The sequence below is a fragment of the Gopherus evgoodei genome, chromosome 4 (genome assembly GCF_007399415.2).
Source record: "Gopherus evgoodei ecotype Sinaloan lineage chromosome 4, rGopEvg1_v1.p, whole genome shotgun sequence".
In the NCBI taxonomy this organism is placed as follows: Eukaryota; Metazoa; Chordata; order Testudines; family Testudinidae; genus Gopherus; species Gopherus evgoodei.
The window spans coordinates 14,923,812-14,995,900 of NC_044325.1; the positions used below are offsets into that span (position 1 = coordinate 14,923,812).

General features: G+C 45.1%; 1 protein-coding gene across 1 annotated transcript in view; it reads right to left on the bottom strand.

The window, feature by feature from the left end:
• Positions 1-70,042: 70,042 nt before the first annotated feature.
• Positions 70,043-72,089, bottom strand: part of C4H14orf39 (chromosome 4 C14orf39 homolog) — a 50,789-nt gene continuing 48,742 nt past the window's right edge. Inside the window, 1 exon segment of the mRNA XM_030559294.1 lies at positions 70,043-70,494. Coding sequence (XP_030415154.1) covers positions 70,292-70,494 — 203 coding nt within the window. The 3' untranslated portion in view covers positions 70,043-70,291.

Consider the following 72,089-nt stretch of genomic DNA (forward strand, 5'->3'; position numbering starts at 1 on the left):
TCGTTAGATAAACCATATATTTTTATTTGTTTGCTTAGTAGAGGTCTAGCTGACAGTAGGATCTCACAGATCTCTTTAGGTATGAGGCTATACTGTGGCCCAGTGGCTTGGCTGTTGGGCTGGGACTTAAAAAACTGGGATCCTAGTCCTGAGTCTGCTAATGTTAGCTGCTTGATTTTCAAACAAGTCACTTCTCTCTGTGCCTCCATCTCTCTCTGTAAAATAGAGAGGCCGATCAATGATATTTGTCTCCTTTGTAAAGTGCTATGAGGATGGTGAACATAAGAACAGCCATACTAGGTCAGATCAAAGGTCCATCTAGCCCAGTATCCTGTCTTGTGACAGTGGCCAGTGCCAGGGGCCCCAGAGGGAATGAACAGAACAGGTAATCATCAAGTGATCCATTCCCTATTGCCCATTCCCAGTTTCTGGTTGATGAAAATGCTAGTGTAACATTATCATGGTAGTTGCTCAGGTGTGTCAAATAACTTGGGGTATACCTGTACAGGAAAAAAAACATCCTATGGCAGTGAATCTCAGCACCCAAGTAAACTGACTCAGCCTTGTGCTATGGGGCTAAAGGCAGTGATGAGCTCCCAAAATCCTAAGAACTGGTTCCCTACCGGGTCCCTTGGTGGCACTTTGGCTGCGGTGGGGAGGGGTGCGCCTTCACTCATTCTGGGTTTTTGGCAGCATTTCAGTGGCAGGTCCTTCACTCGGAGTGAGTGAATCCCTCCTGCCACCAAAGTGCTGCCCAAGACCCGGTAGGGAACCCCGTGGTGAGTACAGTACAAGCCCCACGTGCCTGACTCCCCCCACCCATCCGACCCCAACCCATGTCCTGCCCTTGACTGCCCCCCTCAGAACCCGCAAGTTTCTCCTCCACCCCTCCCCCTCTGGGGTAGCAGCAGCAGCCTGGGGCTCCAGGGGCTATTTAAAGGACTGGGACAGCAGAGAAAGCTGGACCCCCGGCCCTTTAAATAGCCCCTGGATCCCCCTGCTATCCCAGAGTTCTGGGGGCTATTTAAAGGGCCCACGGCTCCCCTGCTTCTACCTCCCCAGTCCTTTAAATAGCCACCAGAGCCCTGGAGTAGTAGTGGAGCTCTGGTGGCTATTTAAAGGGCTGGGACAGTAGAAGCAGCGGAGCCCCAGACTTTTTAAATAGCCCCCAGAGCCCTGCAGCTGTACCCCAGGGCTCCAGCAGTGGGGCTCTACTGGCAATTCAAAAGGCTTGGGGCTCCAGTGTGAACCGGCTCCAGCTCACCACTGGCTAAAGGTCTTAGCCCTGTAGTCGAAGAGCCTGGATGTCTATGCAGCTTTTTTTAGCCCCACAGCAAGAGTCTGAGTCAATTGACCTGGGCTCTGAGTAGGGTTGCCAGGCACCCGGTTTTCAACCATTAAAAGTCTGGTCAGTGGCGCAGTGAGGCCCAGGGCTAGGTCAGGCTCCCTACCTGCCCTGGCTCTGCGCTGCTCCCGGAAGCGACCGCCAGGTCCCTGCAGCCCCTAGGCACTGAGGCAGCCAGGGACTGGGAGGCTCTGCGTGCTGCTCCCACCCCGAGTACCAGCTCTGCAACTCCCATTGGCTGGGAACTATGACCAATGGGAGCTGCAGGGCATGGGGGAGGCTGTGCCTGTGGGCTCAAAGGCAGCACACGCTGCGGAGAGCCGCCTGGATGCCCAGGCACCTAGGGTCCACAGGGATGTGGCAGCTGCTTCCTCAGAGCCACAGTAAGTGCTGCCAGGATACTACACATATACACCCACCCCCTGGCCCAGCCCAGAGGCCTGCCCTGCACTCCAAACCCTTCAACCCTGCCCCAGCCGGGGCCGTCACCCCCTCCCCCCACACACACAACTCCCTGCCCCAGCCCAGAGTCCCATCCCCTTCCACACTCCAAACCCCTCATCCCCGGTCCCACCCGAGAACTCACACCCCCAGCTTGAACCTTCACCCCCCCTGCACTCCAACCCCCTACCCCAGCCCGGAGCCCCCTCCTGCACTCCAAACCCCTCATCTCTGGCCCTACCCCAGAGCCCATACCCCTAACCCCCTATCTCAGCCAGTGAAAGTGAGTGAGGGTGGGGAATCGTGAGCAACAGAGAGAGAGGGGATGGATTGAGCAGGGGCAGGGCCCCAGAGAATGGGCGGGGTAGGGGTGTTTGGTTGTGTGTGATTAGAAAGTTGGCAACCCTAGCTCTGAGACTCCTTGTTGTGTTAGATATACCTTAGTATCACAATCCTGTGAGAAGTACCTCATGATCATGATCCTTTGTTGACTACAAGTCAAGGGTTCCATTTTAGGTCTTATCTGAAGGATAGGTTTGAGTTGAAGGCTCTAACACAGAACTGGTTGCTGAAGAGAAAGTCAGCCACAAAATGCTGACCTGTTTCTGTTAAGTGTGTTTAGCAAAGGGGAACATAGCCTCAGCTGTGTCTGGCTTTGTTAAATCAGTCCATACTTGTGGTAAAAAGGTGCAGTGAGTTCCTCCTCCTGCACAACTAGGATACATTGAGCTGTGGGCAGGAGAGGGCATGACTATGCCACCGTCTAGCTCTGGGCAAATAATGGATTTCGTGGTTCATTGGCAACTTCAAAAAGTCAAAAAAAATTGTTTTAGGTTGGGCCAAAAAGAAAACTGGTTTATTTCTTTATTGAAATTTTTGGCCAATGTAGATGTTAACGAAAAAAATCCCTTTGAGTTGAATGAAACATTTGTTTGATCCAAAACAAAGTGTTTATTTTGATTTTGAGCATTTCAAAATATCTTCGACCCCAGTCTGAGTCGTGGCCTCTAGGTGTTGCTGAAACACAAATAAGTAATTATCATACAGTATCTCTCACAGCCAAGGCAGCAATATGTAGATTTACAGAGAGGGAGAGATACACAAAGAGAAAACAAACAAATACAAATATAAAAGATAGGGCTCATTTCTCCACCCTTCTTGCATCTAGTGTGGTCACTCCCACCTGCACACAATGGCTGTAAAAGTAGAGTGACCAGATAGCAACTGTGAAGAAAACGGGACAGGGGTTGGGGGTAACAGGTTCCTAGATAAGAAAAAGGAGCAACAAATGGTACATCTAGTCACCCTATGTAAAAGGCTACCATTCTGGTCTGGTAGTAGTTCACACTGACTTTGCACAAACATGTCTGACTAGTGACTACTCGACGTGCAATGCAATGGTGAATCTTACCTCTAGATGGCTTTGCCATGTCTCTTGACTATCTTTGCTAGAAATGAGTGGTGCGATACCAGCACTACTATCACCACCAAGCATTACAATCCAATTTAGAAAATGTTAGGCCTGACCCTGTATATGCTTGTTCTGTTGAATGCTCCTTACTCATGCAAATAGTCCAGCGGAAGTCAATGCCACTCGAGTTTTCAGGACCTTGTCAATGCTTTGTTCCATGCATAGGGCCTGATTTTCATTTAAACTCAGGCCCCTTTATTCATAGATTCTATGGCCAGAAAGGGACCATTGTGATCATCTAGTCTCACCTTCTGTATAAGACAGGCCATGGAGCCTCCCCAAAATAATTCCTAGAGCAGAACTTTAAGAAAAACATCCAATCTTGATGTAAAAATGGCCAGTGATGGAGAATCCACCACAACCATTGATAAATTGATCCAATTACAAATCACTGTTAAAAAACATACACCTTATTTCCAGTCTGAATGTGGCTTCGAGCCATTGGATTCTTATGACTTTCTCTGCTTGGCCAAAGAGCCCCTTGCTGTATATTTGTTCCCCGTGTAGGTACTGATAGACTGTAATAAAGTCACCCTGTAACCTTCTCTCTGGTAAGCTTAATAGATAGACTTTACCTCAATCACTAAGCCATGTTTTCTAATCTCTTAATCATTCTCATGGATCTTCTTCGAACCCTCTCCAATTTATTAACACCCTTCTTGAATAGTGAACATCAGAACTGGACACACGATTCCAACAGTGGTTGCACCAGTGCCAAATACAGGGTAAAAAAACCTCTCTACTTATACTCAAGATTCCCCTGTTTATGCATCCAAGGATCAGGTTAGCCCTTTTGGTCACAGCGACACAGGGAGCTCGTGTTCAGCTAATTATCCACCATGACCCCCAAATCTTTCAGTCCTTCCCAGGTTAGAGTCCCCATTGTAAGTATGGGTACATTCTTTCATCCTAGATGTATACATTTAGCCATATTAAAAACACCTTGTTTGCTTGTGCCCAGCTTAGCAAGTGACCCAAATCTCTCTGTACCAGTGACCTGTCCTCACCACTCCTCCAATTTTTGTGACATCTGCCAACTTTAGCAGTGGTGATTTTATGTTTTCTTCCAGGCTATTAATAAAAATGTTAAATTGTATAAGGTCAAGAACCAATCCCTCCAGAACCCCGCTAGAAATACATCTATTCTATGATGATTCCCCATTTACAATTACAAGAGACCTATCACTTCACCAGTTTTTAATCAATTTAACGTGTGCCATGTCCATTTTATATTGTTCCAGATTTGTAATCAAAATGTTGTGCCATATCAAGTCAAATGCCTTACAGAAGTCTATTATGTTTAACAGCTAAACTTGCAAGCTCATCAAAAAATATATCAGCTTAGTTTGACAGGATCTACTTTCCATAAACCTATGCTGATTGGCATTAATTATATTACTGTTTTTTAATTCTTTATTAAGACTCCCATATCAGTCGCTCCATTATCCTACCCTCAATCGATATCAGACTGACAAGTCATCTCATTTACTCTTTTTAAATATTGGCACAACATTAGCTGTCTTCCAGTCTCCTGGAGCTTCCCCAGTGTTCCAAGATTTACTGAAAATCAACGCTGAGTCCCACAAGTTCCCCACTCTGCTCTTTGAAAACTCATGGATGCAAATTATCTGGACCTGCTGACTTAATGTCTAACTTTAGTAGCTGCTGTTTAACATCCTTCTTAGATACCAGTGGAATGGAAAGAGTGTTATCATGTGATATGCCCACATCTGATTTTTCTCATATACAAAATAGAAATATTTGAACACTTCTGCCTTTTCTGCATTATTGATAATTCTACCACTTCTGCCTAGTAATCGACGACGATCGTTAAGATTCTTTTATTCCTAAAACACTTTTTAAAAAAAAAAATCCCAGCTCCTTATTATGCTTAACTGCGGTGGTCATAGATTTTTCATTGTATCGCTTTTCTTCCCTTAAATTTCTACATTTCCTAGGTTCTGATTTATATTCATTACTATTGACTTCCTCTTTCTTCCATTTCTTTACCCCACCTTAGCTATGTATATGGGTCTTAAAGTTGGGTATACATTTTAACTGTTAGGCCTATTACTTTTGAAGATGACTAAATTTGAATGTATTAATGTCCCAAAAGATTTTCAATAACCCCGAAAAGCAAAATGTGATTCTGCAAACTCATCCCCATGCTGCTGGTGTTAACTCATATGTGTAGATGGATTGGGGCCAATATTGCCCTCATACAGGTTTTACTTAGTCCATGCTCAGATAAACCCCATTGACCTTACAGTGACTTAGAAAGTAGTTTGCCAAAGTAATGAATAAGTGAGGGCCTCTGGAGCTGGACTACTGATCTCAGCAGAATTACTTGCATGAGCAAAGAGTAGTAACAGTTTGCAGCTCAATTTCCTGTGCTCTAGAGAAATGACAAAAGGATTACCTGCTGATCAATGTTAGCTTTAAAACATTTTTTAAATCATGGATTTTTTTTTCTCCAGCGTGCGTGTGTGTGTGTAAATGTAACTGAATTACAGACAGTCACCAATGCTAGGAAATGTGCATTACATTCACGGTGAGTTTCAGGTATTGCTACCCAAATTCTAGTGTAACTTGCATTTGTATCTGAGAGCAATTTTCTGCAATAAAACACAAGCATGTGATGTGCAGCAGATGAAGTCAATGGAGCTATGACAAGTTCTGCCAGCTGTGCACCTGTTCTTCGTCTTTACGTGAGAATGACGGTGTAATAGCACTGGTTAAAAATGTTTGCCCTTTTCCATTTCAGACTCTGCTTTAAAAAAAATGCTCTATGAATAACACGATCGAACTTTCCTGCAAGTTGCAATTCAGTTGGAAAGTATTTTATGAAGCTACTTAAACATTCATATGAGACAACACTTAGTAGTAACAAGTAGGAATTTTGTTTTGCAATTTTATCCTTCCTGCAGCTGGGCTCAACACTGCATCTCTTACTCATGCCAGTAATTCTTACACTGTGAGTAAATATTATTCAAGCAAGTAAATACTGGATTGGACCCAATATAAAGTAAAATCTTGAGAAAAAATAGTTGACTTTATAAAGCTAAAGGCACAATGTTCGTGAGACCTCAACCTTATCCTCCACTTCGAGGCTATTGGAGACTAACTTCTGATGGCAAACTCCTTGTACAGAAAAAAGTGACTATTTTGACCACTAGTCTGAAATCGCACATTCTTTCACTGAAAACAGTTAATTAGGAATTGAGCTCTGAAGTTAATTTCACCAAGGTCATCCACTGTTCTATTGGGCCCAGTGACCCTGTCTCTAGTAATCACAGCATTACCATACAATGTTATAGCTTTCTTTTCAGTTGATGACATAATCTCTTTAATTGGTGTCAGGAGGCCTGCTTATGAAAGAACTATGGAAAACACCTATAGACTATAATTTTACTCTCCCTATTCACAGAGCAAAATGAAACAAGCCTTAAAAATGTACTAGAGACTCATTACATCCCCTAGGTTGTCAACACAAAGCCCTTGTATTTCAACCAAAGGCATTAGGAATTATCAATTCTGTTTACTTCTAACTTCAGCCTGTGAACTATTAACCTTTTCAGCAAAATTGGTGAATAGTAAATGTCAGGTAATCCTCTCTAGAGAAGTTAAGAGGGTGGATAATACATTTTAATTGATTAAAACTTTCATGAGCAAAAGTTTAAAATATCAACAGGAAAATCCCAGTTGATGTATTTATTTTAAGCTTGATCTCACAATTTTCTATTTACTAGAGTAATTCCATTTTAACTGTCCCTTTTTCAAATCCAAGTGTTACAACTGAAAACATGCGTACTGGCTATTATAAACTCTACTGTTTATCTCCCTTACAACATATTTGACAGCATTCTACATGATGACTGCTAAAAAACTTCAATAAGATATAGTGGTTTGGACACAGATAATTCCTGTAGAATACTAAGATCCATTTGACCAGTTTTTTACTGGCCTCATGTTTTTGTGCTATTTCATCCATCACATTCTCCTGCCTGCCCTAAGTCCTACATAGTTTCAAACTGTTGGGATCTTTATGAGGTTTCCATATTGCCAAGTCATTTCAACCTTTTAGTGATGCTGTGTAAAGTCCCGTGATGTTTTCATACGACTATGTAGCAATCTCATGGAAATTTGTACTCATTGGTTGATGTTGTCAGGCCATATTGCTGGTTGAAAACCTATTTTGGCTTTCTTTAAAATCAGGATGAAAATCATTTGAATTTTTTTAAAAGAAGTAGTTATTATTTTAAAGATACAGCATTTGAAATGTTTTAGATTTTCATAATTCTAGATAAATCAAGAAAAACTACATTTTCCTAATTGTAGGCAAACAGCATGTTTGTATAATTCCCAATCTCCCTTCATAGCAGATCTTCACAACCCCTGAAACTTCATTTTTTGAATGACGCATGTTATGCCAAGTATCAGACTTAATGCTACTTGCATTAAATCCAACAAAAATCATCCATGACAGAATACTTGCACATTAGCTATTAAAATTAGGGAAATAAAACATCCAGCTTGATCTGCAATACACTAAATGAAAGTAAAACTAGACAAACAATGTCAAGATGAAATAGAAAAGTATAAACGTGCTCTCTAGGCAAGAGAATAAACTAGAAATTATCCGTACTCCATAATTATTAATGAAGCACAGAAAAAGAACCTTTCGCAACAAATGATTCTTGGTGAGAACCTGCGTCAGCTCTCTCCGCGTCAAATGCTACCAGCCTGATCTCAGAAGACAAAATCAGAACATGAACCACAATGAGTGAAGTGTGTTTTACTAGTGTAAAACGTATTTACACGGGCTTATGAAGGTGGACTGCCTAGATGTGTGAATCATCTGCTTTGTCAACGATACTGGGAAAATGAGTGAGTAGTCTCACTGAGTATAATGGGACTACTTACAAGACTAAAGTTAGAGTGAAGGGATAGTCTAGTAGCTAGTGTCCTTACCTCACCTAGGATTTCAGGTTTGAGTCCCTGTTTGATCATAGATAAATCACTTTGCCTGTTGGTACCTCAGTTTCCCATCCGTCAAAGAGGAATAAGAGACCTTGCCTCCCTCATGGGGGTATGTATGTATTAAAGATTGGGGCATGGTCAGACAGGACAGTGATGGAGCAGCTGAGTTATCTAGACATGTAGATAGAGGTGTTTGTAGGATGGAGGCCCATGTGGCAATATCTGGGCTGTGTGGGTACTTATTTGGCTCTGATGGTCATTTAGAAGTTTGCTGCCAATCGTCCATTTGCACATAAATTCCTTGTATGATTCTGCTGCATAAATACTAGGGATTAGTTATTCTGTAATCTAAATGGGAGCTCTTTTGTGGAGCAATGAGATGTGTCTTCTCTCTTGTGTAGCTGTTTTGGAGAGAAATAATAAGCATCCATTTGCTTTGTGTACACAGGCCTATCTTTTTGTGTATAGAGAATATACTATTGAAACACAGTTGGATTCTGATCCCCACTCTCCCCAGTCCCACTGGATATCAGTGGCTACTCATGCAGTGTGGTACTACTCATCATAGATAAGGGTTGATTTATACATCCCAAGTGATGGGGCTTCTATCATTCTGCTTGGATTGCTATGTTGCAATCCCAGAGAACTCTGCATAAAAAACTTTTCTTAAGTGTTCTACCTAAACTTTCCTTTAACTTCATCCCATTATACCTAGGCCATACCATGCCCTGGCACCAAACTAACTAATTTTTGTCCTCAGTGCTCAAATACTCGGAGATAGTGTGCCCCATCTCACAATTGTTGATTAGTCAAATTCCACAGACTGGGCCAAATTCATCTCTGCTGTGGCAGCTCCCCTGATTTAGATGTTAGAGTTACATGAGACATGAGTTTGACTCTTAGGACCTTCTCCAAAGACAACTAAAGTCCATGGGAAGACTTAATTACTATTTATCATTCCTAGTATCACCACACTACCTTGGAACCCTAGTAATAGACCAAAATCCCATTGTGCAAAGTGTTGTAAAAACACAGAATGATGACAGTCCCTGCCCCACAGAACTTACAGTCTAAGTAATGAGCTTTGGCTCAAGCCCTTAGTTCTTGTGAGGGCTTATTCCCTTCCAGTGAGTTTTTCCTATAGGCATCAAGGAGAGCCAGATGGAGCCATAATCTTGCTTCATGACCTTCTGTGTTTCCCTCCACCCTCAACTTGCTCCTAAAATCAAAAGTGGAAGCTCTACCATTTTCTAAAATGTCATAATAAAACACCCTTCTTGCAGTTCCATTGGTTGTGTCCGGTCTGTTCCCTTCCTGGAGTGTGGTTTCAGTAACTACTGTAACTCATAGGGGCAATATCAACATCTAAGTTTCCTTTAGAGGAGAGACCAGCCAGACCTCCTCCACTGACTGTAGATCACTAGATCAAGGCTAAGGTCTTTGAAAAACAGCTCCCAGTTTATTCTCCCCATTCACGTAGCCAATACTCCAAAGCTCCAAACTAACTCTAACATAGATGTACATGCGGGAGTCATGGGGTATCTCCTGTAACTTGTAGCAGTGTGGCTGAGGATACACAAGAATAAAACAAGATGCTTTTTCAGCCACAAGTGCTCATTAATTATCCAAGCCAATTACAAAATATGTTGCCTGCATTATGGTTGTGTCCTTAAGGAAGCCAACCAATTTGCTGCAGAAACTAGCATAATTTTCCTTTTTGCTGCTGCCTTCCCCCCCACCCCACCTTGTTTAAGTTCTTAGGAAATGGACTTGCCCATTTAGTTACAAAGTGTGTGTATGTGTTTGTGTTTTCAGTGAAAAGAAAAAGCCCCACTGGTTTGAGTTTTTTACAATGTTTGCCCCTTTTCCCAGCAGGGATGTGTTTTGAGTGCCAGGAAACAAACAGTGTGGCCTCAACAAGCCGAATTTAAAAAAGAACATCATTTCTATTATGTAGTCAATCTCAATTACAAGCAAATGTTTTCTCTGCTGAGACTTTCCTCTTTTCAGAGCATTATGCAAGCCTCCTTTGTGGGTTGAGAGAAAGGATCAGTGGTCAATAGGGAGCAGAGTGTTGTGTACAGTGGATTTTTGTATCCTTCAGTCTACTACATAATGCGTTTTGTCAGGAGAACAGCCCAACATCCTGAGCAGATTTGCTGAATTAAAGAGCACAGCAGGGATAGGAAACTTGTTGCTAGGTGACTGACAACTGCTGCATGTCAGTATCTCTGTGCCGGAGGTTACTCTTTCCTTTTCTTCCACTACTCAGTCTTGCCTTTTAATCTGTATCTATAATTAACTCTGTTAATACCATGTATCCATTTGTTTCCCTTTTACTGTGCTTCAGATGGCCAAATTACCATTATTTAATCTTAAACTGAGAGAGAACTATTTAATTTTTGTGCTTGGCTTGGCTTAGATGAGTTGAAATATTATGCAGCGCAATGTCTCATGTCTGCTCTGCCATTATATGGCTCTTAAGGGATGTTTCAGAAGATATGTTCTTTGTTAATTGTAATGTTCAATGAAACATTTGTCCATTTGCCATTATTTCCATGGCCTGTTTGTTCTGGTGCAACTTAATTAAAATGCAATTGCTTTTAACCATTTAGGGTTGGTGACTTTCCAAGTGCTTCTACTAATATACTTTGCAAAACAGATTTCTTTCGTAACAGTTTGTCTCTCTTAAATGACTGGAAGTCAAGGATTGAATCTGATCTAGATTCCCAGTGGTAGCTGTAAACTGAACAATGGTTCTTGCTGTGATTATTTCCAAGAAAATACTTTTTCATGCTCAGATCAACCATATTAGATTTATGATTCTGTAACTCCATGATGTTTTGTGTATGGATTTGCATTTAAGAATTGCATTACTGGCTTATGTTCTTCAGTCGCCCAGAGAAAAATGTCTTTTGTCTTATTCCAGTTTGTGTTTAGCCATTGATGCAAAATATAATGTATTTAGCAGACATACCGATTACTATTGAAGCATGTTTCCTCTTTATTAAATGACATGAAAATACACTGTCTTTCTTTCAGCTTTGGTCGTTGAGGAAAGAGATGCAGTACCCTAAATTTTACTGAGACATTTGTATGTATGTTATTGGGAAATTGAGTTCACTGGTTTGGATGGGTTAAAACAACAATGATGCTCTTATTTATTGTTCATGCTTGTAGCAAGGCCTGAATCTCATGTGTATGAGTGTGTAAGTGTAATACTTTATCTGAAAAGTAGGGGATAACTTAAAACAAACCCACAAAGGGCCAAATTCCCCAGCGTAAAGGGATGCCATTCCAATGACTGGAGCTGAATATTGCCCACTTTCACCACCAGGGAATTTGACCCAGTGCTTAATTTTTGCCAGGGCTGAGCTCCAGCACCTCTGGGCCTGGCAGTTCAGACCCCCGGCACCTCTGGGCTTGCTGCATCAGTTATGGATGTAAAAAAGATTACTGGAGCCCTAGCATCTAATTTCTTGAACCCCAGCACTTCTTTCGTGACAAATTAAGCACTGATTTGACCCAAAGAATTCAAATAAAAGGACAACATGTAGCTGTTTCCAACAGAGAACTTACAATGCAAAACTCTCCTTCATATTATCAAGTTTTTACAATTCTGGCTATTGGCCTGGATTCAGCCTGGGTAGATCAAAGTCCTGTGAGGCAGGGCTGGCAAGGTTGCCAGTGGAAATCATCTATGACCCACTCTGTGGTCAGCATGGCAGATAGAGGTCATGATCAGTATGGCATGGGGATTTGCTAATTCAGTTCTTCTCTCCAGTCTCAGTGGGGGAATTCGTAGGGAGCTCCTGGCAAGAATGAACCTTTTGTCCTCCAGAGAACCCCAACAGAGAAAAAGTGGTGGGACCACTGCTTTCCCTTCCTGCTGGTGAATCTCCCCTCCAGTGCAAGGGCCTCTGTGGTTTAAGGAGCTGTAAATTATACCTCCATATACCAGCTTCCATAAGAACAGGTACAGCCACTCAGAAAAGCGTGGTGTAAAGAGTGATCTCTTATTGCATCTACGGTCCTCAACATCTCTAGCTCTTTGTCTGTACCAGTGTCCTCCAGAATGTGCAGCAGAGGGCCTAAAATTCATAGTAGCATTTTTGGCAGTAATGGGTGCAATCTTGAGTTTCCCAACACAGGTATGTAATGAAGAAAGCTCACCAAATCTGTCTGGAAGCGTTAAGGTATGGAACATGGGCAATAATATAGAATGCCAGCAGAGGGCAGCAGTATGCTGAGATGGGCATGCCAAGCTAGTGTTAGGCAAGCAGTGTAATTTAAGGGGTAAGAACTAGGTTGGCCAAGATGTGCAAAGCACCCCTTGAATCAAGAACAGGGAAATCAGTGGGGGAATCTGCTCATCATCTTAGATGTCTGTAAACAAGTGCAAGGAATATGGGGAATAAATGGAAATATTTGTACATATGCTAAATTATGACTTAATTAGCATCACAAAGACTTGGTGGGATAAGTCCCATGACTGGAATACAGGCTTGTTCAGGAAGAACAGGCATGGTAAAAAGGGAGAAGGTGTTGCATTATACGTCAACAATATATACACCTGTTCCGACTGGTAGAAAGTCTCTGGGTAAAGATAGGGGTGAGGTGATGGTATGAGTCTACTATAGATCACCACATGAGGAAGAGGAGGTGGATGAGGCATTTCTAGAACAAATAACAGAAATATTCAAAACACAAGACCTAGTAGTAATAGGGAACTTTCACTATCCAGAAACGAGTTGGAAAAGTGATACAGAAAAACACAAAATTTCTAAGAAGTTCTTGGAATGTATTGGGGAAAACTTTTTGTTTCAGAGTGGAGGATGTAAGCAAGAGGACAGTCATTTTAGACTTGATTCTGACCAACAGGGAGGAATTGGTTGTGAATCTGAAGGTGGAAGGCAATTTGGGTGTGAGTGATCATCAAATGATAGATTTCATGATTCTAAGGAATGGAAGCAGTGAAAGCAGCAGAATAAGGACAATAGACTTTACAAAAACAGACTTTAACAAACTCAGAACCGGTAGGTAAGGTTTAATGGGGAAAAAAATCTAAGGGATAAAAGAGTTCGGAAAACCTCAGTTTCTCAAGAAGACAAAGGCCTAACTGCAAAATATCCCAGTGTGAAGGAAAGATAGGAAGAATAGTAAGAAGCTAAACTAGCTCAATCAGGAGCTCTTTAATGACCTGACAATCAAAAAGGAATTCTAAAAAAGTGGACACATGGACAAGCTGCTAAGGAGGAGTACAAAAGAATTGCACGCATGTGTAGGAACAAAATCAGAAATGCTAAGCACAAAATGAGATACAGCTAGCACAGGACATAAAAAGCAATAAAAAGATGTTCTTTAAATACATTAGGAACAAGAGAAAGATGAATGCAAGTGTAGGCCCTCTACTTATCAGGGAAGGATTGCTAATAACTAATGACATCAAGAACGGTGAAATATTTAAAGCCTATTTTGCTTCAGTCTTCACTAAAGGGTTAATGGTGACCAGATACGCAACAAAATTAATATTAACAACAAGGGGGAAGGAATGCAAGCCAAAATAGAGAGACAACAGGTTAAAGAATATTTAAATAAGTTAGATGTACTCATATCAGCAGAGTCTGATGAAATTCATCCTAGGCTACTTAAGGAACTAGCTGAAGCAATCTTGGAACCATTAGCAGTTATATTTGAGAACTCCCAGAAGACAAGTGAGGCCCCAGAAAAGGGGAACAAAAAGGGCCCGTGGAATTACAGATCAGTTAGTGTAACTTTGATACTCGGAAAGATACTGGAACAAATTATTAAACAATCAGTTCATAAACACCTAGAGGATAATAGATTTATAAGGAAAATCCAGCATGGATTCGTCAATAACAAATCATGTTAAACCAGCCCAATTCCCTCCTTTGACAACGTTACTGGCCTGGTAGATGGGGGAGAAACTTTACAAGTGATATATCTTGACTTTTTTAGTAAGGCTTTTGACACAGTCCCACATGACATTCTCATAAGTAAATTAGGGAAATATGGTGTAGATTAAATCATTATAAAGTGGGTGCACAGCTTGTTGAATGACCATACTCAAAGAGTTGTTATCAGTGGTTTGCTGTCCAGCTGAGAGGGCATATTTAGTGGGATCCCGCACGTGTCAGGGCTGTGTCTGGTACTATTCAATATTTTCATTAGTAACTTGGCATACTCTTCACACCATTATTAAATGACAATGAGATGGGAGGAGTTGAAAACACTTTGGAGGACAGGATTAGAATTCAAAATGACTTTGACAAATTGTAGAATTGGTCTGAATTCAACAAGATCAAATTCAGTAAAGACAAATGCAAAGTACTACACTTAGGAAGGAAAAATCAAATGCACAGCTACTAAATGGAGAATAACTGGCTAGGTGGTAGTACTGCTGAAAAGGATCTGGGAGGTTATAGTGGATTACAAATTAATTATGAGTTAACAATGTGAGGCAGTTCCAAAAAAAAGAGCTAATACCGTTCTAGGGTGTATTAACAGGAGTGTAATAGGTGAGAGACATGAGAAGCAATTGCCCCACTTTACATGGCACTGGAGAGACCTCAGTTGCAGTACTGTGTCCAATTCTGGACACTAAACTTTAAGAAAGATGTGGACAAATTAGAGTCCAGAGAGCTATAAAAATGATAAACGCTTTGGAAAACCTGACCTATGAGGAAAGGTTTAAAACTGGACATCTTTAGTTTTGAGAAAAAAAGATGGAGGGAGAATGTGGCGATGATTCACCAGCACAGCGCCTCCTGCTGCTCATCCTGGGAACTAGCTCTTCCAGCCCAGAGCGCCCTCTGCAGGTCTCACCCGCTGCTCGCCCCTGTGTCCATCCTGGACCCCAGTGCCCCTCTGTCAAGGTTCTGCCCCCAGCAGTAACCCTCAATCTGGATCTCCCCACCCAGGGGAATCCCCAGCCCTCTATCCCTACCTTGCCTCAATGGCTACTGCCAGTCACCAGCTAGCCCCCATTCCCTGGGGAGGACTGCAGTCTATAAACCACTCATCATCAGCAAGGTGGGGTTGGACCAGCTGCCTCTGCCTATCTCTGGGCTGTCTATCTGCAGCCCCAGTACCCCTTTGTACTGGGGCTGGATGGGGGAGGAGCTGAGGAAACAGAGTGAGAGTTACAGAGGGTGCAGCAGCAGCTTGGTAAAGAGGTTTCCACTTTAAAAATAAAGTCCTGTTGAAGTTTGTTAGTACCTTGCCTTGTTGATACAACATTTTGGCACTGAAGATGGGATCGTCTGCCTCTGAACCCACCTGCACCCTTTCTGCAAAGCCCAGGTGAGGCTCCAATTGTTTTTACTGCCTGGATCCATATGTTTGAGACTTATCTGCTTGCAATCAGCGCTACAGAGATTTCTGAAGTAAGAAAGCATGTTCTGCTAATCCACTGCCTTGGAGCAGAAGGGCAGCATATATTTTGCACTTTTCCCCTTGCAGATAATAAATATGAGACTGCCCTCACTGCATTAAAGAACTTTTTTGTGCAAAAGTGAATGTAGTAGCTAATCACTACAGATTTCACCAGCGTGAGCAGAAACCAGGGGAGACTATAATGCAGTATATTGCTTCCCTGAGGAGTCTGATTGTAACTTGTGACTTTGGGAATATGGCAGATGAGATGATTAGTGACCAGCTCATTGAGAAAACAAACATGCTTCACGTAAGAGAAGGCTCACTTCTAGAACCATAACTTACCCTAGAAAAAGCAATAACCATTTCTACTCAGATTGAGTCAGCTACAGCTGAAGCCAAAATAATGAGCAGGGATACAGGAGGCACAGTCCAGGCTGTGACTCCTTTGCAGAAAAGTTCACTATCACTGCAGACAAACAATTGCAGGAGGAAAACTAATGAAAAGCCACTGAATCAGCACGTTCAAAATACAGTAAAAGCATGCTTTCGCTGTGGATCCCCACAACACCTTGCAAGCTACACAGGATGTCCAGCAAAAGTAGCTCAGTGCCATCATTGCAAAAAGATTGGGCATTTTGCTAAGGTATGTCGCAGTAGCCAGTTCAATCAACAGATGCATGCAGCTACAATACCAGATGTTACTGTGCTGAGCGTGGACAAAACCACTACTGTACATATTCCAGAAGAGATAAAGTACACTGTAAACATTTCTGCCATACCCTCAGGCAAATCACACTCTATTCAGCTAATGTTTGACACTGGCTCAGCAGTATCTATACAACCTGATTCCATCTATTTGTAGTACTTTAAAGATGTGCTTCTTACTGAACCCAAACTTCAGGTGGTGTGCTATTTGAAAAACCATATTCCAGTAGATGGCTGCCTGCCAGGAATAGTTACTTTTGGTGATTGCTGTGTAACTGCAGAGTTCTACACTGTCCACGAAGGCACTCCTATCCTTGGCAGAGATTTATTGGCTGCTTTAAATCTCAGGGTAGTGTGGCAAATTGCCAGCACTATTATGATGAGTCTCGCGCTTTCTCTTCTTTGGGGGGAAGGGAATTCAGGGCACCATTTCTTGCCCCTGAATTGGATTAATTGCCCCACTAGTGTACTTGAGGAGGGGAGTGGAGACGGAGGGACCTGGGCCCAATCTCTACTCCAGGTCCCAGCCCACGGGCCCTCAGGATAGCAGTGAACCACTTGAGCTGGCGGTTCCTTCCCCTGGGCTACTTCCCTCTCCTGCCTTTCAGCTTGTGGGGGGTTTCCTGCCCTCCCCCTGTACAAGCCAGGTGCCCCTGACCTAGGGTCTTGGACTTCTTAGCCCACCGCAGCACTTCTCCAAACTTTCCTCTGCTTCCCTCCAAACTGTTCTCTGTTCCAACACCAATCTTCTCTGCTCCAACTCCTTCAAACTGTTCTGTGCTCCAACTCCCACACTGTCTGATTGAAGCAGGGGTTTTTATCATGTGACTGACTGCAGGTGCTCTAATTGGCTTCAGGTGCTCTAGTTAATCTATAGCAAACTTTCTTCCCCTTACAGGGAATAAGGCTCCCTTCTAACCCTCTCTTGCTGCCCTCTGGCCATGCTGTATCACAGTAGTTATTGGACGAATTGATCTTCCTCAGCAAAACACTCTTGCAGCACACACACCAGTTTCAGCTGGGACCCAACATCAGGTTGAGGAGAAACTCAGCTGTGCTTATGGGTTTCTGCATAAAGTTAAAATGTGGAATAATGTGATGCCTGTACGACAGAAATTACGGCGCTTACCATTTTCAGTTAGGGAATCTGTTTCAGAGGAACTTAGAAAACTTGGTCAAAAGGACATTAGTGAAGAGATTAACTCCTCAGAATAGGTTTCACCTATAGTAGTGATGCAGAAGAAGGGTGGAGGCATTTGCCTTTATGTGGACTTAAGGGAGCCAAATAAAGCTATTGTGATTGACAGCCATCCTCTTCCTCTCATAGAAGAAGTGTTTGCAGAACTCTGTGAAGCAAAGATATTTTCGACTCTTGATTTGCCGAGCACATATCACCAGATTATGTTGCATGAAGACAGCAGAGACCTCACAGCATTTATTACACATGAAGGACTATTTCATTTTAAACATGTTCCATACAGTCTCGTATCAGCCCCAAGTGCCTTCCAAAAATGATGTCATTGATTCTGAAGAATCAGCATGGAGTTCAGTGCTCTTTGGATGCTATTATCGTGTTTGGAAATGCTACTGAGTAGCATGACAATAACCTGCAGTCTGTACTAAACTGCATCAGCAAAGCAGGCCTCAAGCTCAATACGTCCAAATGCAAATTTAGACAAACTGAAGTCTCCTTTCCTTGGGGCATACACAGGAACGGTGCCAGGGTTTTTGGCGCCCTAGGCGCAGGGCTGGCTCGCCAGTCCCGTGGCTCCGGTGGACCTCCAGCAGGCGTGCCTGCGGATGCTCCACCGGAGCCACGGGACCAGTGGACCATCCGCAGGAACGCCTGCGGGAGGTCCACCGGAGCAGTCTGCCGCCCTCCCAAATCCTGGCGCCCTAGGCGACCGCCTAGGTCGCCTAAATGGAAGCGCTGGCCCTGGGCATATGATTTCACAGGCTGGGCTAAAACCTGATCCAGATCATATCCTGGCAATGTCAAATGCTCCTCTTCCAACAGATTTGCAAACCTTACGTTTCTTCTTGGGCCTTACCTGGTATGTAAAATTCATTCCTAATTATAATTCATTCTGTCATTGAACTGTTATAATTACTAAGGAGAAGTTCAACCTTAGTGTGGACAACGGATGCACAAGCTAGTTTCAAAACAGTGAAAGACTTGATTGTACATAATGCAGTACTTGCACTATTCAGTCCTGCATTGCCCACAGTTGTAATTACTGATGCTTCTGATTATGAACTTGGGGCTGTCCTCACACAACTTCATGAGGACAACACAGAGAGGACTGTGGCATTTGCTTCAAGGACACTAAGTAATGCTGAGAGAAAATATTCTACAGTCGAAAATGAAGCACTTGCTTGTGTCTGGGCTACTGAAAAATGGAGAACTTACCTGTGGGGCCGCATGTTCAATTTACACACAGACCACAGCCCTTTGACTATGTTGCTCACCACGAAAGGACTGGGAAGAGCAGGATATTGTATTGCTAGATGGTCTGCAAGACTACTCTCTTTCAATTATGAAGCAGAATATAAGCCTGGAAACAAAAATGTGGTAGCTGATTGCCTTTCTCGCCTGCCTTCACCTTCACCAGATGGTCCACCGGCTGATGAAGATGTAGTGGTTGTGCTTATTAGAAGCACTCTTACTGCAGTTACAAGAGAACAATTTCAAGCTGCTTGTTCAGTGTGTCCAATTCAACAAAAAGTACGGGAACTTCTGACAAAGAGATGGCCTAGTAACCCTAAAAACCTTGACCCAGTTTTGCTGCCTTATTTTAGAGTTCGGGATGAACTTTCTTTGCTCGATGGCTGTGTGCTACGAGGTACACACCGGCTACCTGTGCCAGAAGAATTACTGTCAAAACTCAGACATTTGGCACACAATACTCATTGAGGAATTGTCAGAACCAAACAACGACTATGGGATCGGTATTGTGGCCAGGGATGGACTCTCAAACTGAAGCACTCATAAAGTCCTGTGTCACTTGCCAACAGTGACATGTACCCCTCCATTACAGCCTGTTCCTCTTCCTGAATCCTCAGCCTGTTCCTCTTTTATTGTAGAACCCTTTGATACTGCTTCAGTTGACTGTCATTATGCCATCACTTTACTAGACTATTTCAGTAAATGGCCTGAGGTAGCGTTTACATCGCATATCTCTTCTGCTACAGTAATTAAGTTCCTCTCTTCAGTTTTTAGCAGGGAAGGTAACCCCAAAGAACTGGTTTCAGATACTGGTAGTCAATTTACTTCTCTGGAGTTTGAAACTTTTCTAGCAGAGAGGAACATTTTACACAGAAGGTCATCCCTGTATTACCCTCAAGCCAATGGGGAAATAGAACAGTTTAACAGAAATTTGAAAGAGAGTTTGCAAACGGCTAAACTGGAAGGGAGATTGTGAATACCCTTCACTGCTGATTTCTTGCAAGCATACCAGGCTACACGACATGCCACAATGCAAAGATCACCCGCAGAGTTACTGCGTGGTGAAACAGGGCCGGTGCAACCACTTAGGCGGACTAGGCGGTTGCCTAGGATGCCAAGATTTGGGGGCGCCAAAAAGCACCCCCAACTTTTTTTTTAAATGGTTGAGCAGCCGCTGCTGCTGGGACAGAGAGGGAGTCTGAGCTGCCGGCGGCAGCCCGCAGCCCAGGGGGTCCCCCGGGTCAGGGCGACACCGTGGCAGCCTGCAGCCCAGGGAGTCCCCCGGGTCAGGGCGCCGCCACGGCAGCCGGCAGCCCAGGGTGTTCCCTGGGTCAGGGTGCCGCCGCGGCAGCTGGCAGCCCAGGGGCTCCCCTGGGTCAGCGCACCGTTGCCGGAAGCCCAGGGCTTCCTCTGGGTCAGCACGCCGCCGCAGCAGCCAGCAGCCCAGGGCTTCCTCTGGGTCAGCGCGCCAGCAGGGCCACCCAGAGAGGGGGCCAAGAGGGGCAATTTGCCCCAGGCCCTGCAGGGGCCGCCATGAGAGTTTTTCGAGGCCCCTGAAGTGGGGTCCTTCACTCGCTCTGGGAGCCCCGGAAAACTCTCACGGGGCCCGGGCCCCTGGAGCTTCTTCTGCTCCCAGTCCTTGCTGGTGGAAGGTCCTTCCGCTCTGGGGTGGAAGGACCCCCCACTGGTGAATTACCACCAAAGCGGGACCTGCTGCTGACATGCAGCCCGGTCTTCAGCGGTAATTCGGAGGCAGGGGGCCCTTCTGCTCTGGGACCAGTCGCCGAAGTGCTCCGGAGACCCGCGGCGGGGGCCCTCCGCCACAGAATTACCGCTGAAGACCCGGCTGCAACTTGGCAGCTGGTCCCGCTTCGGCGGCAATTTGGTGGGGGGGGCCCCATGGCGGGTGTCTGGAGCACTTCGGAGGCGGGTCCCGGAGCGGAAGGGCCTCCCGCCACCAAATTACCGCCAAAGCGGGGGCCTCCCCGCAGCCGAAGACCCCAGGCCCCCGGAATCCTCTGGGCTGCCCTGGCACGCAGCTGGCAACCCAGGGAGGTCCCCTGGGTCAGCACGCCGCTGCCAGCAGCCGCCAGCCCAGGGGTTCCACTGCACAGTCCTGCTTGAAGAGGATGCGGAGCAGAGGTGAGCTGGGGTGGGGAGGTACCGCAGGGCTCCTCAGGCCAGGGGGTGGGGAGCTGCCACAGGGGCGGGCGGCACACTTCAGGACGGGGAGGGAAGCTGCTGCAGGGCTGGGGGGGGGCGCAAGGTGGAAGTTTCGCCTAGGGCACGAAACTTTCTTGCACCAGCCCTGATGGGAAATAAATGAATACTAAACTGAACATTGCTAGATTGTTAAAGGCACGACCTGAGGCCCCAACCGAAGATGATGTGAGAAAAACAGTTGAACAGAACCAAGCAAAGTATAAGGCTTTCACAGACAAGCGGCAGGGTGCTAAGGAACCAAAGTTTGAATGTGGTTCCTTCATTAGAATACGAAAATGTGGAATTTTACGTAAAGGGAACCATAAATTCACAGCTCCTCTTAAAATCATAGAGAAGAAGGGACCTTACACCTATCAACTTTCTGATGGGTGGGTATGGAATGCTTCTTATCTTGCACCTGCCTAGGCACCAAGAGAAGATTATGCCAACGCCCAGTATGCATTGGATGACTTCACCATAATATCAACACAAGACACTGCATTAGAACTGGGGCTTGAGAGACGGCCTGTCAGACCCAGACGACCACCTGTCTGGACTAGAGACTATGTTATGTAGTATCTACAGTGTTTTCAGTGTAATATTTCTGCCAACAGTATAGTGTCTTGTTTCCTATTTGTTCCTGTGGTTAGAACAACAATGTTTATTTTAATTGGGAGTGTTTCTTAAGAGAGGAGGGAATGTGGTGTGTAGACATTGCTTGTAATTATTAGAACTGGGTGCACTGGCTGTTGGGAGTCTAAAAGGACAGGAAACAGGAAGGAGGGGGAGGAGTTGAGGAGGCAGAGTGAGAGTTACAGAGGGTGCAGCAGCAGCTTGGTAAAGAGGTTTCCACTTTAAAAATAAAGTCCTGTTGAAGTTTGTTAGTACCTTGCCTGGTTGATACAACACCTTCTCAGCTTCCCAGGCAGCCAGGTCCTTCTCTCTCCAAAAGGCCAGAGAGAGAGTCCTCTTTGTCCTTCTGGCCCACAGCCCTCTTATAAGGGCCAGCTGGGCTCTGATCGCAATGGCTAGAGATGCGGCTGTTTTCCCAATCAGCCCCACTTTTCCCCTGCCACAGCCCTCTCCCAGGGCTCTTTTAAGCCCTGTAGGGGAGGAACAGGGTAACCACCCTGCTACAGGGAACCTGCTAACAGTCTTCAAATATGTGAAAGGCTTTTACAAAGAGGACGGTGATCAGTTGCTCTCTATAGCCACTGAAAGTAGGAAAAGAAGTAATTGGCTTAATCTGCAGCAAGGAAGATTTAGGTTAGATATTAGGAAAAACTTTCTAACTGCAAGGGTACTTAACTTTTGGAATAGGCTTCCAAGAGAGGCTGTGGAATCTCCATCCCTGGAGGGGTTTCAGAACAAGTTGGACAAACACCTGTCAGAGAGGGTCTAGGTTTACTGGGTCCTGCCATTCCCCGGAGGGGTGGAAGGTGGAGTGAGGGAGGGATGGACTTGATGACATCTGTAAATGTTTTGAATAAATCAAGACCTCTTTTGATACCGTCACATTCGTATGTGGTGTTAAATCCTACTCTCTTTAGTGGGGTGGCTAGTCCCTCTGGAGTCACCTGGGACAGTTGAGCTGGATTTATGCCACACAAGTGGAGTATTGTCTGCATCTGAGTTGTTGCGTTAGTCAAAGTGGCATTTTTCAGACACATTTTGTGGATTTCAAAAGGATGGAGAGAACTGTATGTTGCTAACTGCCTGATATCATCTGATGTTATAACTTGGAAGACGGTTCTTTCATTTACAGCTATGGTGTATAGTACACGCTAGTTTAGAATGATGGTGTAGATGGGAAATTTGAAACTCTTTTCTACGTGGTGCACATGCATATTTCCAGTAAATGTTCGATGTCTTGCTGTATTATACCAGCATAGTTTTCAAATATGCTTGGAAGTTTAATTAAGTGTGTGTGACCGAGAGCACTCAACCCATATTCTTCCTTTAGCTACATCTGTGCAGTCTCATTGCCTTCAAAGGGGTTGCACAGGTATAGCTGAGAGCAGAATATCCTTTGCTGTGAAGCCTACAAAAAAGCTGACAAGAGTTAAGCTGCTGGTGTGCTGAGCCCACTACCAGTCATGCTGACCAAAACTGTTTTAATTGTCACTTCCCTGTCAGTCTGCCCGTATTCTTCCCTTTTCTCTTGTCTTATACTGAGGTGGTAAGCTCCTCGGGGCAGGGACTGGCTTTGGTCTGTGTTTCGTACAGCACCCAGCACGATGGGGTTCTGATTCACGACTGAGGCTCTTCAGTGCTACAATAATACAGTATAAAGAAGAATAAGAATATCGCTCTGAGTGCGAGACATTAATCAGATTGTGTGGTTTGTACATGCTTCCTTCCCTTGGAATTTCATCTAATGACAGCTGTACTATTTACATGACTGATTTGCCATGAAAAGTCCTCAGGACCCTTAGGAAAGGTACTTCTATTCCTTCTGTGATATAGGAAGAGTTGGTATATTTTATGCCATGAGATGAAGCGCTGTTCTTCAATTACTATGTGCAATTTATACTGACACTGAATATGGGGAGATAATTCATTCTGCTGGGAATGCCCTGCATGAGGGAACTACTGAGCAGAGAAGCTGCACAAGGTAGTGTGCATACCCACTGTGCACCCCAGCGCCCACCCCAACAATCAGGTGTGGAGGAGGCTTCTGGAGGACCCACTGGACTGACATTCGTACTGATCTCATGCCCTCAGATCACTGTGCAGGGCACTCAAGGAGGTGGTGGCCACAATTTAGGGTGACCAGATGTCTCAATTTTATAGGGACTGTCCCAATATTTGGGGCTTTTTCTTATAAGGCACCTAATACCCCCACCCCCATCCTGATTTTTCACACTTGCTATCTGGTCACCCTACCACAATTCGAGCCTGTAAGTTGGAGCAGCACCCATGAAGGGGCTGTTATACAGCCAGTGACCTGCCTCTGGTTTACAGTGGGTGGATTTCCTGTCTAACTCCCACATAGTCCCCACCTCCCAGAGCTAACTTGTGCTAGCTTTAAGTGGGAAAAGGGGACATTACATGCCAGGGAACGTAGCCTTAACACTGCAAAGAAGAGTCCCATTTCTCATGGTGAAATGAAATGACCTCCCGTCTCTTGTGTGCATGGGGCAGCCATGTACGGGTGAGACAGGCCATGTGGATACATTCCATATCCCCAGCACAGTTGTCTGTAGTGTCTTCAGACAACTCCCACCCCACCTCTTGGAAGCTTTCGCTTGAGTTTAAATCCGCTCACTGTTACAACTGCAGCTGTTGCTAGTTTCTACTGGTCCTTTGCTGAATCAGATGGTTCTCAAGTAGCCATTCCTGCCAGGGAACGGGAGAGGGAGATGGAGAATGAAACGAGACGGCAAAGAAGAGGAGGCAACATAGGATGAGAAAAGACAATTAAGGATGGGAGAAGAAGTGGCTCTAACCAAACTGCACTTTCACTTTCACAGACCAATCTGTGGAGACATCTTCAACAAGGTGTATCTGTTTCCACATAAAGGCCATTAATATAGACCAAGCCTATCTACTAAGCATACAAGTTGTCTTTGCTGGCAAAATATGTAGCACAGGCCTGGAAAAACATGAAATATTTGGAAGTAAAGGACCAAAGTTTGAGCCCTAACCAAGGAGCTCAGGATCAGATCCTGTGGTTACCGCAGTGGCTGACAGAAAGCCCAGTCCTGGTCCCACAGAAGTCAAAGGGGAGCAGTTCAGTCATTCTTCTCACTGAGAACAGGATCAGACTGAGCAGCTGGAATTCTCGCATGGTTTCCTGAGCAAGCTTATCCAGGCCAGGAAATGATCTGACACGAATTGGGCCACAAGACCCGCATTCAATTCCTGGCTCGGAGTCTGGCCGCCCCAAGTAGCTATATGGCCCCTCTCACTGTATTATCAGAGTACCTCACCTCGCTCCTGTGACATAGGGCAGCGCTATGATCCCCATTTTACAGATGGAGAACAGACACACAGACTAATTGACTTAGTCGAGGTCCCACAAAGACAAAAACTGAAGCTCATGACCTAATCCCTGAAGCATCCTTCCTCACTTCCTTTTTCTGATCAATTTACTGTGCAATGTTGGGGGCAGGTCACTTGATCTTTCTCTTGCTCAGTTTCCCCATCTGTAAAATGGCTGCTAATACCCACCCAGTAAAGCACTTTGCGATCAATGGATGGAAAGTGCTGTGTACAGATAGTGTTACTAATGGCTTGTCCCACATGGCAAGTTACTGTGGGGCAAGACAGGGTCTGAACCTACAGTGCACCAGGTTGCCATGCAGTAACACCCTGTGTGGACCCTGCCAGAGCACACTGAAGTCCCAGAGTTCAGGACTCACACGGTGCTGTAGCAGCATCCACATGGGATGTTACTGGAGGGCAAGCTGGTGCTCTGTAGATTCATACCCTGGCTTGCCACACACTAATTTGTCACGTAGACAACAGTAGTTTTCCCTGCTTTGCAAACACTAAATACACATGAACAGTACAGAATCTGGAATGACTTCTCATGTAGATCTTTGTCAAATTTGTTCTATATAAGGTACTGCTTGTAAAGTAGTCTGGTACTCATGCCCTCCTGTATTTAATGTTCCTTTTATTTTCAGAACACCAATATATACACACAATTAAATATGAATGCATTAAAGTTGGGACTCTAGTTATTAAGGTGTGACATAAATTTAATGCACTTGGGGTAGAAATTGCAAATAAGAAAGATGTATTATTAATGAAGCAAAAATTGTCCAACTCCTCTCCTGCCACAGTCTCACATGCTTGTGACTGACCAATTCAGAATTGCTTAGCCAGTCATTAGTGCTTAATGTAGTTTTTTCATAGTTAACTGAACAAATCAATTTGACTTAGAATTATAAATTGTAGAGAATGACATCTATTTAATCTCCTGAACTACCCTAGATCCACTTAAAGTAGAGGCTGTTCTGTACCTCAGGAATTCTTCCTTAAGTTATCTTTATATCACATATTAATAAATTATGGATTCAGGGATGATTTGGGCCCCTCATTAACTAGTGGCGTTCAAGGTTGCATTTAGAAATCATTTTGGTTTATTGCATAACAACTGTAGGGGGGAAATTTTGCAACAGAAAAATTAGGAATGTTTTTCTTAATCTCTAGTGCATAGGAGGTAAAAAAAACATTCTGGTAAAAATGGCAGCATGAAAATAACAGGGATAAAGTATTTATTAAACCCACGCGAGGGCAAGAACGTTTTAAAAAATCTCATTGTGTAACATCTTTCCCCCTAGTCCCATGGCAACTTGTTGTAACTCCTGAGCTCACCTGCTACTATGCCAGCATAGAGACGCCAGCGAGACAATACTTTGTCCTGAAAACTGATAAAAGTGAAATAGGGGCTTTTGGGTGGTAGCAAATCCTGATACTGGGCTGGAACCTTAAACTGTAGGTTCTTTGAGGCAGGATGCTGACTTTTAAGAACCCTATAAAACACCAAGTACGTTTCAGCTACATAAATACAAGACCTTGTTTTCTGTTGCTTATAACTCTGCCAAACTTTAACCATCAAGGCCGAAATTTTCCATTCCGGAGATCAGCCTCAGGCTGATTTGTTTTGGAAAGCTTCAGCAAAATGATTTGGCCATTTCTGAGCATGAGATTAGGGAAAAATACACTTTTTGCTGATGCCCAGGGAACTGATTTAAGGTTGCACTGGCAGCCTATGCTCTGGCATTTCCTAACATTTCAGTGCTTGATTTTGCAACCTGCATTTTCTTTTAACATAGGTTGTTTTTTTTAATGTAATATTTATTGCAGTAGCACTTAGATACTCCAGCTGAGATTAGGCTCCCATTGTACTGACATGGAGTAAGAGACAGTCCTGCAAAGTGAATTATCAGAATAGTATCATTTTACACCCACTTTGCATGCGTGTAAGACTACTCAAGATACAAGCCAGTGAAGAATAAAATGTACACATTTCATCATCAAGGTTATCTGATTGATCTTCCAGAGTTCACATATCAAATGGCATGTCACTGGGTTCTTATGTACTGTTTACCAACAGCTTCTAGACTGCATTTCCTGAAGAAAAATGACAAAACTTACACAGTTCCTTAAGGTGCACTAAGAAATGGTCTCTAACTTTTGTTAATGTAAACATTCAATTGCTCCCTAAATGATTTGAAATTCTTTATTTCAGAAATATAAAAAAGCCAGCAGAAAAATGGTAACAACAGACAATATAAAATGATGATGATCAAAAACTAAAAGTAGCAAAGTCACCTTTTCCTATTTGGTAATGAAATTCTTTAGAAATGTAACCAAACTTGTGATTGTTTATGGAGCAGGGAGCTATTATGTCATTAAATTAGTTGTGACATCTTAATATAATTATACAATATTAGTGTCAGATTAAGTTCATTAATGGACCTTGATGTTTGGGAGTTGATTTTTTGCACTGGAAATCTGCACAGGCTTTTTTTAAAATGTATTTCTTAAATTCACCTTTCTGCTAATATGCTCAGCTAATTGACATAAGTAGGTATAATGAGTGCAATGCATTAATAGGATTATATCAATATTCCCTTTGCATCTGCTAAAGACCTAGCAGCACTGATCATTAATCATTGCCTTGCAAGAATCTTTTGAAGCTTTTGCAGAACTTGATGTAACGTTGCTTGAAAATATCTTTCTGACATGCATCCGACGAAGTGGGTATTCACCCACGAAAGCTCATGCTCCAAAACGTCTGTTAGTCTATAAGGTGCCACAGGATTCTTTGCTGCTTTTACAGATCCAGACTAACACGACTAACCCTCTGATACCTGATTTGTTATTTTTCCCATGGTTTGGGCATGAGTCCGATTTCACTTAACCCCCAGTGTGACCCTGGCCCCCCCCCCTTGGCCAAAATGTTCAAACCTGGGTGCCTAAAATTAGGGTCCTAAATCCAGATTTAGCCCCTCCCTGCCTCAACACACATGCACAAAAGCCTGTTTTTTCAAAACTGCTGAGCACCCACAAATTGAAATCAATGAGAGCAGCAGGCCACTTTTAATTTAGGAAGGTAATTATGGTGGGGAGGATTTTTTCAAGAACCCATAAAGGATTTAGGCACCCAATTCCTATTAAAAGCCAGATGCTTTTGAAAATCCCATGCTTAGGAGCCTAATTTTAGGTGCCCAGCTTTGAAAGTTTTGACTACAGAATTCAAATGGATTTAGTCCTGACTTACACTGATGTGAGAGCCCAGTAAGATGCTTCATCTGTATTCCAGGTACTAATTCCTTTCCTCTGACATTTGTCATGTTCCTTACAGTGTTTAACAACATCTTGTTAGGCAGGCACAGTCATTATACGGAAAGTCCTTCTGTGCCCTGTAGCTGTGGGTTGGAACATGCTCTGTAAGGGTGTCACATGCCCAGGACTGATACGAAGATGAGAGAGGTTCAAGCATGCTCAGTGTGGACAAAATCTTTGGAGATTTTCGCTGCTAAAATCGACGTCTCTACTGAGTGTGTTGTGAACTGCAATATTTTCAAAGATGTGGCTGCATTTGGGCGGATACTCATGGGACCAGCAAGTGGCCCATCCCTGACTCAAAAGCCAGCAGCCTCTTGCCAAATTCAAGTTCCTACTCTAAAGCATGGAGGTGCTAGAGCTTTTAAATGCAAAGCTCTCGAGAATTTTTTAACATGGACAACACATTTTCCCTCAACCTCATGCTTGGAAATGACTGAACTGTTTTGGCTGAAATTTTCCCAAACAAAACCCCCAAACCTTCAGCCTGCTGCAGACATCCAGAATAGAGAATTTCAGCCCAATGAATTAAAGTTTGGCAAAATTATAAGCAGTTGAAGACAGAGTCTTATCATGAAGCATTGGGCAAGCTTAATGATATATGGTGGTAGCAGCTTTCCCTAAAATACGCCATCTTCAGACCAAGATTAATCTTCAATTACTCATTACTGCTACTTAAAATAAAGGCCCCCAAACTTGTGTGACATGCCTCCCAAATAAAGATGGAAGACACACATAGCTAAAACATTAAAATCCTTGACCCAAAAGGTTTACAACCAATTTTAGAGACGACATGAAGACGGTTAAAAAAATATAGGGAAGGAAAGACCAAGGACACATCACTGAGGTTATGCAAATACTCAATGATGTTAATGCATAGCATGAAGGATCAACAATTCTTACTCTTGTGTGCTGAGAGGATAAAATTGCTAAGTGGATGGGTGTGTCAACTGGTTTCCTTGAGAGCCTGTGGATGAAGAGGAAATAAAATGAAATAAAAATACTTGAGGATGATAACTTTGCAGAACAGCTCGGGAAGGGCATGAGTAGTGACACAAGAAGGAGCACGGGGAAGTATTGAGAGAAGCAGATAAAGGGGACACTGAGACTTCCCCTAGTGGAGTGGGTGAGGGAGCAGCATGAGTAGAGACTACACCAGATCAGTGGAGAGGTGTGGAATTATGCAGGGCCATGATGACAAGGACAAGAAGCTTGAATGTGATGCTGCAGAGCTGGGGGAGTCAGTGTGGGATTCAAAGAGGAGGGTGAAGTGGCAAGCAAAGAACGTGATGTTAGCGGCTGTGTTTCGGATGATTTGGAAGGGGAAAGCAGCGTATCAGAAGCCAGAGAAGAGGGATAACTGCATCGCAATACATAACTGCATCGAATTCAGTGGAATTACTCTGGATTTACAGCCGGGTACTAGACATCAGAATCTGGCACTTAATTTGCATTGCCTACAATTCCCTGTCCACTTCCCACAAGCGCTGCTTAGAACTCTAGTTTTTATTCAGCTAAGCTTTCATTTTCATTTAATTTTTCCTTCATGGCCCCACTGGTTATAAAAGTTTGCATTCTGTACTGACCAATACATAAATGTGCCTCATGCTGATCTCATTTATATCAGCTTTACACCAGTGTAACCTCAGTGGTGCTACCTCTAATTTGCACCAGTATAAATGCACAGAGACGCCAGTCCTTTATTTGAATTGAGGATAATGGCCTCTTCTTAGTAGAAGCATAATGAAACCATCAAGAATTTTCATTCAATTAGACTTCTTTTCCTCCGGCCAATGATTGTCACACATTTATAGTGTAATGGGCAATTACTTTATACTCCTTGTCTGTTGACATCTTATTAACTCTACATTTTCTGTCCCTAAGAAAGGAATTAGATATAATAATTAGGAAATATAATGAATACATCCCTTACTACCAGAATACATGTGAGCAGAATGAACCCCCCCTTTCTCAGAGTGTAGTGCATGATATGTGAGTGAAGATTTCTCCTTTCTCGCCTGCACTAGGATATTTCACTTCTGCTCTTGATACATACATCAACTTTTCCCCTTGTGTGGAGTGAGTGCAGAATATATAATAAAGTCTGTACGTGTAAATAAGGGATTGAGAGATGCAATGTAGGCTGCAGAGAAGTATTTTGCCCTTACGGTCTGTGAAGATTTGTATATTGTTTCTTTAGCCTTGTAGCAGGAAAGCCAGGCAAGGCCGGAGCTGCTAGAGGTTCTAAGTGAAGCAGAGAGAGTCCACCTTTAGGGATAATATTGTTTTCCTTATTCTAATCAGGTTCCATGTTCAGCAGCTGAAGAAAGTGAATCCTTATGTGATTCTTTACTGCTATCATATGACACAGCCTATTGTTTAAAGTACTGAGGGTTTGGCTACACTTGCAACTGTACAGCACTGGGAGTTAAAGCTGTCTTCGTACAGCTGTGTGGGGAAAGCGCTGCTGTGTGGCCATGCTGACAGCTACCAGCGCTGCAGTGTGGCCACATTTGCAGCATTTGCAGTGGTGTTGGGAGTGGTGTTATGGGCAGCTATCCCAGCATTCAAGTGGCTGCAACATGCTTTCAAAAGAGGGAGTGAGGTGGAATTTGACAGGGAGCGTGGGGGAGACAGAGAGAGTGCATTTTTGGAGCTGACACTGTGTCAGCTCCCTGCCTTGCAAATTCTAAGGACCTGAAGATACACAGCACCAACCTGCAATCATTTTAAAAGTTTCGACCCCTTCCCCCACCCCTCTCTCATTCACTAAATGCAAATAGCCTTCAGACCGGATAAGCAGCTGCTCCAAAATGGACCCTCCCCTCCCCCACTCCGGGCTGCTTCTCTCCTCAAGCAAACACTAGGGGATCCCCCCTCCCTGCCTCTGCTTGAGCAAACAGTAGCTGTGTTTGTTTTTTAGATAAGCAGCTCTGGGAGCCCCGAGTTCACAACAAAACAAAAAAGTGTTATCTTTACTTAAAAAGCATTATGGGAAGGTTCCGGAGGTCAGTTACAGCATAGTAAGATTAATCACTGTTTACACTGGCACCCCAGTGCTGCAAGAACAGCGCTATAGTCGTTATTCCCCAGGCCGAGGTGGAGTACAGCCAGCACTGTAGCCAGGGAGACACAAGCACTGAATGTGCCTTGCCAGTGTGGACGGGGAGTAAGTTACAGCGCTGTAAAGCCACCACCAGCACTGTAACTCTCAAGTGTATCCAAGCCCTGACACTGCAGACTGGATGGCAATTGGTCCATCTAATGACGTCTTCGTTTTCACGCTTGTGTCCAAACTCACTCAGCTACATGCACGAACATCAACGGGAGTTGTGCCTGCATATCTCTAAAAATAGAATTTGGCTGTAAGACTCTACGATTTGTAAAACTTGTACACATAGAGCTTTAACTGTGAAACCAGGCCCAGGAACCAATCCTTTTTGGCATGGTTCTGTAGAATGCCATTGAGTCACTCATGAGACTGCAGAGTCCTGCACTTAGGATGGAAGAATCCCATGCATGCCTACAGATTGGGTACTGACTGGTCAAGTGGCAGTTCTGCAGAAAAGGACCTGGGGATTACAGTGGACGAGAAGCTGGATATGAGTCAGCAGTGTGCCCTTGTTGCCAAGAAGGCTAATGGCATATTGGGCTGCATGAGTCGGAGCATTGCCAGCTGATCAAGGAAAGTGATTATTCCCCTCTATTCGGACTGGTGAGGCCACATCCGGAGTATTGCGTCCAGTTTTGGGCCCCTCACTACACAAGGGATGTGGACAAATTGGAGAGAGTCCAGTGGAGGGCAACAAATATAATAAGGGGGCTGAGGCACATGACTTATGAAGAGATGCTGGGGGAACTGGGTTTATTTAGTCTGCAGAGAGAAGAATGAGGGGGGGATTTGATAGCACCTTCAGTTACCTGAAGGGGGTTCCAAAGAGGGTGGAGCTAGGCTGTTCTCAGTGGTGGCAGATGACAGAACAAGGAGCAATGATCTGAAGGTCTAGGCTGGATATTAGGAAACACTATTTCACTAGGAGGGTGGTGAAGCACTGGAATGGGTTACCTAGGGAAGTGGTGGAATCTCCATCCTTAGAGGATTTAAGGCCCGGCTTGACAAAGCCCTGGCTGGGATGAATTATTTGGTGTTGGGCCTACTTTGAGCAGGGGGTTGGACTAGATGACCTCCTGAGGTCTCTTCCAAACCTGATATTCTATGATTCTATGAGACACCCTGGACCTGGGATGCTCAGCATTTCTTAACATGATGGTCCTAGGACTTAACATTTGGGGTCGGTAGAATTGGTGGAAATAATTACCTCTGAAGATATGAAATACACCCAGCCTGCCCCTGCACCCTGCAGAACCGTTTCATTTGGAGCATAGCAAGTGATGGCTTGTGAAACATTTTTGAGTTTCATTTCTATCTGCTCACTGCCACACTCCCTGAATTACTCTGTCATCATATCTAATTGGCCACATAGAACTTCATCGGCTAAGGCAAAAAAATAGTGAAACACATAGTAAACAAGCACACCATATTTGTGCCTGGAGTGCTACTGATGTTGACTGACCTTCTGGCTGGCTTTGGCATATTCTTGATGGGGTAGTAGCAACTTCCTCCTCAGACATCTCGATGGCTTCGCCTTATTCTCGAATTCTTTGCGCCACAGCAACTAATCAGTGTAGGGTGATGCTATCTGATAAGGCTTGTCCATAGTTTCACATAGATCAGCTTGGCAGATTAAAGTGAACAAAATAAGAATATAGATGTGTGGTAGGCCTATCACAGCTGCTTGTTTTTAGCCAGGACCGGGTTTACAATGTGGCCAGTGATGCCGTGGCGCTGGGCCCACACTCAGAAGGGGCCTGGCACCTGGACAATGCCTCCACCCCTGCCCTCGCTCAATCTCTTTCCCCTGAGGCCCTGGCCATTGCTCTCTTCTTTCCTCTCCCTCCCGCCACCCACTGCTCGCTCCTATCCACTCCCTCCCCCCGTGCGAGTGAAGAGTGGGACCTCGGGGAGAAGAGGCCAAGCAGGGGCAGGGCCTCGGGGTGGAGTCGGGGGCATGGCCTTGGGGCAGTGCTTGGGGGCAAGGCCTCAGGGTGGAGTGGGGGGCATGGCTATGGTCTGGGCACCAGGGCCCACAATAGGTTAAGCCAGCCCTGGTTTTAGCCTTCTCAATTTCATCTGTCTCTGGCTTGCTTGTATCTTTCTAGCCCTCAAAAGCATGGTCGCCCCTGCTACAACAACTGCCTTGAACCTGTGAGCATATGCCAAAACCTCTTACTTGGTAAGGATGAGGTCATATCAATTTACAACTCAGGAACTAGCTTACAAAGAAGATCCCCCAGAAGCACAGATGGAGGTGGGGCCTGAAGAGCTACTGAAGCTAGGGAACAGGTGAACTTTTAGGTAGAATAGCCTGAAAAATAATGTACCAGGAAGAAAATGTAATTAGCTATTGCTGCTCTGATGACTTTCTCTAGACAAACATCAGCACCTTGGGCTAGGGCGGTGATACAATGTAATAAGCAGCCCAAAACTAGCAAGCAGGTAAAACCAGAAGGTCTAGGTCCAGCAGCCTTAATAAAGAATCTCCCTTACTTCAGTAGCTGAGTCCTGGCTCTGCAATGAAGAGAGTTGCCCCTGGTATACAGGCTTCCTTAGGTTCCTAGGTATGCAAGGGACCATCTGCAAATGGTGGGTTGGTGGGCTTCTTTTCAAGCTGCAAGGGGCTCTGTTAAGTATTCATTATGTGGTTACAAATGTCTTGAGTCCCTTTTCCAGATCCTGTTGTGTGCACTCGTGTGTGTGTGTGTGTGTGTAATATATAGGAGTATAGTGCTCCACATCTATCTTGGCATGGTATGTCTATATTTTAAACTTGCTTTAGTGAGTGTTTGCAGCTCTGTCCCTATTTCTCAGAACTGGATGCCATAGTATGTGTTAATTTGTGTAACCCATTTATATAGCTGATTGCTGCAAATCTTGGGGGAAACGGAAAGACTATCAGGTAGGCCATTCAACTTTTTCCCATTCCCTCTCAGCCTGGACTGCCTACTACGTGTACTCTTGCATCTCAGCTGTGGAAGGAAAATTAACTGTATGAATCTTAAAATGGATCTTTTGAACCTTTCTTTCCCATTGGCAAACCTTGTCGCTACCAGAACCAATAAGCTCCATGGCTCCAGTAGACATGTATTTGTTAAGAAAATAAGCTGACTAATGGCATATCCAAGAGTGGCCAAACTGTGGCTCGCAAGCCACATGTGGCTCTTTTACCATTAAAGTGCAGCTTGTGGAGACCCCCACCCCTGTTCTCCACCTACTAGACTAGGCGGGGGGAGCTTGGGACCTCTGCCTTGCAGCAGGGTGGTGTGGTAGGGGCTTCTGCCCAGCGAGGAGTGGGGTCCTCAGGACTTCTACCCAGTGGTGAGGGAGGTCTTGGGGCTTCAAGCTCTGTGGGGTGTACCTGCCAGGGCTCGGGGCTTCAGCAGGAGTGAGGCTAAAGCCTGGAGCCCTGGCAGATGCCTTCTGCAGGGCTGAAGCCCCGAGTCCCAGCAGATGAGTCCCAGCTCTTGAACATCTGAAGATTGTTGTACGTGGCTCGGAGTGTCAGTAAGTTTGGCCACCTATTCGGTGGATGGGAAAGTGGAGGGCTGTATTCTGCTGTAGAACTACTATACAGAGATCTATACTCTTGCCTCATGTATAGGTCCATTCTTACCTTTTCAGCTCATCAATTCCAGTTTACAGACAGCAAGTTTTTCTATACTCCATCTAAATTATCTGCCCACGAGCCCATTTTCCACATACCGATTATTTCTTTTATGTAGGTATAAGCAGTGATTGTTATGGAACTTATTGAATTAAATACCTGTACATGTTCTTATGCCTTCACACTGAATATGAATATTGCTATTCTTGGTGCGGTGTTTAATGACAGAGCGAGAATTTTGATTAGCAGTGTCAACTTTTCTGAATAGCTCCTTCAACAGAAGGACATTCTCTATCAGCCTTTTCATAGGAAGAAAAAAGGACAATTGAGAAGCAAGTCAGCTAGGGAGAAAAAGAGACTTGTTCCCTTGACCTAGGGGAATGGAGGTGTCCTTCTCAGAATAGTTAATTAAGAAATGCTTTTCAATATTAAACATGTAACTAGTGATTGCCACTCACCGATCTGTTAAAGGAAATGGCTGTGGCAAAAGATGGAGTGTAAGTAAGGAAGGAAATATTGGGACTTCTTGTCTGTGCCATTATGTTGCAGAGGGTGCATGGAAGAGTAACTCTATTGTCATGTGGGGGCTCCACAGCTTTTAATACCTGCAGCATTTCTCTACGAATTACCTTCCTCTGTGCCATTTGTTAACAAGAGATCACTTCATACTGCTGTCAAGACTGACCAGAAAGTGGGTTTAAGAAGAAAATAAAGTAGAACAATAATAAGTTTAACTCACTGCAAACCAGCAAGATAGGGCCTGCAGAAGAACATTTATTAGAACAGATCTCATCCAGTAGCTGAACATGCTGTGTTTCATGCATGCTACCACAGCTGAATCTTGTTTTGTAACCTGTAACCAGCCGGTGCTAAGATCCTATCAGATTTTGTCAACTAAGCAAGGGTAGGCATGGTCATTAGTTGGATGGGTGAGCTACCAGGAGCACCTAGATGCATCAGGGAGCAGAGTGGTTTGATCATGTGGGACTCTTCCCTTTTGAGTCATATTGAAACATTATCACAGCTTGTTGCAAACTATACACACTCACAAATCCTTTGCAGATGTGTCCAGAGATCTGTGTACCTCCAAAACTGAGAAGCTCTATTTGGAGACTTGCTTGGGGAAAGTACATGTAGATGCTAATGTGAGGTTACACATTCTGAATGTTCTTTTATTACTATATTGCAGTGCAGCCAGTGTGACCATTCTTGTGTGAATGAGACTTAGCAAACATGTTCAAGCTCTTTGGAGCAGGGGCAGTCTTTTTTGTTCTTTTAGTTTGTACAGCCCCTAGCACAATGGGGTCCTGGTCCATGGTTGGGACTCCTAGGCATTACCACAATACACATAAATAATAATATGTGTATTATTCGTGTCAACTGTCCAAAATGGGCCATCTTGATTATCACTTCAAAAGTTTTTCTCCCTTGCTGATAATAGATTCCCCTAATTAATTAGCCTCTTACAGTTGGCATGGCTACTTCCACCTTTTCATGTTCTCTGTATGTATAAATATCTTTTTACTGTATGTTCCATTCTATGCACCTGATGAAGTGGGCTGTAGCCCATGAAAGCTTATGCTCAAATAAATGTGTTAGTCTCTAAGGTTCCACAAGTACTCCTGTTCTTTTTGCTGATTCAGACTAACATAGCTGCTACTCTGAAACCAATAATAATTATGTAGGGTAAGGGTCTCAAAGCAGTGCAGAGGTTTTAGCTACCTATCTATCAGCATGTGGCAGGCTAAGATGTGCCTTTGATATATGGCTAAATCACCTGTCCTGCTTTGAAAATCTAACATATTAATAAAATGCCTGCACAGAGACCACAGAACCTGGCAGCTCCAACTCTCAAATGCAGAAATAACACCAGTACTGTACCCTTGTGACTGGGAGTAGGGGGAATTGTGCTGCTTAAACCACATTCTAAAAGGAAAAGCGTATGGAAGTAATTGGAAGATCCTAAGCCTGTGACTGACACAGATTTATGAAAGAGGACAATCTGTCTAAACACACATGTGGACCTACAAGGAACAATGACATGAAAAGCTGAGCAAATAATTTGTAACAGGTAATGCATCCAATCAGTTAATTCAGCCTCTTTTTCTGCTGCCTGAATGTGGACAAGCAGATTGAATTCCTTGAATTTATTAAGTATCTGAAATTATTTACCATGCTAATTTTATTTTTATTTTTGTTAATGTATGGCCTAATCTTGGACAGGTCTCTGTAGAAATTCAGTCTTTGCTCCTGGAGAGGTGCTGGTTAGCTGTGATTGGTGAGACAATCTCTGTTTCTGTTCCTTTTACTGGATGAGAACATAAACATTTCCAGCATGAATTCTCATGCAGGAGAATCTGAAATACATTTTCTGTGAATACAGGACTTGCATATGCAACTTTGAAGTTCACGTTCTGTGAACATTCAAGGCGGCAAAACTGAAATCACATGAACGCTCATAGAAAGCAAATGTAAAGGGACATTAGCATGTCTAGAGCAAATGTATTTTAAAATGTGAGTATTCCTGGACTCCCTTTGGTGTTTTGACCCAGCTCAAATGGTACATTTGGATGTCAGATCTGCAGGTGAAAAATCTGTGAGCTTTATGAATACTTTACTATGCGTTAACTCTTCATTGTTGCAGCATCCATCTTCCAGAGGTTAAAAAATAAATCTCAAACTTTCTGGGTTCAATGGCTTATGGTTATGTAGATTCCTAAGGGACACTTCCCTTTTTTAACATATAAATATTTAAGCAATTCTGATTATATGAAATATTCAGTCCCTTTCTTTAAAAGCAAGATGCTAGACTCTGTGTGGCCCACGCTAATTCAGTTCTTGTATCTGTAAAATCTCCCAGGCAGTCAGAAGTCTTTTCACAAGAAATTGTATGAACAGTGTTCATGTGGACACAGCAGAAACTGAAAAATCCAACAAATAACATCTAGGTATTGCCCAGTACTTTGATTGTCACTGTCAGAGTCCTAGTGATCAGCCATTAACCTTCCATACACACACACACACAAAAATCTTATTTTTCTTCATCAAAGTGATTATTGATTGGCTTATGGCAAAGCTGGTGACTAACCATATGGGGATGTCTGTTATCCGATTGGATTAGCACTCGGATCTAACTACCCTCCATCTGAGAGTCTTTAGGATCAATAGAAGATGAGTGGCAGTGAAGAATGATTAGCCTTGTAGACTTGTATTTTGTTATTATTCAAAGTAGCACAGGAAGAAAATAGAAACTAAAAAGGAGCTTTAGAAAAATGTTAAATATCTCTAGAAATTCCATTTCGTTATTTCCTAAGTAGGTAAAAAAAGTATCTAATAATAATTAGTAGTAAAGTAATATCAAATGTCAATTCCAATATAGTTCTTTCTTCTAACCTTTCTATTAAAAATATAAACAATTTAAAATTGTATGTCAGTAATTTTAATTTGATCTGCTATAGTTCCTGCTCCTGACTGTTGTAGGTAACTGTTTTAATTAATGACAGTTGAAAATTAAAGTATTTGCTTTGCTTCATGAAAATACATATTTATAAATGGAGAAGCATGTAAAGATTTCTAGGAAGTATTGTTTGAAAGATATAGTATTCTCTTTTTATTACATTTCTTAGACAAGACAGAACAAAGATTTGTTTCTGTATGGAGATGAGCCTGAATAAAATAAATCTTTATTGTGGAAAAAACATACCTTCTGATGTAAGAAAAAGCTTGGGCTTACTAATCCCTATTAGTAGGAGCAGATGTTGATTGTCCTATTAATCAACGCAAATCATTAGGCAGTAATTACACTTAGTAACAGAATAATTGCTTGTTTTACCTAAACTGTAGTAGGAATGTTTTTCCCCTGAGTAAGATAAGCTTGTTTAAATTATGTTATGTGTATACCCAGTAAACATAATGAAAGTAGAGCAAAATCTGGATTATTGTGTACATTTAAGAGGTAAACAGTTAGCTAAGGAAAGGTCAACTGTTAGCTTTTCGCAGTCTAAGAAGTGATCATTATCAATCAAACATCTGTTGCTTTATTAGTATGATACAGTACAGAAAAAGTAACCTCAACTCTGACACGCTAAACTTAATCGCTGCAGAAATCTGGGTCTGATTTTCAGATGTGCTTAGTATCTTCCAGTTTGAACTCTGAGTGTGCAGCATTTTTGAAAATCAGACTCAAATATAGTATGGAAATTGCAGAAAGATGTTCCAATGCTAAGTATCAGAGGGTAGCCGTGTTAGTCTGGATCTGTAAAAGCAGCAAAGAATCCTGTGGCACCTTATAGACTAACAGACGTTTTGGAGCATGAGCTTTCGTGGGTGAATACCCACTTCCTCAGATGCATGCATGACATGCATCTGAGGAAGTGGGTATTCACCCACGAAAGCTCATGCTCCAAAACGTCTGTTAGTCTATAAGGTGCCACAGGATTCTTTGCTGCTGTTCCAATGCTAGTAAGCTCCATTATCAGACCACTTCAAAAATCTAAATAACTAAAAATCTAAAGCTACAACATAATGCCAGATGCTGATGTTTGAAATAAAATCTCTTTCAGAAAGGAATTGCTTAGCTTCCACAAGGTTGGGCAAATGGGATTTAGATGCCCATACTGGCCTGAATTCTCAGTTACACAAGACCCGCGTACACCACTCTGGCAGCGCAGAGGGGCCTTAGAATAAATGGGAATCAGGCCCATTGTGTTAGAGTCTGACTGCGGTCCTAAGTCATTTCACTCTGATAGGCCGTTTCAGCATGAATTCAGCTGTGCTGGTTGAGGACAGGGCGGGACTTTTTGTAACTGTAACTAAACATTCCATTGAGTGAGGTGAGCAAGACTGGGTGGGCCTCTTGCAGTGAAAATGTGCTCTTAATTAAAGCTCTAAAGTGAGTGAATGTTTAATCTCTATTGTACTTTAGGAACTGGCTTCCATTTGAGCGTCTGAACAATGCTGTATTGTCTTCATTACTGTAGGGCTGGATAGACATCTTGATGAGTGTTTGTAAGGTTTCAGATACTAATGATTGTATCCCCACAACACTTTGGCAAGGTAGAGGAAGTGTCCTCATCTCCATTTTAAAGGTGGGGAATTGGAGGCAGAGAAATGTATAAATGACTTGTACAAAGCCCCACAGGTAGTCTGGGGTAGAGCTAAGTGCTGAACTCAGATCGTCTGCTTCTAATGCCAGGGTCTTAACCCCAAGACCATGTATTCTTCAATTGCTTTTCAAAGTATGTCTCAATTAACAAGTACATGGTGAGAGTGGCATCCTTATAAATGCTTCTGTCCTCGGTCCAGTCCTCTGACAGGTAGAATAGGAAGCGTTAGTTTCTTAATGTTAAAGGCCTGGAAGATGTCCACGGTGCCCCAGCTGGAGAGAGCTGCTCCTACACCACCTCCTGGCACGGTAGGAAAGCTAGGAGTGAGTGTGGCCACAGCAGCCTGTGCTCCAGCTCTCTCCACGAAGAGGTCAGCACCTGGGAATAGTTCCAGTTGGTATTGGAGGTTCTGGGGGGTTGTTCGTCTGGTTGTTTTTTTAAGAGCAGCCTTCATGCTGCTCCAAGTTTCCACACGTTTCTTACAAACCGTATCTCACGCTGCGTTACAGGGTTAGAGGAGACCATCACAAAGGCAAAATGAACAATAAGTGGAGAGGGAGCTCATTTCGGCCGGCATAAGGACTGAGGAAAGGACATGCTTTCAGATGGCATTTGAAAAGCAGATGGAGGGTCTAAGGGGCAGAGATGTACACAAAGGCCATTCCTGAGGGCAGGAGCTCCTGTGGAGAGGGCTCTTGCACAGTCAATGTCCGCACTCTGCGAAGGGCCAGGGAGGAAGATGCTGCCAGACCAAGGGAGGGAGCAGGAAGAGAGGAAAACAGACAAGGTCAATGAGACAAGCTGGATCATGTCACTAGAGAGTTGTGGGGGTTTTTTTGTTTTTAAAGGGACAGTTGTGACCTGGATCTCTGACGTGAGTGATGCTAATTACATGACACCAATTCAGAAGAGGCTTGTTTATCATTTATTAACTTTACTGCGGTAGTATCTAGAGGCTCCAGCAAAGATTGGGGCCCTGTTCTTGTAGGCACTATACATGCTTATAGCAAGAGACTGTCCCTGCCCAGTAGAGCAACCTACAACCTAAACACACAAGACAAAAGGGGTGAGAAAATAAGTTGTTTGTTATTATTTATGTACCTTTATTTTTACCAGTGGGGAGCTGAGGTACAGAAATATTAAGGGTATGTCTACACTGCGAAGTTGTCGACAAAACTTTTGTCTTTCATGGGTACTTAAAAAAGACACATACACACACACCAGCGATTTCCTGTCAACAAAGCTAATGCCGTTCGCAAGGCTGGAAGTATTTTGTCAGCAAAAGTACTGACAAAGCATTTACAAACACTGACCTTTAGGGTATGTCCAGACTACCCGCATAATCGGTGGGTAGCGATCGATTTATCGGGGATCGATATAGCGCGTCTCATCTAGATGCGCTATATTGATCCCCAAATGTGTTCCCGTTGACTCCGGAATTCCACCGGAGTGAGCAGTGGCAGTGGAGTTGATGGGGGGAGCCACAGCTGTCAATCCCACACCATGAGGATGGGAGGTAAGTCGAAATAAGATATGTCGACTTCAGCTAAGCTATTCCCGTAGCTGAAGTTGTGTATCTTGGTTCGATTCCCGCCTCCCGCCCCCCAGTGTAGACCAGGCCTTTGAGACAAGGCTGTGTTGACACAGCCTTATTGCTAAAAGCTGCGCAGTGTAGACAAGCCAATGGCTTGCCCATGGGCAGACAGAAAGTCTGGGACAGAGCTGGGAAATGACCTCAGATCTGTACAGGACTAACTTAATTAAGGGAGCAAAGAATCCTGTGGCACCTTATAGACTAACAGACGTTTTGGAGCATGAGCTTTCGTGGGTGAATACCCACTTCCTCAGATGCATCTGAGGAAGTGGGTATTCACCCACGAAAGCTCATGCTCCAAAACGTCTGTTAGTCTATAAGGTGCCACAGGATTCTTTGCTGCTTTTACAGATCCAGACTAACACGGCTACCCCCTGATACTTAATTAAGGGAATTATTCCTCAACCCAGAGAACTTGTTCAGAACTTTGCTGCTGATTTCAGTGGGATCGGATTCAGGCCCTATCTTCAAACCTAAACTATTCTGTACTTGTTAAATGCCAGCAGTGTGCTCAGCAATGTGCAATAAAATAAATACAAATAAAAAAAGAGGGCCCCACAGTGCTTCCATGTGTTCAGCAGGATCTAAATTTATTTACTGGCACCAGAACACTGATGTGGAAAAAGTGAAGTGGCCCCTCCAGTCATAAAGAGGAAAGAAGGGGGCAGGGGGTTATTAGTGGGTTAGAGATTGTTGTAATAAGCCATCAATCCAGGGTCTGTATTTACTCCATGATTTTTAGAGTCTATCAAAGTTATGAATTTATGCTTCCAGGTTCATCTTTTGAGGGTGTTGGGCAGGTTTCCTTTAAGAATGACGACTGAGAGGTCAGATGCAGAGTGATTGTTTCGAGTACTTGTAACTATAAAAGTGTTTGCTATGAAAGTGGAACACTATACCCCCACCCACACCCCACACACACAGTCAGGACAGAAGCACTACCAAGTGTGAAATAGCAGTTTATCACAAGAGATGGTATCTCCTGCCCAACAAAAGAAGGCCTATAGACACAAGTCAAACCATTGTGGAATATTAGTGGACAAAGGACTTTGTTGATTGTTTTTCCTCACCACTCAGGAAGAAGGGGCTTGTTCTATCACAGCTTGAACTCTAGGGGAAGGGGATAAAAATCCCTGTCAAGAAGAAATTGTCATCACTGTGCTGCTTGGAATTTGGAGAGGGCAACATTTCTAAGCATAAGCAAGGGATCTCCAGGCCTGAACTTTGTTGTGATTTTTGGTGTAAGGGACCATCTATCACAAAGGTAGGCTTGCCTGGGTGGTGAGATAGACTGCAGTGCCCAAGAGGACTTTCTGTGACTCCATATTAAAACAGTTATAGTGCTTGAGGAGTTGTGTTTGTCACCAGAGGACAGACAAGGAGATAAACTTCAATGTGACTTCTGCATCCGTGCAGATTGGGACTGAGGAGACTATCAATGCAAAAAACAAAACAAAATTACATGCTTATCTCTGATATCTGATGCTCTGAATGTCCTTAAATTCTTAACAGTAGATATTGGGAGACATCAAAATACCAGTACTACTCTTTTAGTCTGCAAACCCCTGCGATGTGGAGATCAGCATTAATAGAGCAGTCACATTCCACATGGCTTGTCAAACTGGAGTGGCACCAAGCTTGAATGCAATTATTTCACAAGCAAAGAGAGACAGCCTTGGTAGGCTCAGGTCAAAAATGAAGAACTGACTAAAAGCCCTGGCATTCCCGAGCAATGCAGTGTAGTAACTCGTATGCTCGAATCACATCGTAAGCAAAACAGAAGCTAAATAAATACTGTACAACTAACACCTCTGCTATTTGAGGAGCTGGATTTTAGTCATTCCTTAGATTATTCCCCATCTAAGTTGCTTTAGTGGTGGTAACACTGCTCTACAACCAAAATGCTTCTGAAATAAATGTAGTCCAACTTTACTAATTCTGGGTCACTGAGAACGAAAATGATGCTTAAAATTGTTGATTGGCTCTAGTTTTCAAGATATGCTATTGGGTCAGTATATACGACCCTTGACTTGGGAATGGCGGAGGATAAGTGAGTTATAAAGGGAAGGGATCTCAATTTAAACCAGAAATGACTAAAATACATCTTTGACTGGATCTATGAATAAATCTATGACTGGGTTTGGACAGTACTGCTTTTTAGGCAAAACAATGAATGATGCAATCTGAAGCTGGTATTGCATCATACATGATATGAATTGCATCATGTTATTCCTAGAAGTCATGGATGATGCAATCATAACGAAGCTTACATCACTCTGCTGAACAAATTGCCCTATATCAGCTCTAGAAATCGTACAGTGTCATGCTCTCTTATTTGTCAGTGTTTGATTTTGCAAAGGGACACATTTCTGCTTAGCCAAAGTGAGCAGAGATGCCTCGTACTTGTGTGAACAGTGCAGATAACTTCTGCTATTTTTGTGGTGAAGTGACTTTTGCATCACAAAAGCGCAGTATAACCACTATAGTTAAGAAAGCCTATCACCTTTCTTTTGGCTGCAAAATTGGAGAGCAGGACAAGAGGTGGGCCCCACACATATGCTGCAACACTTGTGCAACAAATCTTTGCCAGTGGTTGAACAGGAAAAGGAAATCTATGCCTTTTGCAGTGCCAATGATTTGGAGAGAGCCAACAGATCATACTAGCAATGGTTACTTCTGCATGGTGCCTTCAGTTGGGAAAGGTGTGTCAAAGAAGAAAAAGTGGACTGTGCATTATCCAAACTTTCCATCAGCTATACGCCCAGTACCCCACGGAGAAGGACTGCCGGTTCCTGATGCACCAGAATCATTCTCACTTGAGTCAGATGAGGAAGAGGAAGAGGATGAAACTTCTTGTCCTGAACCATCAATGTCACAGGACCCACATTTTCTCCCATCCTTCTCCTCTGAACCACACCTCATAACACAAGGTGAACTGAATGACCTTGTCAGGGATTTGGAACTACCCAAAAGTAAGGCAGAGCTGTTGGGCTCCAGATTACAGCAGTGGAATCTCCTGGCAGGCTATTAGGGCAAATGGAGCCCATCAATGCTTGCAGACTATTGCTGGACAGTGACAAGAGATGCTCCATTTAATGAATACAAGAGACAAGCCAAGAAGCGCCGAGTAGACACTGAATAGGACTAAACTATGTACATAATAGTTTTTTGCCTTTGGTTTCATTATAAATTTTATTTATATAACCCTTTTGCTGATTTTTAAAGTGTTACATAAACAGGACAGGTGAAATATTATCATGTAAAGCAACCATAAAAACATGAAAAGACCTAGGTTTACAATTTATGATTAAAACTCTACTATCTACACAATATACATAGACATAAAATGTAAAAACTTAAATATCTTAGAAACAGTAGCCAATCAGTTGTTTTAATTGTCATATTTGAATTCAGCACATCAAAATACATAATAAATATCACATTTTATCTCTGAAGCAGACGACATCTCAAAAATTATAGCCCAGTGTAATCAGTTGTATCTAGCTATTGACAGTAAGCAGGAGAAGCAGTCAGAGAGCTGGACTCCTTGCCTAACTGCAATAGTTCCATTCATTGGCTAGCCTTCCACAGCAGGCAGTGTGCACCAGAGGAAGGACACTTATGCAGGAAGGCCTGGGAGATAAAGGAAAACAACAGAGCTGAAATGAGCAGCCCTCCATTTTTAGGGTATGTACTCTAGCTCAGTCCTCACTTTTCTTTTGTTGCCTCCTTCCGCTCTGGATTCTGTTCCTTTTCTTAGCATGGTGCCTCTCTTCTCATGCATGCCAGGTGTCCTCATCCTCACACGTCAAATCTCCATGTAATGCCCACACCCCTCTGCTCCATACCTCATTGCACATTATAGAACTGATGGCCTGAGCCTGGTCAGTTTATATTGGAAGCACCCCTAGAAAGGGGCTCCCAAACTGGGAGTCACAAGCAGGTGTCCTTGTTTTATGTCTAGATGGAAAGGGGTGGGCGCATTGCTCAAAACTATTTTCAGTTGTGTTATCGGGTCAAGGCATGGAAGAAGTTGAGAACTACAGGACTAAACTGTAGGCCAAACACTACCTATAGGTAGACCTCACTCAATCTCACTGATTTTGGTGGGATTGCATGGAGAGCGAGTGAGGGCAGAATCCAGCCCTGCGAGTTTTGTTTAGTTTGCAGGGTTGGGGGGAAGGAGAAGTGGGAGAGGATTGTCATGTGCTGTGCACACCTGTGCCACTATGTGCATAGTCATTGTTCTTATCAATTATTATATTGTTGCTAAGGATTAAAGGCTTGATCCTATGTCCACTGAAGTCCACTGACTTCAATACTACAACACCAGGCCTTAAATGACCTGCCAGTGACAATCTGTAAGAACTCCTACCAAACACAAGATCTCTCAGATAAGATTAGTGGAGCCACATGGACAGCCTTCTTTTCACATCCCGCAGCAGCTGCCAGAAGCAGTTTGTCTGACTCTACCAACAACAATAAAAGTAACCCTACTGCAGGTGGTTTTTACACATAAAAATAGGACCAGGTCCTCTGTAAACAGGCATAGTTCCATTGACTTACATGGTGCCATGCTGATTTACACCAGTTGAGGATATGGCCTACTGTGTTGCACCATTGTGGTACATTATTAATACAAGGTCATGTTTCACTATGCTGTGAATCTACCTAACTCTATCTGGAAAGCACTCATCACCAGCGTGTCTAGGCAAGGGTTGATCTTACTGGTAGCCAGCTCTGTACATGACAAGGAGCAGCGTGCCATATCGGTGTCATGATTTATCAATAGGTGATATTAAGCGTTATTTCAATCTCTCAAATCACATTTCCTTCTCACCACTGATCTCTTCTTCCCTCATCAAATTTGTTTTTTCACCATCCTCCAGGACTGACATACACTTGAAAGGACATTCAACACTTTGAAAGCTGCTGTTTTTCAAGTTTTATACATTTCTCTCAGCTTAGTTCTTGATGACAACGCTGCTCAAAGCATTATTTGTCATTGAGTAATGTTGATTTAGTGGAAATAGGCCACTCTGAATTTGACACACAATATGCTTCCCAGGTATCCTAAGGAAAGCAGATGTGGATCTTGGTTTTCTTAGTTTCTGGATTTTATTTTGCATGATTTGGGAATTGCAAATATTTAAGTCGTGGCATTTTTCACTGCAACTGTTGGGCAGCTAGCAGATAAATCACTTATTAACACCGTTTTTCAGTTAGCTCACTGGGTTTGATCCAGCAAGATGATGAATGTTTTGGAGATGTCTCCAGTGCCCTCAATGCTCATTGGAAGTTCAGGGTGCTTAGCATCAAGCCCATCCTTTGTCTGCCTTATCTATTTAGATTGTAAAGTCTTCGGGACAGGGACTAAATCTTACGGTGCCTAGTACAATGTGGGTCCAAAATCAGTTGGGGTCTCTAGTCATTAGTGTAACATAGATAATAATTCCTACAGTTCTGCTGGATAATCATTCAAAACACATGGCAGATTTCTTTTGCCACTTAAAAAGAAAAGAAAGGGCAAATTAACTCCCCAAGTCTGGTGTCATAAAAATAAGCTTCAGACCAACATTATGGTGTCCTAGAAACCTCAACCCAGTCTTCAAGATCATCCAGCAGTGTATAATGGTTTAATTTGTCAATAACCAATGATAAATCCATTACACTTTATGATACTGTGTGGTTACACTGTAATTACAATGTCACCATACCGTGGTTATGCTTTTTAATAGCTAATTTACCACTAATCCACATAAATGGAAAGTTAATCATCTGATTTTAACACTTGACCTTTGGTTTCCTATTTAATGCTCTTTTTTTAAATCAAGATGTCAGGGTTTTTTTTTATAATTGGGCAAATAAATTTGCCCTGACAGTCAAACTGTAGGAAGTGAGTGGAAGTTTATATCACAATAACCTATAGCAAGACATGTTAATGGGAAAAAGGTGCAAAAAAGAGGCAGAGTGAATTAGTCCAAATGAAAAGGAGCATGGACATAATTCAAGGACTGCGTTGAGACCATGCCTGATAAACAAGAACAACGTGAGTCCAGAAATCAATGAACCAAAATTGGTGTGTTGGGTACTAGGCTTAGCTGGTGGACAAAATAATGAGGAAATGGGTTATTCACCCCCATCACTCCCTTTAAGAGGTCTTTTTTGTAAGAGACATGGGGGGAAAATATGGATGAACAAATAGAGGCTACCACAACCCTGGCTGACTGAAAGAAGGGGAAGGAGTACATTGTATCAGACTGCCACCCCACCATCTCCTAAGATGCTGGACCTTCTTTGTCCTGGTGAGTTGGGCATGAGACAGTTGCCTGCAGGAGTCTGGAAGCCAGGAGCAGGGTTGCTAAATGAGCCAACCAGAGACATCTGCCATGGGAAGGGAACCTCAAGCTGCTGGGTCTGTATAAGAGAGCTGAAACAGTTGTTTCTGGGCTGACTTTGGGAAGGCTAAAGCAGAGTCAGCTGGAAGCAGGAAAGCTGCAAACTCAGCCCTGATAACTCATTTAAAAAAGGACTCTGAAGGAACCTTTTTGCTTACCCAGGCTGAGAGGTAAGACCCAGGCCTCAGGGATAGGTCTGTGAGATTTTGAGTTTTACTTTTGAGTTCATTGGCTGACTAAATCCAGAGCCCAATATGGGTGGTGATTGGCTGAGTTAGTGTATGGGTTGCTGTAAAATGGCCTGGAAGAGGAAGAATAAAGGGCAGGCCAGTGCAGAAGCATCCCAGTATGAGAAGGAGCGTGGGAGCTGCCAACTCATTTACAGTCCTAATTCTGAGAGCAATACTGACCAGGCCAGGCCAGAGAGCGGGACTCAGATGCTATCGCCACCTCCAGCTATATCCCAAACACCCCTTGGGATGTGAGACTTTGTCTCTCTCCCTCATATACACTCTCTGTGTGTCCTTTTCCTTCTCCACCTTGTTTTGTCTCTTTCCTCTCCCTCTGCTTTATGCCTTCTGTCCAATAAGAGTCTGACTCAGCCAGGCAAGACTGTATATTTTGCAATGGTGCTGTAAGCCTGTGTCAAGAAAGGGGCAATGTCCTAAACAGCCCGATGCGGGAACAAGTTTGCAGGACATTGGAGTGCCTGATCTGATTGTGTGCTGTGCCTATGTTTCTCCATCAAAAAGGCTACAAATCGGAATCCACGTCAGAGACAGAAGCTGCAGTTTCTCTCTTTTGTGTGTGTTTGTTTTTTTGATCTTAAAGGGGGCAGGATCCAACTTTAAAAACAACTTCAGCCCATCTCAACTAACTTCTTCTCTCTTCCCCAAACGGACAGTTATTACCATCTTTAATACCATCTAAGACAGTGGGGGTTCTTCACAAGGGGTCTGGGGCCCCCTAGGGGGCTGGAGAAGGTTTTAGGGCTTCCGTCAAACAGGGCCAGCATTAGACTCACTGGGGCCCAGGATAGAAAGCCGAAGCCCTAGGCTCTGAGCCCCACCCTACGGGGCTGAAGTTGAAGCCTGAGCAACTTAGCTTTGCGGGGCCCCCTCTGGCATGGGGCCGCAGGCAATTGCCATGCTTGCTACGCCCTAACACTGGCCCTGCCTTCCATATGCAGAAAAACAGTTGTTGTGGCACAGGTGGGTCGTAAAGTTTTTATAGCAGGTAGTGGGGCTCAGACAAAAAAAAGTTGAGAACCCTGGATCTAAGAGACTGCCAGCTAAGGAGGGTTCTTTCTAAAGACTTCCTCCAGCTAAAGGGAAAGGAAACATTCTTTCCAGAGCCCACAGCTATAGCCCTGGCACAGCAGGCAGATTCTCTACGGCTTGTCCAGCTTGAATAGAACCTAGAAGAACAGCCCTGCTAGCATCATCTGGTTGAAAGCCTTCATTAATACTTTACATTTCAAATACTTTAACCCCCCGCCCCTTCTTTTCTGTGTCTTTAATAAAAGGTTAAAATATTTGTAATGCTGTGTTGGCTATCATACTAAGAAGACTGAAGTCTCTGTATACCAAACCCAGAACCTTGTTTAAAATGGACAGTTTCAGGCACATGTTCACACCTTCAACTCCTTGGGTCCCTTTTATTCCACCTAAATTAATACAATGGCACATTAATCAAATTGTATATGCAGCGTAACTTTCAATCATGTAAGAACCTCCAGTTATAAGGATTAGTGGTAATTACTACTATAGTGTAATTAGAGTGTAACTGCCGGGAAACTACTACATAATTAGTCACTTTATAATAAAGTGGAACAAATGAATGAAATAAAAGATCAGATATTTGTTCCATATTTAGCAGTCATTCCTAGATCAGCTCAACATCTTAACAGACCAGTCCATATGCCATACACAAGGTCAAAACCCTGATATAAATAGATCCAAATGGTAATTACTCAAATAGTAATTTGGTTGGGATACTGGGTAAACATCACTCTTGGGGAAAATGCCACCAGACCTTTAATAATCAGAAGTGATCAACCTGGACCTCAGTTTTTCACTTCATCTGAAAGACTGCACCTGTAGCAACACAGTACTCATCCTGTACCATTCTGCCTTTAGTGCAGTGCTGACTCTGAAGGGGAAAGTGCCACCTACTAAATCACTGAAACAACCCCCCAAAGCTTTTTTTCATGGAAGTTTGTTTAGCTTGTGAGAGTTGGTAGGTCTGGAAACAAATGATACGAAACCATCTACCACTTGTCAGGTGGAATAAGAGTACCATAGTTAAATACAGCACTGATGATCTGTTTGTAGACGTGGGCAAGTCATTGAAGCTACCACTTTCAAACTTGGGTGTCTAAAATTAGTCCCGTATCCAATCTAAATAAATTACCTTGTTTTTCAAAAATTACTGGAAGTCGTGGATACTGCACACCAGTGAGAATCAGGTTTCTTCATTAGGTACCTAAATATGGATTTAAATGCCTAACTTTAGGCACTCATTTTAAAAGTTTGGTCCTCATCTTTCTGCCTCAGTTTCCTCTTCTGTGAAAGGGAAATAATTCCCTACCTCACAAAGGTTTGAGGATTAATAGTTCTTCTTCGAGTGATTGCTCACATCCATTCCAGTTAGGTGTGCGCGCCGCGCGTGCACGTTCGTCGGAAACTTTTTACCCTAGCAACTCCAGTGGGCCGGCAGGTCGCCCCCTGGAGTGGCGCCGCCATGGCGCCCAATATATATCCCTGCCGGCCCGCCCGCTCCTCAGTTCCTTCTTACCGCCGTGTCGGTCGTTGGAACTGTGGAGCGCGGCATAGCTGTCCTCCACGTCCCTAGCTCTCCTAGTTATCTATCGTTATCTATCGTTATCTCTAGTTTCATTATAGTTGTTAATTAGTTTGTTAAGTTGATAGTTAAGTTAATTAGTTGTAAAGTACTTCTATCGCCGGGGGCTTAGCCCTTCCCGGCACCCGGCACCGGGCTCATGCCTGGTTCGCCGGGCTTCAAGCAGTGTGCGGCCTGCAAGAAGCCTATGCCTACCAGCGATCCCCACGAAGCGTGCCTGAAGTGCCTCGGGGAATCGCACAGATCCGACAAGTGCCGCATCTGTAAGGCCTTTAAGCCGAGGACAAAGAAGGAGAGGGATCAAAGGCTCCGAACTCTCCTAATGGAGGCGGCACTTGACCCGACGGCTTCGCAGGCCGTGGTATCGGCACCGGCACCGGATCGCTCCGGCACCGAGAAGACTCCTCGGCACCGACCCTCTCCGGCACTGGAGCCAGAGCCAAGGCCGACGAAGTCTAATACTCCGGCCAGGCAGACCCGGCTAGAGCGCCCGGCCTCGACATCGGCCGCGGCGCCGCCGGCACCGTCAGCACCGTTGACTCCGGGCCCGGCGGGTCCGTTGAGTCCGGTGCCGCCGAGCTCCCCCATGAGATCTGGGGTTGAGATAGTGGTCCCGTCCACACCGGAGACCTTCGCCTCGGCTCGGGACCTTATTGCCCTGACGGAGCCTACTCGGCTGCCACCCCCGGTACCTCCGGTGCGGGTCGTGTCCAGAGGCAAGCCCATGATGTCGGCACCGCCCAGAGACAGTCGTTCCCGATCCAGGTCCCGACGTCTTGGGCGCTCCAGATCCCGACGCCGCTCGCAGTCCCGGCACCGCTCCCTTCAGCGGTACCGGTCGCACTCGCGGCACCGGTCGGCATCGAGAAGGTCGCGGTCAGGCTCCAGTCGACACCGGCACCGCGACTCCAGGAGCAGGTCCCGACGCTACTCGCCGCACCGGTCGACCTCCCGGCACCGAGCTGGTGGCAGGTCCCGGTCCCGGTCTCGCTCGACCTCCCGGCACCGAGCTGGTGGCAGGTCCCGGTCGACCTCCCGGCACCGAGCTGGTAGCAGGTCCCGGCACCGAAGCGGCGCCCGGCACCGATCAGGATCACGGCACCGATCAGGATCACGGCACCGTGACAGATCCCGGTCCCGATCCTGGCACCGGTATGACTCCCGGTACCGGTCCCTGGCACCGAGACGATCCTCCGTGCCGGCCCGCGCAGACCCGTACCATCCAGGGTCGGCCCCACCGTGGCCCTCGAGACAGCCGTCCGTATCCTCCCAGACGGACAGCGGCTATGCGCTGGGCACCGACCGGCAGGCGGCGCTGTTTGGTGATCCGCCGCTGCAGGACCAAGGCCCACAACAGTGGGGATTCTGGACACCCTGGGCGTACCATCAGGCCCAGGGCCCCCAGCAGCTCCCTCCTAGGCCGGCGACTGCGGAGCGTAGGGCCCCGGAAGCCTCGTTGTCTCGCCCCCCTCCCTCCCCGGAAGGGGAGGAAGGGTCCAAGCAGCAGGACTCCGCTGTGGCTCCGGAGGCAGAGGCGAGGGCTGAGGAAGACCCTCAGTTAGACACTCTCGGGCCGGGGGTCTCATCATCCTCCTCCCCGGATGAGGCGGTGGCGGGTACCTCCTCCAACAGTCCCCCCCCGCTGGATCTCAGGGCGCACCAAGACCTCCTCAGGCGATTGGCTCAAAATCTGAGTCTGCAGGCGGAGGAGGTCTCGGAGATAGAGGATCCAATTGTAACCATCATCTCCTCTGATGCTCCCACCAGGGTCGCCCTGCCCTTTATACGAACCATCCAGGCCAACGCCAACACCATCTGGCAGTCTCTGGCCTCCATCCCTCCGACAGCAAAAGGCGTCGAGAGGAAGTACATGGCCCCTTCCAGGGGATACGAATATCTCCATGTACACCCGACCCCGTGTTCACTGGTGGTTCAATCGGTGAACGATAGGGAGCGTCATGGCCAGGAGGCTCCGGCCCCCAAATCCAGAGAGGCCAGGCGGATGGACCTCCTTGGCCGTAAGGTGTATTCGGCTGGGGCGCTGCAGCTCAGGGTCTCCAACCAGCAGGCCCTGCTGAGCAGATATGCCTTTGATTCCTGGGTGGCAGTGGACAAATTTAAGGAGCTGCTGCCACAGGATGCTCGCCAAGAGTTTACGGCCATCTTGGACGAAGGCAAGAAGGTCGCACGCACGGCCTTGCAAGCCTCCTTGGACGCTGCGGACTCGGCTGCCCGTACCCTTGCGTCAGGTGTTACGATGCGTCGCATCTCCTGGCTGCAGGTTTCCGGCCTTCCGCCGGAGCTCCAGCATACCATACAGGACCTTCCTTTCGAAGGCCAGGGCCTATTTTCTGACAAAACAGACCCCAGACTCAAGAGTCTGAAAGATAACCGAGTCGTTATGCGGTCCCTCGGGATGCACACTCCCGTGACGCAGCGTAGACCCTTCCGGCCGCAACAACAACAACAACAACAACGCAGGCCGTTTTCCCAGTTCCGCCAGCGGCAGGACCTTTACAGGCGCCGCGGCAGGAACGGGAGGCGCAGGCAGTCGGGGAACCAAGGGGGGCAGAACCAAGGCTCCTCAAAACCCCCGCCTGGTCCTAAACCTTCATTTTGAAGGTGCGCTCGAGGGCGCAGTAACAGTTTCCCCTATGGATCCTTCCCCCCCGTTTTCCAACCGCCTTTCGTTTTTCCTCCCGGCGTGGTCCCAAATAACATCGGACCGCTGGGTCTTAAGCGTGGTGCAGACGGGATACCGCCTGCAGTTTGTTTCGTTTCCTCCTTCCCGCCCTCCTTCCTCGTCCCTCTTCAGGGACCCCTCTCACGAGCAATTCCTTCGGCAGGAGGTGCAGACGCTCCTCAGCAAAGGAGCTATAGAGGCGGTTCCGGAAAACGAGAAAGGCAAGGGGTTTTATTCCCGCTACTTTCTGATCCCCAAGGCCAAGGGGGGCCTCAGGCCTATCCTCGACCTGCGAGAGCTCAACAAATACCTCGTGAAGTTGAAGTTCCGCATGGTATCCCTGGGGACCATTATTCCATCCCTGGATCCGGGAGACTGGTACGCCGCCCTCGACATGCAGGACGCGTATTTCCACATTGCCATTTGGCCGCGCCACAGACGCTTTCTCCGCTTCGTTGTGGGGGCTCTTCATTATCAATTTGCAGTCCTCCCATTCGGCCTGTCCACGGCCCCGAGGGTGTTTACAAAATGCATGGCAGTTGTCGTGGCGCATCTTCGGCGCAACCGTGTCCACGTGTTCCCTTATCTGGACGATTGGTTGATTCGGGGCACGTCGGAACAGCAGGTGACCAGCCATGTCCGCGTGATCACCGGCATGTTTGCGAGTCTGGGCCTGTTGATAAACACAGACAAGTCCACCCTGAGGCCCTCTCAGAAGGTGGAATTTATCGGGGCCGTCCTGGACGCCACTGTGGGCAGGGCCTCGCTGCCTCTGCAGCGGTTCCAGACCATGGCGGCGATCGTTCAACGCTTGCGGTCAGCCCCGTTGACGTCAGTGAGGACATGTCTAACCCTGTTAGGCCACATGGCGGCGTGCACCTTTGTGACCGACTACGCTCGGCTCCGCATGAGACCTCTCCAGCTGTGGCTTATCAGTCATTACAGGCCGGCAAGGCAACCGTTAGACATGTTACTCACAATCCCCCAGAAGGTCTTAGATTCCCTCGGCTGGTGGTTGGACCAGTCCGTATTGTGTGCGGGTCTTCCCTTTCACCCGTCTCAGCCCTCGGTATCCCTGACAACGGATGCCTCAGATCTAGGCTGGGGGGCCCACCTAGGGACCCTGCGGACGCAGGGCCTGTGGTCTCAGGAGGAGGTGGGGCTACACATCAACATGAGGGAGTTGAGAGCGGTCCGCCTTGCTTGCCAAACGTTTTGTCATCAGCTTCAGGGTCGTTGTGTAGCCGTGTTCACGGACAACACGACGACCATGTATTATATCAACAAGCAGGGCGGCACCAGGTCCTCCTCCCTGTGCCTCGAGGCGATACGACTCTGGGACTTTTGCGTAGCCCACTCCATTCACCTCAGGGCTTCCTTCCTTCCCGGAGTACGGAACACACTGGCGGATCGATTGAGCAGATCCTTCCTGTCACACGAGTGGTCCCTTCGCCCGGACGTCGCTCTCTCCATTTTCCGGAGGTGGGGTTATCCCCGGGTGGACCTCTTTGCGTCCAAGGGGAACAGGAAGTGCCAAGCGTTCTGCTCCTTTCAGGGCAGGGAGCCGGGGTCGATAGCGGATGCCTTCCTCATCCAGTGGTCGACCCACCTGTACTATGCGTTTCCTCCGTTCCCTCTGGTTCACAAGGTCCTCCTGAAGGTGCGCAGAGACAGGGCTCGTGTGATCATGGTGGCCCCGGCATGGCCCAGACAGCACTGGTACACCATGCTGCTGGACTTGGCCGTAGCCGACCCAGTTCCCCTGCCCCTTCATCCGGACCTGATTACCCAGGACCACGGGTCTCTCTGTCACCCAGACCTGCAGTCGCTGCACCTAGCGGCGTGGCTCCTGCGTGGCTAACTGGTTCCGAGCTGCGCTGCTCCACGCCCGTGAGAGAGGTGCTCTTGAGCAGCAGGAAACCGTCCACAAGAGCCACGTATTCGGCGAAATGGAAACGCTTCTCCTGTTGGTGCGTAGAGAAAAATCTCCGCCCTATGGAAGTTTCGGTAACCGAAATCTTAGACTATGTTTGGTCCCTCAAAGAGCAAGGTCTGGCCTTATCGTCGTTGCGAGTCCATCTAGCAGCTATCTCCACCTTTCACCCGGGTGCGGACGGTCGCTCCGTTTTTTCTCACCCGACGGTGTCGAGATTCCTTAAAGGGCTGGAACGGTTATTCCCTAACGTCCGTCCCCCTGCTCCAACCTGGGATCTTAACCTGGTGTTGTCCCGGCTCATGGGGCCCCCCTTTGAGCCGTTAGCTACTTGCTCCCTGCTTTACCTCTCTTGGAAGGCTGCCTTTCTAGTAGCTATCACCTCAGCTAGACGGGTGTCGGAACTCCGAGCCCTTGTGGTAGACCCCCCATACACGGTCTTCCACAAAGACAAGGTGCAGCTTAGACCGCACCCTGCCTTTCTACCCAAGGTGGTCTCAGCCTTCCACGTCAACCAAGAGATTTTCCTCCCGGTTTTTTTCCCAAAACCTCACTCCTCAGGCAGGGAGCAGCAGCTCCACTCGCTGGATGTCCGTAGAGCTCTCGCGTTCTACATAGAGAGGACCAAACCCTTCCGCAAATCCCCCCAGCTTTTCGTGGCGGTAGCGGACCGTATGAAAGGGCTTCCTATCTCCTCCCAGAGGTTATCCTCGTGGGTTACGTCCTGTATCAGGACCTGTTATGACTTGGCCCATGTCCCTACGGGCCGTGTGACTGCGCATTCTACCAGGGCGCAGGCGTCGTCGCTGGCTTTCCTCGCCCGTGTACCCATCCAGGAAATCTGTCGGGCAGCGACCTGGTCATCGGTCCACACCTTTGCTTCCCACTACGCCCTGGTACAGCAGTCGAGAGAGGATGCGGCCTTCGGAACTGCAGTGCTCCATGCCGCGACTTCTCACTCCGACCCCACCGCCTAGGTATGGCTTGGGAGTCACCTAACTGGAATGGATGTGAGCAATCACTCGAAGAAGAAAAGACGGTTACTCACCTTTGTAACTGTTGTTCTTCGAGATGTGTTGCTCACATCCATTCCACACCCGCCCTCCTTCCCCACTGTCGGAGTAGCCGGCAAGAAGGAACTGAGGAGCGGGCGGGCCGGCAGGGATACATATTGGGCGCCATGGCGGCGCCACTCCAGGGGGCGACCTGCCGGCCCACTGGAGTTGCTAGGGTAAAAAGTTTCCGACGAACGTGCACGCGCGGCGCGCACACCTAACTGGAATGGATGTGAGCAACACATCTCGAAGAACAACAGTTACAAAGGTGAGTAACCGTCTTTTATTTGTAAAACATCTACAGGATGAAGACTATGTGCTAAGTACTATCATCTTCCCTACTCCACTAATGCAATAAAAATCTTGCTTTAAGATTGCTTTGCATGCACATGAGATACCAAGATAATTAGCAATACTGCATTATAAACAGATGACAATTGAGTCAATTAAATTAACCTTATAAGTAAAGAGAAATATATACACTGATCCTAACTTCACTTTATAATTTACAAAGACAATGTAAAAGCACTGCCCATCAACTGTCACTCCTGATATGATGATAACAAGAGATAACGTAACTATTTTTGAAGCCTTGGAAGAAATCACTAAGCCCGCAGCACTTCCTTGTCAAAACCATCCCTGTACCTGACAATGTAAGCAACAAAAGACAGAAAACAGAAATCCAAATCATTATTTTACTTTATGCCAATACTTGCAAATGATCCAAGCACTCTGCCCAGCCTTTGACAATCTACTTCATTCCAATAGTGTCATCTTAGGTAAGGCTCAACAAAAGGAATGGAAATACAAAACCCTTTAGAATTTCTCTCTGTCTTTTTGTAAGATGTGAAGTGTTCTATGCTGACATTATGATATGTGAGCTAGTTGTTAAAAACACACAATGTGAATCATAGAGCTTCCAGGCTTATGTTTTTTGGAAACTGTGAATTACACGCTGAGAAAGACTTGGTCCTTGGTCCCTCATTTGCATCATGCAGCAACATAAGGCTGTCCTAAATCCAGTTTGACCATAGAAGGATGTCCCTGGTATAGACCCTCTATGCCATCCTCTTTCTGCAACCAGCATCAGGGTGTGGCCAAGAGAAAGGGGGCATGGCCAGGGCTTCCCTCCACCCCAGCAATCCTTGGCTGGGGCCATGGGTATTCAGCATAATTTAGAGCAGCCCTGAGGCTGTTCTACATGGGGAACCGGTCTAGCACCCAGTCACCCTACCCACTGCTCATAGTGCTATATCTTCACTACTGGCCGGATCATTGGGCAGTGATCGATCCAGCGGGGATTGATTTATCATGTCTAATCTAGATGCGATAAATCGATCCCTGAGCACCCTCCCGTCAACTCCTGCACTCCAGCTCGGCGAGAGGAGCAGGCAGAATCGACAGGGGAGCGGCAGCAGTCGACTCACCGCAGTGAAGACACCACGGTAAGTAGATCTAAATACTTTGACTTTAGCTACATTAGTCACATAGCTGAAGTTGTGTAACTTAGATCGATTCCCCCCCAGTGTAGACCAGGCCTTAGCTGCAGATAGGAGTTGCAGCTAACCTTTTAGTTTGACCTGCTGACAACCCCCCACCATATTATGATGGTGTATGGTGAGAGTTAACAGCCCCACTTGTTCAACACCTGGAATAAAACATAAACCATTTTATTGAAAAACAGCCTGTACACACTGATATCTATTCTCACGACTTTGGAGAAATCCTATAGAATTTAGTAGGAATGGAGCCAAAAGCAATTCTGTGGAATTTGAGAGGAAATGAGATCTATTGTACAGTATTAGTAAACAAGCCATTATAATTTAACTGAGAATTGTATAGTTGCTACAGAATTCTACAGCCTAGTTTAACCATTCTACAGAGTCTCTTAGTCTCCATTACACTCTACAGTACTGTTCTATAAGGAAAAACACAATTAACATTCAGCAAAAAGGCATGAAGATCAACAAAGCTCACTCAGGCCTTCTGCCGATTCACAACGTGTCACTCCTGAGCCACAAAGTCCCAGCTTTAAGGTATTTTTGAATGACTATAATGCAAATAAATGGCTGTGAAAGAGATTAAGTATAATATATTAAGATCGTGGGACCAATCTTGGATTCCAGGTGAGTATGTGTGACACAGCACCTGATGTGGGAGGAGAGACTCTGAATGCTTACCTCTGCGCTCCCCTAATCCCTGGGATTGTTAAGGGACAGGTCAGCTCCCCAGCACAAGCTAGAGCCACTTCAGGGACCATTACACAAGCCAGAGATTGCCAGAATGCAGCAGTGCTGCACCCTGGAACAGCCCTAACCTGTCCCTTAAACCAGGGGGCTGAGAGAAGTGGTGCTCTACTCCAGTTGAGGACTCCCCCATGCTACCGTATTCATGGGTGCCCAGTTAAGAGCGCTTCAATGGCCCCTTTTTGCCAGGCCAATGGTTAATTTTTAAAGATTTTTTATCTGTATTTAGTGCTTGTGAAATTTACCAAAATTAGCAGTCAGGAAGAGTGATGTTCTCCACCTATCCATGGAGCTGAAGGAGGGTCAAGTGGTTCAGGTCCCTGCACTGCTGCAGACTTCCTGTCCTTGGGCAAGTCACTCAGGGTGGGATTCGCAAAAGTATGTAGGTGCCTAACTCCCACTGACATCAATGGGAGTTAGGCGCCTAGATATCTTTGCGAATTCTGCCCTTAGGCTATCTGTGCCTCAATTCTAGGATACATTTAAGATACAAGATGCATAGATACTATGGTAACAGGGCAATAAAAGTACCTTAGATAGATAGATAGATAGATCCACAGATCAGACACAGGAGAAGAAGCAGTACTACACGTGCCCCATTGATGTCCCTGAACCTTGTCCCAGGAGGACCATTTCTAGGGAAACTGAGCAAGTAAGTCCATCATGGTCGTTAAATTGTTGGCCTTTATTCTCTAACTACCAATTTCAGTGGTGGCTTTTGGGATATGGACGCCCACTGGAAGTAAATGACCACTAAGCTCATATCATATCAGTGACCAAACAACCATGTTTCAGACACTACCGCCCAGTGCTAAATTTGAACTCGCAACCTAGAAGTCAAAGAGTTTGTAGCAAAAATACCAATTGCTGGAGCCAAATTAACATTACCTGTTTAAATCATATAGAGTTGGCTAAAAATTCAATGTGTATCCAATATAACTTTAGGCATCAGACTGCATCACCTGTGCTAATACCAAGCCCGCTTATCTTGTGAGACCTCTTAAGGGCACAGTCCAAGGTGAAGTGGAGACTTACAGGAAACAACTACCCATTCTTCAGAATTAACTCCTCTTGAGCACTCTGAAACTGATGACAAGTTGAGTTTAAAGGACCCTTGCATTGAAGTTCACTGATGACGTTCTCCACATGATCTGTGATTTAAAATCTAGTTTACCGGCTAAACTAGTGCTGCTTGGCCTCTCCTTATGTTTCATGAACATTAGTTCATGACTTGAGGGGATTTGAGATTAGACAATGCACAAAGAATAAAGACTATATTTAATTGCAAATAGAGGGAGAATGTAGATAGATGGAATGTAATTACTAGGGTTCAAAACTGGCTAGGAAGCTAGGGTTATTGTCTCTATTATTAACAGAAATAAAATTAAAATTGCCATGGGATCTTTAATTACCATAGCTGATCAGGGCCTCAGGTTTACATCTCATCTGTAAAATGTCACCTCTGGGGCATAACTTCAGTGGAGGCAGCTGAGATCCTCTTTCTACAATGTAGGGGGAGGGATAGCTCAGTGGTTTGAGCATTGGCTTGCTAAACCCAGGGTTGGGAGCGCAAACCTTGAGGGGGCCACTTAGAGAACTGGGGCAAAAATCAGTACCTGGTCTTGCTAGTGAAGGCAGGGGGCTGGACTCAATGACCTTTCAGGGTCCCTTCCAGTTCTATGAGATAGGTATAGCTCCCTTATATTATTACTAAAACTGCATGTGGCAAGCCCCTTCTGGAAGAGGCATGAGTGGGCCAAATGTTTGGGGCAAGATTATCACATTTCAAGGCAAAAATGCCCTAAAATATGTATCAGATAGAGTGGTATCTCTGAGCCATGAGGCACAATTTGGAAGCAGATCATACACCTGTCCTGATTGGGCCATGGCTAGAAAAGCGTTTGAAACGTCCGTGAAAACATTTTCATGGAAAATTTCACTTAAAAGTTTGTCAGAGAAAATTTTGAAGGAAAACATATTTTGACCAGCTTGAGCTGAGTCCATAACTTCTGGAGGAGCAGAGCTCTGTGGCCACGGTAGTAAGGCAGCAGCATTAATCGCAGCATGCTGCATTTTGTGGGGAAAGCAAAATTTGCCATTCCCATGTCTCAAGAGGGAAAGAAAAGGAAACAGAGACAGTGCTTAGCTCCAGGCTGTTCTCCTACAGCACTAAGCAGACATGGGAGAAACGAGAAGTCTTCCAAGTCCCAAACTCAACCTGGACTGGTAATCCCCCAAACCTCTCCAGCCGGCACTCTCAGCAATCTCAAACCCAGGCTTCTTGCCCCTGATTATCCCTAGCCCCCAGCACACAAAGGCCGCCTGTTATTTCTTCCCATGACCCAAATCCAAAAGGATTGTGGGATATAGTGTGTCACATAATGGGTTGGTGGGGGCGGGGGGGTTGGACCATTTTGTGGGTTGTGTACATTTCTTTGGGGAAATGTTTATGGTTACCAAATTTATGCTACTAAAATATCGTATGTTGCTCTACTTCTATGAGACTTGTAGCTTAAATTAGTTGTATACTGTGTATTTTTAAACATCTTTAACTGAAAAATGTCCATCTTTTCATTTGATTGCACAATCCTTTAGCAGCATCTGTGGATTTGAAAAGAACACAAGTACAGGGCAAAAATGTTTTTCTAAGGAATAATAACAGACTATTGAAAAGAAGGTAATGCCGACAAATAAGAAGGTACCTTTTCAAAGGTAAAGTGTTACAAGTGCTAAAAAGAGCATCAAATCAAGCAAGGTACAGGATTCAAGAAGCACTGTGCCAAGAGGCAATTTCTCAGCAAGATGTTAACATCAGAACAGAAAGTGATGTGTCTGGGAGCAGAACTGCTGAGCTGCAAACAACCTGGGTGTGAGTCAGAGAATATTAGGACAGACCCTGTCCACCAGGAATATAGACTTGATTGCATGTGACTTGTGTCAACTCTAGAGACATCAACAGAAAAACAGAAAACCAAGGCAACAGCGATATTTCTAAATGAGCCATTCAGCCTCTAAGACAAGTAATCTGGCAACAACTCCAATTCCAAGGGGAGAAGTCAATGTGCCAAGTTTGTGTTCTGCGGTTAAAGCCTTCATTCATTTTTTTCCCCCAGGGGAAAAAAAACCCACTAAAACATCATGTTTTAAATTATGATTATGTCTTAGACTAGCCCATACTTTTGAAAGCAGAATCCAATCACCTGCTCAGGCTCATTAGTGTCTTTGGGATCCTAATGACCCACTCAGTTGCAGTAAATGAAAAACTAATCCTCATTTTATGCCATTGACCGAAAAGGATTAACCAACTCTTGCTACCCATGCAATCAGCCTTGTAGTAGGGAGATTACTGCCTTCTAATTCAGTAAATCTACACATTCCAAGCTGTTACAGTAAGTAGCATTTAAAGCTTAGTTCCTTGAAATGCTTAAGCGTATTAATGCTGTAGTATGTAAGACTGTTTTCTTACGATGCAATGATTCTTTTGTCACTGCGACCAAACTTTGTATTTACACTATTTCCCAGATGATGTTTTTTAATGATGCCAAATTAGCAAGGGGGCAGCTAAATGTCATTTTCATCTTGACAAAGGGATGCAAAAGCAGGAAATCCGACAGAGTTACAACCAAACATCTAAGGGCTAGGTTCACAAAGCGAACAGACATTGCAATGCTGAGCAGCGCGACGCCTGACTCCTAGGCACCCTGCCACCTCGTGGAACTCCCAATGCTGCATGCCCAGCTTCCCTCTCCCATGTATGAGGAGAGCTAAGCACCTACAATGAGATTCACAAAAGCTAGAACACTGCATAGAAAGCAGCCTACACTGGCCAATGCTGAGGGGAGGGCTGGGGCCTTAAAGGGAGTTAGGCACCCATGTCCAGGCTGGAGGGAGGTACCTATCACCACTTGGGTTCACAGCTGTGCGCCCTCCTCTGAAGTTAGGCACCTATCGCAGGTCAGCCCTTTAAAAGTATGGTGATGGTGCCCCCTTTAGTCTACTGGCTAACACTAGCCCCAGGAACAGGGAGACCTGGGTTGAGGTCTCCCTTACCTGATGTAGGACAGGGATTTTAACTTGAGTGTTCAACTTCCCAAGTGAGTACTGTTCCCTAGGCATTCATACATGTGGGGCCCAAGGAATATTTCAGTATTTATACACAGGGGAACCACTGCCACAGGAGAGATTGAGAGGCTTGTGCCAGAATGCCCCATAGCCCAAGGGATAGGGTACCCACTGAAGACATGGGAGACCCACGTTCAAATCGGTGCTCTACATCGGGCAGCAAAAGTTATTGAAGCTAGACATATGCTCTAAAGCCAGAAGGGGCACTGCATCCTCCTCTCGGTACTTGGAATGGCTGTAAGTGTGCCCACAGCCCGGATGGGGCCCCAAAAGCAGGATAGGTGGGACAATGCTTAGTTTGAGAATTGGGAAAGTGGTGGATTAGCCCCTGGGTCGATGGGACCCATGCCCGGGGCACCGGTCAACTGGGGGGGGGTCTGAAAAAATCCACCACCATCAGCGGAAGCCTGAAGTCTTGTCTACCAGGTGGGTGGGGAAGGGGAAGTCCCTGCACTCCAATCTCATATAGCAGCGCTGGGTGGAAAAAGCTCCCCTCCCCCATCCGTGGCTACAGACCCCATCCCCAGCAGAAGGCACGGGACAGCAGGACGAGCTTCCGGACCTGCTCTGTGGCAGACGCACCCAGTGGGTGAGGCAGAAAAAAATGTATGGAGATATACCTATCTCATAGAGCTGGAAGGGACCCTGAAAGGTCATTGAGTCCAACCCCCTGCCTTCACTAAGCAGGACCAAGTACTGATTTTGCCCCAGACCCCTAAGTGGCCCCCTCAAGGATTGAACTCACAACCCTGGGTTTAGCAGGCCAATGCTCAACCCACTGCCAGCACCCTGACTCTGGTTCCCTGGGAGGGAGGCAGGGGAACCCCAACCCCCTGCTGCATCTCTGGGACTGGAGGAACTCTCCCTCTCCGCTGAGACCCCGGGTGGTGGCCTTGGGACAGAGCTTCTCCAGTCTTGGGGCTTCAGGGTGGGGGTGACAGAATGGGGAGATGCTGGATGGAATAGGGGTGGCCCCAAGGAAGGGGCAGAAAGAGGTGGGGAGGGGCTCCCCATTTGCTCTGTCCCAGGGCCCTAGGAACCTTAATCAATCTCTGCCATGGCAGGGTTATGCACTGGATGGTGGCAGAACTGAGGCAACTGTGCACAAACCCAGCTGCCAAAATGTAGGGACTTCAGGCTGCAGCTTAGCGAGGTTTTGTGAATGCCAGTGCCATCTAAATGTTGGACTTAGGTGACTAAAGTTGCAGTTATTCACAAGGCGGCTTGGTGCCTCTAGCCCAAAATGCCTTTGAAAGTAAATTTCAGTGCTGATGTAGCTGTGTTGGTCCCAAGATACTAGCGACAAGGCAGTGAAGTAATATCTTTTATTGGACCAACATCTGTGAGGGAAAGTTCAAAAGCTTGTCTCTTTCACGCACAGAAGTTGGTCTAATAAAATATAGTACCTCACCCGCCTTGTCTCTTTGAAAGTAAATGTCTCAGGAAAAGTATCAGGTATTTGTGATGCTCCCTGGAGCTACCCACAGCTGTAGGGTACCTCACCACCACCTGCCCTTAGTGTTAGGTAGTATTGTCTGTGCCTGAATTATCAGGCCCACTGGCCCCAAAGGAACAACACACACCAGCTTGTAAGATTCAGTGCAAAAGCACCATTTTGCTTAACACGACAGCACTTAGATTCATAATGAAAACAAGAATAAATTTATCATCAAAGAGCAGAGGTTCCAATAAGAGTGGGTCAGAATATTGGAAACAAATGGTTACATGTAAAACAAAAGCATAAAACTTTCTAGAGACCAAACAACTAACAGCTAAACCTTCTGTCTACAGAAGCTTTATCTTTGCCAAAGTTCTTTTCAGTATTTCCAACCAAGCCTGGTTGACCCCTTTCTCATAAGCAAAACTCCATCCTTTTTACTTCCTCATTGAAGGGTGCCTGAGAGTCTTCCATGCCTTCTAAGCAAACCTCTGACGTACCCCTCCAGGTAAGGCTCTTGCACCTGCTGTTTTGCTCTTCCTGTTAGATTCTTTCCTAACTTCTGACAAGCCTTTAATTGCCTTCAGGGCAGAATGGTAAGTGCACTGTGCACTGTGAATGAGCCAATGTACATGTAAACAGATAGATGCACAAAATGCCTCATCTGATAGAAAACCTGTTCTTCACCTTTGCTTTTCACCAGTTCCTACAGACTTTAGGCCCATATTTTCAGTATATATTCATAACTCCTTATATAATATTTGTACATACATTGCATAAGAATATTGATTCCCATAAGAGACAGGCTTGTATTCAAGACCTTAAAAGACACACTTTGGTGAACTAGAATGTACACACCAGACCCATGAGATTCCTGTCCTCACTCAGCACCTCCTCTTGCCAGCTGCAATTGAAAGGTTCTTGGGTCACAGTATGAAATGGAATGAATTTATAGCACATGCCAAGATTTGTCAGAGGGTCAATATAGTCCATTATCTCTAAAATTATCCAGAAAAGACAATGGAAGAATTTGGGATGTGTTAAGAATGAAGTCAGAGAAACTGCCATGGCAGGCATACCATTGTGCTACTGGAGGGACATGCAAAAGGTGCCAACCAAAAGAATTCCTCCACTGAACACTACTCAGCAAAAGAAAACATATGGGCCTTAACAACTGTAGGACATACAAACAGCAGCCCAAGATAGACAGGGGTAGTGGAGCCTGGGTCATGCCTGGGAAGGATTCCGATTCAGATGCTACTTTACTTCTCACATGTAGCTAAGTCTTACTTGTGTTCAAACTCCTGAGAGAAGTTCCGGAACAAAAGCTCTCCTTACTAGGGGACTGATTTTGCCAGCAATGCACATGCAGAATTTCCATTGATTGTAATGGATCAGGCCTTAAACAACTAAACCTGAAAACAGCCTTTTAATTAGCTGATTAATATGGTAAAGTGTCAAGTCGTATTTTTGCATTTTACAATATTTTCAACAGATAATGGCGATGAAAACCACTACTAACAATTAACGTTCTCTCCAATCACCATTTTGGATTAAAGCTCAGAGCTGTATCCCTTGTTCCAAATGCAGATCTCCTGTTAATGGGCATTTCACACATGAAATGAGTGAATAATTATGTGACAGAGAACCACAGCATGAATCCAGGGGGAGAATTTTTCTCAAAATATTGACGGGTCATTGTCATTAAAAAATAAATGTGGCAATGAACCAGTTGTGAATTCTAACTCTATTATTTGAGAGTAAGCAAACTATGTTCTCATGTGTCAGTGCTAAAGTTTTCTCTGATGTAAAATCCAGGTGCTCCTGTATTTATTTTTAAGCATTTTTTTAATTATCACAAAAGCTTTGTAGTGAAGAATATTAATGTACCGCATTTTGTATTGTTTGAACGTCAATCATGAAATGACTTAAGGCAAACTGCGGCTGCTATCTGGGAAACCTACATTTTGAGCGAAAACAATTTTGTGAGCATCCAATTTTGTATCCACTGTGCAGTGCACCATAATATAACAGCATTACAGCAAAGTACATGCTATATACAAGGAGGAGACTGCTTGACTGCAGCACAGAGACTTCCCAGTTCTCTTCACTTATCTTTGAAATTCATCCTTTATGATCCAACTTCTCCTCCTGGCATTTATTTGCTTTATGCACATGTTGTGCCTTGTTTATACAGTTTCTAAGATCCATGGGGCAGAGACTATCTTTACTGCCTGGGGCCCTTGCCCCTTATCAAACCCTCTTGCAGGGGCAGCTTCAGGCACCAGCACGCCAAGCGTGTGCTTGGGGCGGCAAGCCAAGGGGGGGCGTTCTGCTAGTCGCCGCGAGGGCGGCAGGCAGGTTGCCTTCGGTGGCATGCCTGTGGAGGGTCTGCTGGTCACATGGCTTCGGCAGACCTCCCGCAGGCTGACACTGAATCCACAGGACCGGGGACCTCCCGCAGGCAAGCCGCCAAAGGTAGCCTGCCTGCTGTGCTTGGGGTGGCAAAATACCTAGAGCTGCCCCTGCCCTCTTGACACTGCCACCATATAAATAAATAATGACAATGAATTCCCAACTTTAAGGTGATGTCTTTTGATAAACTTCAGACCTTTTAAGGCAGTGGTCCCCAAACTATGGGGCATGCCTGGGGGGAAGGAAGCACCACCAGCTCCACTCTGCCTCCACTTCTGTGCCAGTCCCACCCCTGGTCCCACTCTCCAGATGCAGATGCAGTCCCAGCTCTGCTCCTGACCCCCAGCCCCTGCTCTTGGCCACTGCGCAGCTGCCAGCCCCGCCTCTCGACCACCTCCTGGCTGTGGCTCCACTCCTGGCTCCCAGCCCACAGCCCGGCTGAGACTCCGCCCTCAGCTCGGGGAGGTGGGGACACATTCCATTACTGGTAATGGGGGGTGTGCAAGAGAAAAAGTTTGGGCTCCCCTATTTTAAGGGGCTTATTGTGGACAAATAACTCAACTTGCTCATTGCTGGAGGATGGGGAAAGTTATTTTTTGCATGGTTTTCCCATTAGCTCCTTTCTCATCTTAAATTTTTTTTAATGATGGATACAGACATCCTTGTACTAAGTGGAAGCCTCTTCTGGATAGTAAAAGCTCCTTTTGAAGTAAAGATCATGGAAAATTATTCTTGTGGTATTTCTGGTTGAAATACCAGAAGACTGACATATTTCTGTGGGTATTTTTCTATGAGAAAGATGACTGAGAGGCACGCAGGGTTTTTCTCCTGGCAGCAGCGGGTGGGTAACAGGATAACGTTACTCTATAGTATATACATATTGTATTCAATAGATTCAAATACAAGAAATGTAGCTAAATACCTTGATATTTACTAACAAGTTGGACTTATGTGTGCTGCTTAGTTTTATTAAATGTTTCCTTTAGAACAGAGAAAGTATTTAACAGTTCGTAGATTCTATGCTGATGGGCACAAAGTAAAACCTCAGACAGCGGCTGACAGTTAAAAAATAACTGAAATATAGTTAGGTCCCCGGTGGGTATAAATTGGCACAGCTTCATAGAAGTCAATGGAGTTATACCAATTTACACCTGCAGAGAATTTGGCCTATAGTATTCATTACAGGCATTTATATGGTGCTTTTCATCCTAGGGTATGTCACAGCTGGCTCGTGCCAGCTGGCTCAGACTGAGGGGATGTTCAATTGCAGTGTAGATGTCCAGGCTTGGGCTGGGGGCTGGGCTCTAAGATCCTGCGAGGTGGGAGGGTCCCAGATCTGTGTGCAGCATGAGCTGAAACATCTGCACCATAATTAAACAGCCCTGCAGCCTGAACCCTGGGAGCCCAATCAGCTGTCACAGGCCAGCCACGGATGTCTAATTGCACTGTACATTGCTTACATTGCTTTTCCATCCCCATATTCATGGGAAGATTCTGACGGAAAGGAAAATGTAAACGCATCTTCATTTTCCAATTTCCCAAATAAGCTTCCTACATTCCCATGTATGTAGCTAATACTCTATAACACCAACTCTGTCTCCTCCACTTCCAGGGCCGCAACTTTAAAAGGATAGAGACAAGGGATGACATTGACAGACTAGATGACAGAGGAAACCAAAAGTCAATTAGACAAATAGATGCATTTTGCAAGGCTTTCTAAATGTGGCCAATATTGGACTTAGGAGACTTTCTGGCTGTAGCACATTCCAAAGCTTTCTACCCACAATGATCTGGTTCCAGCTCCCTCAAGCCTCACCCTTACCTTAAGTGTTCCCCATAAGTACAGGCTGGATGGCGAGTCAGAAAGAGTTCTGAGACAGATCAGGTCTCCACCATTTAGGCCCCAATCCATAAAGGTATTTAGACACTAAGTTCCAGTTTTAGGTTCCACTGCAATCCACAAAACTCCCACCGAACTCTGCAGGCACCTAAACTCACTTGGTGCCTATATTTTCAGGGTAAAAATTCCCTCAGCACCTAACTGACTCTGGGCATGCACACAGCTACCTAACTCCAGGTGTTCAGATGTCTATCTCCCACCTAAGCTCCAGAGCAATCCACAAACTGGGGGAAGGCAGGCAGATGAATGCCTATCTTGTGTGCTGGGCCCACTCCCATAGCTGTGCTGAGAGGCTGCCTACCAGGTCTCATTCAAAATATGATCACTGGATGAGGTGGTGCTGCTACTCAACTTATAGCCCAATGGTTCGAGCACTCAACTGGGATATCAGAAATACAGGTTCAGTTCCCCCCTCTCTGGAAGAGGGGCAGCAAGGATTTGAACAGGGATCTATCCACTTCCTAGGAGAGTGCTCAAACAACTGAGCTATGGAATATTGTAATGTGGGACTGCATCAGTCTCTCCTGTTGAAACTGTTCCACTGTAGAAAAATAATGAAAGAGTGTTTGGAGCAGGATAACTGTACCCTGGGTGTCCACCTCACAGGTTGGTACCCTAACAACTGGGCTACACAGTCATTCTCTCTCTTTCTGGCCCAATGACTGTTCCATCATGGATAAATACTTAAATAATCATCAAGCTTCACACACAACTTAGGTGGCCAAATGCCTGTCTTCCCTGGGTTTGTGAATTGCTCTGGGGTTTAAGTGGGTGTTTAGTGCATCACAGTGGTCCCAAAACTGGGATTTAGGCACCTAACTCCTTTTGTGCATTCAGGCCAAAATACCAAATACTCTAATTACAGAATTACTTCAGTTTGCAAAGTTGGCTAAAACACTCACTCACAAAACCAGATATGATAATTGACAAACAAGTTTATTTTAAAAATACGTACATTTTTACTTTAAATGAGACAATCAGCTGATTTCTGAATGCTGTATTTAGCTCAATAAACAAATTCAAACAGTGTTTAATGATGCAGTAAAATGGTTAATTTTTTTTTACAATAAATGAGTTAATTAAAAACATACAAAACAGTATTTATACTACTGACAGCAAGTGTTCTGTTGCTATAACTGACACCAAAACCAGCCTCCATTTTTTGATATCATACATTTAATTTATTCAACATGGAGGTTTAACACTTAGTAAAAGGTACTGAATTAATTGAATATGCTATTGCCCATTGACATTTTTGCTGTTTATGTTAACATGTGCAAGTTAAAGGAGAGCTTATCAAAAGGTTTCATGAAAACACAACATTAAATCATTAAAAGTGATAAAAATAAAACATCTCAGAGCATGTATGATTAGTGGAGAATATTTAAATGCTCTTGATGCAAGTACAGTAATGTCAGCTTACATTAAATGACAGAGAAGTGAAATGTTACGGATTTTTCTTAAGTTGCTGAAAACAAGGGTCAAGGCTAAGCAGCAAAAATATACAAAAGGAAGTCAAGAAATATATTCAAAAGAGTGTAAATGGCTTTGTATTTTGTGATGAAGAGTGAAAACCTTTCAGAGAGGAAGAATGTGATGATTGCTGATCCTGTCCAAATGCAAATGGAAAACTGAAGTCATCTTTTCCATCCCCATATTCATGAAATGACGACTCTGACGGAAAGGAAAATGTAAACGCATCTTCATTTTCCGATTTCCCAAATAAGCTTCCTATAGGGAATACATATTTTAATTAATCTGTTAAATTAGATTAAATCTTATTGTAAGACAATTGCAACAATAGACCGTATTTCTGAAATAATGTACAGTACTTTAACATCCTGTTGAATATCAGCATACAATGGCATGTTTATTCATGCATTAGAAATGGAGCTCCCATTACCGAGACACTGTGTTCAATGAAGGCTAGCAAGACAGTTGCATCTAACGGATTAGAGCCTTTCATGGTGTTCTATAGAGCCCTTCCTAATGGTCCACAGAATGAAATATTTTGAGACAAGCTGTAGAAGGATTGGGTGTTGAGAAGGGAGGTGGTCCATTAAAAAGTTCTTTTCTTACAAAGTGGTCACAAAATGAAAAGCCCCACTGATGGAAGACTGAGTCCACTATGGCCAGGTGAAGGAACCACTCATGGCCATGGACCTGCTGAGATGGTCCACCAACTCATTCTGTACTCCAGGGAGTACGATGCTTGCAGGTGTATCAAGTGCTCCACACAGAAGTCCAACAGAATGAAGGCTTCCTGGCACAGGGGAAAGGAGCGTGCATCCCACAGTTTGTTTATCTAAAACATTGTCGTGACGTTGTCTGTCATGACTGAGAGACATCTCCCTGCTAGGTGGGCTCTGAAAGTCTGGCATGCCAGGCGCACTGCTCTCAGCCACAGCGCTGGATAGAGCAGGCTGTCACGCTGGGACCTGGACCTTCTGTTCCTGGTCCTATCAAAGTGGTAGGATTCCGACTCCGAGGTCTCCAAAAAGGACGACCACGAAGAAGTGGTACTCCGTGGCGCCAGTGAGTGGTGCCGAGAACTGGGGGACCAGTTCAGCTCCCCCACATAGGCGGACTGTGCCGGGGAGAGATGTGTTGGAGATGAGGATCGGCGCACCATCATTGCTGGCTTGCCCCTTGATGGGATCGGGGGCTGGGTGGTCATCGGTGACTTGGATCTCCTCTGCAGGGAGGACAGCACTGTGAGGCGCATAAGGTCCTGAGCTGCCTCAAATGCCTCCGGCGTTGAGGGGAGCTGGAGCTGCCCACCATGTCAGTCCAGAGAGTGGTGAGGATTTGAACTCAACAGGACCCTGGATGGAGCAGGAGTTGACAAGACACTAAGAGGCAGAGGAGTCGAGGTGACATGGCCTGAGTCAGGTCTCCCTGACGAAGGCTCCCTGGGCTTGGAGAGGGGAGAGCAACCCCTCTCTGGACTTTTCTTTTTTTGAGGCACCAGGGACTGAGACCAGTGCCTGACAGAAGATTGTCTATGGGCAGAGCTGTGGCGGTGCTGTGACTCCTTGGGGTCCTTCCTTGGCACCAGCTCACACACCATCGGTGATGGAGCACTGAGCATCGACGGGGAGGTGTTGGGCGTGGGTTCTGCCGATCCCGGATTGGATTGTGGCCAGAGTGCCACCTCCAGTAGAAGGATCTTGAGCCTTTTCTCCTGGTCTTTTAAGGTCTTAGGGCAGAACCCTTTGCAAATTCTGCACCTCTCCTTCTGGTGGCTCTCCCCACGACACTGCAGACTGGAAGGGTGCAGGTTGCTCTTAGGCATAAATTTTCCACAGTCCTCACAGAGCTTGAAC